The 72,089-nt window shown below is 43.9% G+C and overlaps 1 protein-coding gene across 1 annotated transcript; it reads right to left on the reverse strand.

The window, feature by feature from the left end:
* Nucleotides 1–28,143: 28,143 nt before the first annotated feature.
* On the reverse strand, nt 28,144–41,619 carry trmt10b (tRNA methyltransferase 10B; the record flags this gene model as incomplete). Its single annotated transcript, XM_081390274.1, has 6 exons — nt 28,144–28,265; nt 34,780–34,852; nt 34,955–35,092; nt 35,294–35,421; nt 41,418–41,490; nt 41,593–41,619. 6 exons carry the CDS (start codon nt 41,617–41,619, stop codon nt 28,144–28,146), a joined length of 561 nt encoding a protein of 186 aa, XP_081246400.1.
* Nucleotides 41,620–72,089: the final 30,470 nt, after the last annotated feature.

The raw sequence follows: 72,089 nt of genomic DNA on the forward strand, positions 1-72,089 counted from the left end.
GTCGCGACGCATGCGCATGTCAGTAATATGCTGATTTGCTGCTCAAGAAATGTTTAATATGAAATTTATTTACACATCACTCTTCCTGTCGTCTACCAAAGTAAAAAGTTAAATAGCAGGGCTGCACGCTCAAACACACCAACAATTACAGTCTGATTAGATTTTGTCTTTGATTGCCTGACCCATCTTCCATCTGCAACTCCCTAGAGTATAGTAAACCAATTGAAATTATTTGCCATTTAGCATGCAGGAGGATAATTGCAATAGTCTAACTTTGTCAGAAATTGTGTCAGATATATTGTATGTGCGGCAACCAATACTATAGATATACTGTGCCCTCTGGATTAGAATCTAGTTGTATTTTTTTCATCCACCTCTGCAACTTCACTCTTTGTGAAAGTCCGATTGCATAGCTAACCTCAGCAACCTGCCATTGCCATCTCAACACCTGATCAAAGATTCCCTCACCCGAACACCTAATAAGGCTACAGCTTTTCCAACTTTACATCCAATTAGTTATAAAATAAGCCAGAGATACCCGCTGCTCAGCCTGATTGAAAACGTACACTCTTGACAGCCCCGCGGACTTCCTCAACAAAACTGGACACCTCAGAGTCTTGGGATAAAAACACTCCATCAAAGAACCCTGGCTCTTCACTCCTACAACAAAATGTATTCTGGACAACCACTGTAGTAAGAAGTTTTACATAATGGCTTACACCCAAGTAGATTCGGAGCAGATCTTCAGTCTGATAACATCTTCAAGACGTTAAATACCGTTTGACTAGTAACCAAAAGTCCAAATTACAGTCTCTGCTGCACCAACTTAATTGATATAAATATTAGTGTAGAACATTGCATAGAAACTGTGTCTATTCCTCGTTTAGTGAGATCAAATAATAAATCTACTGCAGTATCTAGAAAAAAATCTTATTGTTTTTAAAACAGAAAATCTCGCTGTTAGTGAACAAAAACAATTTCTAAAGCTAGGTCTTCTAAACATTAGATCACTCACACCTAAGGCAGTTATTGTAAATGAAATAGTCACAGATAATAGCATCGATGTACTTTGCCTTACTGAAACCTGGCTTAAACCAAATGATTATTTCGATCTAAATGAGTCTACTCCATCAGGTTACTGTTATAAGCATGAGCCACGTCTGATTGGTCGTGGCGGTGGTGTTGCAACAATCTATAGAGATATTCTTAATGTTACCCAGAAAACAGGTGACAAGTTTAATTCGTTTGAAGTACTTGTACTAAATGTTACGCTCTCAAATGTAAGAAAAAAATCCCTATTATCTCTAGCTTTGGCTACCGTATATAGACCGCCAGGGCCTTATGCTGATTTCCTAAAAGAGTTTGCAGATTTTCTCTCAGATCTATTGGTCAACGTCGATAAAGCATTAATTGTTGGAGATTTTAACATACACGTAGATTTGTGCGTTTACAGAATTATTAAATTCCTTTGGGGTCAAGCAAAACGTCACTGGTCCCACTCATCGTCTAAATCATACACTCGATTTAATTATATCATATGGAACCAATCCAACCGATATAGATATCATTCCACAAAGTGATGATGTCACTGACCATTACATGGTAACTTGCATATTACATACTGCTGCAATATGTCATGCGGCGCTGAGTTATCGACCAGGCAGAACAATCCTTCCATCCACCATAGATAATTTCTCAAATTGCTTATCTGATCTGTCTCAGCTTCTGCCTGAACCCAAACAAACAGATGAACTAGAAGAACTAACTAGCACTATGAGCACCATTCTCTCTAGAACACTGGATTTTGTTGCACCCATTAAATTAAAAAAAGGTTAGAGAGAAAATTAAAGCACCATGGTACAACAATACTACGCATGTTCTAAAGAGAGAAACCCGTAATTTAGAGCGTAAATGAAAACAAACTAATTTAGAGGTCTTTAGAATCGCGTGAAAAGACAGTATGTCACGTTATAAAAAGGCCCTAAAAGCAGCCAGGGCTGAGCACCTCCGCAAACTAATAGAAAATAACCAAAATAATCCAAGGTTTTTATTTAACACCGTGGCTAGACTAACAAATAAACAGACGTCACCTGAACAAAATATCCCGTTACAGTTTAGTAGTAATGATTTCATGAACTTCTTCACTGAGAAAATAGAAAGCATCAGAACCACAATTGTAAACGTTCAATCTTCAATCGCGCCTTATAATTCAGCCTCAATTATCACCCCGCAAGAACAATTACAGTGCTTTACAACTATAGAACAAAAAGAGTTAAATAAACTTATCACTTCATCTAAAACAACAACATGTTTATTAGATCCTATACCAACTAAACTACTGAAAGAAGTGTTACTTGTAGTGGAAGAGCCTCTCCTCAATATTATCAACTCATCTTTAACTTTAGGTCATGTTCCAAGAACATTTAATCCATTTCTGGATTAAGGCCGCACCATAGCACTGAAACTGCGCTCGTTAAAATCACAAATAATTTACTTTTAGCTTCTGACCAAGGCTGTATCTCAATACTATAGATCACACAATACTCTTAGATCGACTACAAAATTATACTGGTGTTCAAGGACAAGCATTAAGCTGGTTCAGATCATACTTATCTGACCGCTACCATTTTGTCTATTTAAATGGAGAAAAATCGATCATAACTTCAGCAAACTATGGAGTGCCGCAGGGATCTGTGTTAGGCCCTCTATTATTCTCAATATATATGATGCCACTTGGAAATATTATAATGAAACATGGAATTAGTTTCCGTTGTTATGCTGATGACACTAAAATATATATTTCATTACGGCCGGATGAAAACGCTAAATTATCCAAATTGACAGAGTTAGGCCACTGTACGTGAGCTGTATCGTTCAGTTTCGTTCCGACAAACGGGGCACAAATTTTTCTTTTGCTCAATATGTTCAACGTTAATAAAAGGTATCCAAGCAAAAAGTTCTCCACGCATTATCCTGCAGTTAATGAGAAATTGTAATTTATTGGCGCACTATACTGACTGCGTATTGAGACATATAAAACTGTTGAGCTAGATTTTCAACCAATCAGCATCGAAAATGTAAGTAGGTCACAGCCAAAATCAAGCCAATATCACTACGCACATGTAAACATGGAGGAGGACGTAAGCAGCACATCTTTGTCACGACACACACAATGGTGAGACAGCAGATCCAAGTGCAGTTAGATATATTTATTTGGGGTAATCCGTAAAGCGTAATCCAGTCCAGGCAAGGGTCAAATATCATGTAAGCAATCCAACAAGAATAACAAGATACAGAAACAGGCAAGAAACCAACCAGGAAGTGTGAGGACATCTAACAAGGACTCGACAACTAACACAGAAACAGCCAGGGTATATATACACACACAGATCTAACAAGGTGATGGGAAACAGCTGAGTGCAATGAACTGATGAGTGACAGACAGAATGCTGGGAATTGAAGTCAAATGTGAAAGACACCGTGAGAACGAGGACCTCTAGTGACAACCCAGGGAAACACAACCAGACACTGTGACAATCTTCATCTGATAGCGGCGATCAAGCTCTTGATGTTTTAACATACACGTTCTTCATGTCGGAAAAGATGGTGGGAAAGGTCCGCAGCCCTTTAATGAAGTCCGATGGGAAAAAAAAAATCAAGCAATGTGCGTAGGAATGCCTCAAAACGTCGGACACTATGGAGCTAACGTTAACTATTGCTAATAAATATGTTGCCCTCCTGGACAAACCGGTCTATGATGTCCCAACAACTACGGGTTTCACCCGGCCTGCTATCGGTGTTTTATAGACAAAAAACGCTTGACTTGTGTGTATGTGTGTGATGGGTAGGTTTAGGGGTCGAGTTAGTGTGTGTGTGTGTGTGTGTGTGTGTGTGTGTGTGTGTGAGAGAGAGAGAGAAAGAGGTAAATCTAGGTGGGTAGGTAAATAAATAAATCAAAATTAAATCTTGTTTACAATAATCATTCCTGTGAATATGTACATGTAGTGCAGTTACTGCTCGTGTATGCAAATTAACAATTATGTTATTTTTAAAAGTGTTTTTTTTGTATACTTTTGAGTTTAACTTGGAGTGAGATGGGGGGGGGGGGTTGCAAAAAACTTGCATCACAATAAGTGTATTGTGATTGTCAAAACATTTTAGTAACTAAACTGAATTGTATGTGAATTGTTAGTGACAACATGTTACAATGTTTATATGGTACAATTTCTGGTAAGCTAGGTTTTTTTTGTACAAATTTCACGATTTCAATTCAATTCTTGTGATTTGATTTAATATTGACTCATTTGAATAAATATTAGGTACACAAGATAGGCGTTAATTTTTCTCAAGAAAAAAAAAATACATAGGCTACATAGAGACAGCCCTATCAGCTGGTAGTATTATTTAAGGTTAAAAATAACTCAAATTAAATATAATGCGTTTTTTATTATAATAACAACTTAATTTAATGATATAAGTACAAATATAATAAATATGTAATATAGTACACATATTTAGCAAAATACTCTCATATAGCTCTTTTTCTAGCCAACTAACGTGTCTATAATATGGTCATTAAATGGCGTTCCTGAGGTAAATGTTATGTGACATAATTGTTCTCCAGCTGTTTTATTGACCCCTTTGTTTGATTGATTGATCGATATTGTGTATGACGAATATACATTCTTCGGTAAGTTGTACTGTTTCTTTCAACATTTTTCATTCGTGTTTATTTACTATTAGCTAGTAGAGATGATCGGCTCACGTGCCGCTAGGGATCAATTACAAACACCAAAACGGTATTTATTGTTTGAATTTCGTAATAAAATTGACAGAATCTGAGAGCTGGGATTTTTTTCATATCATAACTAACCTGCTCTGTCAAGTCTGTCGGTCTCCGTGTCCTCTTTGCTTCGCGATTTTTCTGTGCGTGAGAAAATGGATGTGTGGCGTGAGAGCGTGTGAAAAGTGTCAATTGCGTGAGTCTCACGGTGAATGCGTGAGAGTTGGCAGCTCTGCTATTATATTTTGGCTTAATTCTATTTGCTATTCAGATTTTACCTCAAATATTACCTTTGAATTGGAACAACACAATGAGAAGTAATTGGGATTTTAATGCTACAGTAGAAGTTTTCTTCATAATCTTATCATGTTTACTGTCCCTAGATAGCAACTTCAGGTATATCACACATTTCAAACTGGTTTATTTTGTACTTCAAATGGTAATTCTGCATTTTTGGGTTTATATGATAAACAGGTTTGAAAGTGCAAAATTCCCTATGTTTTCCCTTTTTTTCAAAATGGGCACCTTTAGCATAATTTTTCTCAAAAACTGCAAGGTTGTGTGTGGAGAACTTTTTCCTAAGGAATCTCTATATATTTCTGATGTTAAAAAAGTAGGTAGTGCCCCACTTGGTGGAACAAACCCCTATTTCTAGGCCTCTTTTAGGCTACCGACAGCGACCTATCTCTCTCTCTCTTTCTCTCTCTCACACACACACACACACACTAACCCGACCCCGACCCCTAAATCTACCCATCACGCACATGCACACACGTCAAGCGTCTATAAAACGCCGATAGCAGGCCGGGTGAAACCCGTAGTTGTTGGGACATCAGAGACCGGTTTGTCCAGGAGGGCAACATGTTTATTAGCAATAGCTAACGTTAGCTCCGTAGTGTCTGACGTTTTGAGGCATTCCTACGCACATTGCTTGATTTTTTTTTTTTTTCCATCGGACTTCAGTAAAGGGCTGCGGACCTTTCCCACCATCTTTTCCGACATGAAGAATACACTTTACGGGTGTTAATCGAGCTTGATCGCCGCTATCAGATGAAGATGCGCTGCTTACGTCCTCCTCCATGTTTACATGTGCGTAGTGATATTGGCTTGATTTCGGCTGTGACCTACTTACATTTTCGATGCTGATTGGTTGAAAATCTAGCTCAACAGTTCCCTTTCGTAAGGGAACTCCCGCTGCATCGATACTCGACGCTTTGGGGAATGCAAAAATAAATAAATAAATAAACTGCCATAACTTCTAAACAAAAACATTACTGCATAACATTTAATATAACAGCATTTTTAATATGAATATATAGAGGCACATTTCTGCCAAAACATTTACTACAGTTTTACTACAGTTAATTCATAAGTTGTGGAGTGAAATGTCTTCTGACTGGTTTGTTCTTGGAACAATGTTCAATCGCCTGTTTTTTGCGTCAATATGTTGAGAATATCAGCGCTGTTTCATCTGTCTTTTTTTAACAATCTTAAATCACAATGTCATCTGTGGGTTTATAAGAGAAATAGAGACTTCTGCGCTGAATTGATCTGCTTCTCAGTGGATCGTGCAGCTCTGTGTAATAATGTTTGTGTGATCGAGATCAGCCCGCACAGCTGCTTTGGCCGCGATCGCTGTTTTTTGGGCCGAGCTGACTCTGCGCTGCTCAGATCAAACAAGTTCTCTTACGAGAGTCCTCTCGTACTGCGTTTTATCAAAACGCTACGGGAAAAGTCTCTTTTCACGAAACACTGAAGCAAAAAATTATCCTTTAATTTTCATATATGTAAAACGCGTTGCGGCAGCAGCAGACAGCTATGGCGAGACGGCTTGCTCGCTCATTGGCTGCTCTGCGGCAACTGCTTAAGCCAATCGAGCGAGGCCTGGGATGACATCAGGCCAATGAGGGCGCTTCGCGCCCTCCTCGCCACTTCCCGCCGAAACGGGCGTGGCTTACCTCTATAAAAGGAGCTCGAGAAGGCTGACTCACTTGATTTTAATCTCTTCAGCGAAGCGCACGCATCGCTGGATCACGGAAGCAGCGTCGTTGAGGCAAGCACATCAGCGGGACGAGCCCTCGAAGCCGCTGGCCAACGCCGCCTTCTACAGCCGTACCTGCTGCGCTTTCCGACGCCTATATCCTTTTCATATTATTGCTTTTCTGTGTGTGTGTGTGTGTGTTCTTCGCAACACTCACCCCTAAGAGAGCTGCGTCTTTTTCAAGATGCCTTCCTGCGGCTCGTGCCGAGCCCCACTCACCGAGGGAGACAAGCACGTCATCTGTGTTTCCTGCCTGGGTGAGGACCATGCAGCGCTCGCGCTCGCTGACGGCGGATGCCCTCACTGCGAGCTTTTGCCGATGGTGACTCTGAGGACTCGCCTGGCATCCTTTTCCAAGCCTGCATTCACCGCCGCGATGCCGCGCCGTAAAAAGCGCCGCTCGCAGCGGGTCCCGGAACCCGCTCCAGCCCGACCAAGCTCGCCGGTTCGCCCGCCAGCTTCACCGGCCTCTCTCGAATCACTTCCTGATGCTCAGCGCCCGCAGTCTGCCGCCGCTTCATCAGAGGAAGTCGGTTCAGAGGCCGCGTCGGGGGAGAAGGATTCCTGCTCTCTGCTAGCTTCAGGCAGCGAGGATTGGGCGAGCTTTGAGGATCTCGCGCCCCCTGCCCGCAAGCCCTCAACGAGAGCCAACATTGAGACGGAGCTCATGCGGGTACTCGCACTGGCCGCGGCGAGCCTCGGCCTCGAGTGGTCTGCACCGGAGCCCCCCTCTCGAACCCGGCTGGATGGTAGTTTCCTCCCTGGTGAGCGCACTTCTCCGGAATCTAAGCCCGCTCCTTTTCTTCCTGAGTTACACGAAGAAGTTGCGAAGGCTTGGAACGCGCCCTACTCTGCGCGGACGCGCTCATCTGTGTCACCCGCGTTTTCCTCTCTGGATAATGCCAGTGACCGAGGCTACCTCTCTCTTCCGCCGGTGGAACAGGCGATAGCGACCCACCTTTGCCCGCCCTCTGCTGGACGGCGGACTAAACTGGTGTTGCCTTCCAAAGCCTGCCGCATGACGTCGACGCTGCTCGCGCGAATCTTCTCCGCCGCTGGGCAGGCCGCGTCATCGCTACACACCATGGCTACGCTGCAGATTTACCAGGGTGATCTCCTCCGTAAGCTGGACGAGATGGGACCTGACGCTATCTGCATCGCGGATCTAAGGAGCGCTTCAGATCTCACGCTCCGAGCTACTAAAGCCGCCGCACAAGCCATGGGACGGTGTATGGCTTCCGCCACTGTCGCTGAGAGGCACTTATGGCTGACGCTCACGGAGATGGCCGATTCCGAGTGCACTGCGTTTCTCGATGCCCCGCTGTCTTCCACCGGCCTTTTTGGTTCTTCTCTCTCCGAGTTCGTGGAGAGATTTACCGAGGCCCAGAAAGCGTCTCAAGCCTTCAAGCACTTCCTACCGAAGCGCTCCGGTTCTGCAGCGGTTCGTGACAAACGGACCCCGCGGAGCTCTCAGCCTCAGCCCCCGCCTTCGGCCGCCTCTTCGCAGCAGCCACAACAGCGCAGCTCGAGGCCCCGCTCTCGGTCCAGCGCCCGGCGCCCCTCTTCGCGCGGGCCGCGATCGAGGGTTGTGGTAAAACCGGAAGTGCCGAAGAAGTCCTAGCAAGCCTGGGAAAGCGCAGGTGTGTGAGTCCCGTTGCGGCCGGCCTCCCACCCAAGCGCCCCGCTGTTTCAGTCCCAAGGTTTGCGACTGTTCCAGTGTTTTCTGCAGAGAGCAAGCCTGCACTGCCGCCCGCTTGCCTGCACGCAAAAGCCGTTCTCACGGCTACCCAGATAAATCTCGAAAAGAGTGTGTTTTCTGGTGTCCCGGCCACGGCCGATGGTGCTATAAATGTAGTCTCGATGCCCACTCCTCAGTGCCCATCACTACACATAAGCACAGCCCTACACGTAGGGCCCGCGCACATAAAATCGACTCAGGTCGGTTGCGCTTCCAGCATAGTGAGAGTGCCCACTTCCCAGTGCCCACGAACACTATGTCTAACACATCACAGGCTCTCTGTAAAAACGAGAACTGTGAGCGCGCGCTCTGCTCAGGCAGACGCCGCGCCCAAAGCAGTAAATGTGCCCGCTCCCAGCCCACATCTACTCGCTCACATGGGTCCTATGAGACTTTCTCAGTCCTCCCTCACTCAGCCAAGCACTGTAGTAAGGTCGAGGACGAGCGTCTCGCCCGCTGTATTAAGCGCGCGCCCCGCCTCAAATGCCACAGGCATAACGCCTATGTTTGTATCCCCCGAAGCACCTCTGTCGCACGGCGATCAGAGCGCGCTCCGTATCCAGCCCCTAGCCAGCCATGCAGAAGCATGGGCAGCGCTCCCAGGGGTTTCGGACTGGGTGCTAGGCATTATAAAGAGAGGCTTCTCGCTACAGTTTTGTCGACGCCCTCCCCGCTTCATAGCGTGCGTCGAAACTACGGTCTCGTTGGAAGTAGCTCACCTACTTCGAGCCGAAATATCAAAACTGATAAGCAAAGGGGCGATAGAGCGCGTTCCCCCAGCTCTAAGCGAAGGAGGGCTATACAGCAGATACTTTCTAGTCCCCAAAAAGGACGGCGGTATCAGACCCATACTGGATCTAAGACGGTTGAACAGAGTATTGGTGAAACGCAGTTTCAAAATGCTCACAACCAGCAAAATTCTCGCGCATGTTCGCCGAGAAGACTGGTTCATGTCAATAGATCTGAAGGACGCGTATTTTCAAATACAAATAGCGTCACACCACAGGCGATACTTGAGATTCGCCTTCGAGGGTCAGACATACCAGTATACAGTCCTGCCATTCGGCTTGTCCCTAGCACCCCGTACATTTACGAAATGCATGGACGCAGCGCTCGCTCCTCTCAGACTCAGAGGCATGCGAGTGCTGAACTATTTGGACGACTGGTTGATCCTAGCTCAATCACGATCACAGCTCGTGGAGCACAGAACCATTTTACTCGATCACCTCGAGAATCTTGGTATCACAGTCAACTGGACAAAGAGTTCATTGAACCCCAGTCAATCGATTTTGTTCCTGGGCGTCGTTCTGGACTCACAGTCTATGACAGCGCGGCTGTCACCACAGCGCGTGTTGATCATTCAGCGCGCGGCGAGGTCTTTCCGCCGCGGCGCTGTCACCCCGCTCAGGAAGTTTCAAAAGATGCTGGGTCTCATGGCTTCAGCATCGTCAGTTCTCCGGCTGGGCTTGCTCCGCATGCGCCCGCTGCAGTTCTGGTTGAAAACGCGGGTACCGCGCGGAGCGTGGGCGACCGGTCGATTACGCCTCAAGGTCGATCAGAGCTGTGTTTCAGCCCTGGCGCCTTGGACGGCGGACGACTGGTATCAATCAGGTGTAAGCCTGGGGACTTCCTCGAGAGTGAGGATGGTGTCGACAGACGCATCCACCTCGGGATGGGGAGCTCTGCTCGAGGGCAGACCGTTCTTCGGCCTGTGGTCGGAACGAGAAAAGCTCCTACACATAAACTGCCTAGAAATGCTGGCAGTGCACAACGCGATGACGCGTTTTTGTCCCCGCATCAAGGACGAACACGTCATAGTCCGTTCGGACAACATGGCTGTGGTGTCCTACATAAATCGCCAGGGCGGTCTGAAATCCATATCCCTGTACAGGCTGGCGAAACGCCTCCTACTATGGGCTCAGCACAACTTACGCTCGCTGAGAGCAGTGCATGTACCTGGGCTTCAGAATGTGGGCCCAGACAGACTGTCCAGGAACAATGTTCCCCCGGGCGAATGGTCTCTACACCCACAAACAGTCCGGCTGTTGTGGGAGAGATTCGGCAGAGCGGAGGTGGACCTTTTCGCGTCCCGCGAAAACGCGCACTGCCCCGCGTTCTTTTCAAAGACCGACAGCGCGCTGTCCCGGAGGTGGCCGCGCTGCCCGTTATACGCTTTTCCCCCCGTCTCCCTCCTGCCACAGGTGCTGGAACGGGTCAGGGAAACGAAATGCCCAGTCCTGCTTGTAGCTCCGTTCTGGGAGAACCAAACATGGTTCCCAGTTCTGATGCAGTTAGCAGATATCGCTCCATGGCCGCTGCCGTTGAGGAGAGATCTCCTCTCGCAGGCCGGGGGCTCGATTTGGCACCCACACCCGGAACTGTGGTCCCTTCATGTGTGGGTGCTCAACGGATACCCGTTGGTCTCACAGAGGGAGTCGTGAATACCATCACTCAGGCTAGAGCACCGTCGACACGGCGGCTTTATGCTTCGAAGTGGTCGGTTTTCTCCGGCTGGTGTGCAGCTCGGAGCATTTCACCCCTCGAATGTGAGGTAACGGAGGTTCTCTCCTTCCTACAAGAGCTGTTGGATAAGGGCAGATCCCCTTCCACGCTCAAAGTGTATGTGGCGGCTATTTCAGCTTTCTTTGGTTCAACGCTGGGTCAGTCGCTGGGAAGGAATGATTTAGTCATCCGCTTCCTCAGGCGAGCTAGGAGACTGAATCCACCCAGACCTCCTTCAGTTCCTTTGTGGGACCTTTCTACGGTCCTAGCGGCCATGAAAGGTGCCCCTTTCGAGCCTATCCAGTCTATTAGCCTGAAACATTTGTCTTTCAAAACAGTGTTTTTGATGGCTCTCGCTTCAGTGAAGCGCATAGGCGACCTGCACGCGCTCTCTGTGAGCCCGGCGTGCTTGGAGTTTGGTCCTAATGACTCTAAAGTCATACTCAAACCTAAGCATGGCTATGTGCCGAAATCCCTCAACACGCCTTTTCGGGCTCAGGTTATATCCCTGGCTGCCCTGCCGGCATCGAGTGAGGAAGGGGACTCGAGTTTTCTTTGCCCTGTTAGGGCTTTAAGAGCTTATATGTCCCGCTCTGCTGTCTTCAGACAGACAGAGAAACTCTTTGTCTCATTCAGCGGACGTTCCAAAGGAATGGCTGTTTCGAAACAAAGTCTATCCAGATGGATAGTTGACGCCATAGCGCTGGCTTATACTGCCAAGGGCATTCCATGCCCTCTGGGAGTCAGAGCACACTCTACGAGAAGCGTTGCTTCTTCGTGGGCTTGGTCCAGCGGGATTTCCCTACAGGATATATGTACGGCGGCAGGTTGGGCCTCGCCGTCTACATTTATCAGGTTTTATAACCTAGAGGTTCCCGCCTTGCAGGCTAAGCTTTTGTCGGTGTAATCTGTTCAGCCGTCTAATCAGACCGCTGAAACTCATGCGCTATGCGCTACCGACTATCTTGGGCAGAACTGTGTAAGACCTACATTTTCCACATTAGTTCAGGTTCCCTACCCTGTCTATGTGATGATTATACTTGCGTCTGTGGACATGTTTTTCTACGACGCTAAAATATAGGGATTTAAGGCTCTCACCCTTATTCCCTGACTCTGTGTGAGTCAATCTGGTGATTATGCACTGTATGCCTGAAAAAGCTTCCGGTGATCAGTGTTTTTATCCCAGCACGCACGGCGTTTTGCAAGGGGTTCCCGTAGCGTTTTGATAAAACGCAGTACGAGAGGACTCTCGTAAGAGAACGTACTCGGTTACTAACGTAACCTCGGTTCTCTCTAGAAGAGGGAACGAGTACTGCATTCTCTGCCGTGCGTACGGTTCACTCTGGTTCGCTTCGGCGATCAAAATCAAGTGAGTCAGCCTTCTCGAGCTCCTTTTATAGAGGTAAGCCACGCCCGTTTCGGCGGGAAGTGGCGAGGAGGGCGCGAAGCGCCCTCATTGGCCTGATGTCATCCCAGGCCTCGCTCGATTGGCTTAAGCAGTTGCCGCAGAGCAGCCAATGAGCGAGCAAGCCGTCTCGCCATAGCTGTCTGCTGCTGCCGCAACGCGTTTTACATATATGAAAATTAAAGGATAATTTTTTGCTTCAGTGTTTCGTGAAAAGAGACTTTTCCCGTAGCGTTTTGATAAAACGCAGTACTCGTTCCCTCTTCTAGAGAGAACCGAGGTTACGTTAGTAACCGAGTACGTTTTGTTCCGCTTTTTGAGAATTTGCCATTTGATGTTTCTCATAGGCTACTCAACGCAAATGACAGCGTATAGGCCTAATTAAAGAGAGTTGGGTAATTTTGTAGAGGCAAAAGTGCAAATGTTTAGTTGCACCGGCACGAAAAAAAGTCGCAAAATGTAGTCGAGATCTGGAGCCCCGATTTACAGTGGATCGCTATTGGCAAGTTGGAGCTAGAATGTGTTTAGTGAGCAACTCACAGGCACCACGTCGGAGACCACTGCTAGGCTATATAGCCTACTATAACTTAACTATTCAAATATAATTTAAGCAAATTGTAAAGTGCAGTATAGGTAGCCTAAGCCTTATAAAACTAACTTTCTGTCAGTGGCTATAGGCAGACTCTTCTTCCTATCTTCTTTTTTTACACGTAGCATGTAGCCTAAGTGATAGTATTAGTGCCCCTGCTGTTGGCTGTTCATATTGCTCTATTAGCCTACACTTTTTTTGTGCCGACGGCCCTCGGTTGGACGGCCGTTCTGGGGTCTCATTTATAAAGCGTGCGTACGCACAAAACTGGTCTGGAAACGTACGTACGCCAGTTCCCACGCAAAGGTTGTGATCTATAAAAAAAAAACTTGACGGGAGAATGTGCGCACCTTTAAGCAAACTTTGAGCCGTGCGTACGCACATTCTGGAGACAAAAGGAATTGGCGACACCGATGGTGAGCTGGAGTTAAGTGTCTTTTTGGTCACTTTTAGACAGAAAATCTAAAGAAAATTTAACACAGAAAGATAATACAAATATAATTTCACTCACCAAGCCTGTCACTTAAAGGAAATATCCATCCCTTCTTAAAAGTCCGCGACAGCGAGCGCGTTGGGCCGTTTAGTGAAACTGACGCAAATAACAGTTTAAATAAATAAAATAATGATTTAAACTATGTTTTACTTCTGATATAAACATTTAGATTAAATATGCCATTCAAATTAATGGAGTTAAGCACTTAAACATGAAATCATTAAGTTACAACATTTTTATATTCAAATTCAGTCAATAGAAATATTTGTTGTGGATGCGATGTTTTTGAACACTTTTCCTCTGGCATGCTGTGTTTTAATGTTTTAACCACAGAGAAAACTGCTTATCATGATAATACCAGATTGTCTGAGAAAATAGTTTCGTGCAAATAATGCCCAAGGCTTATCTGTTTACATTAAAAATATCAATTAAAAATACAATTCAGCCAGTGGAAAGGATTGAGAAAAACTTTCTCTGAAATGTATTTTACACTATTTGATTTATGTATTCAAAAACAAGGCAAGGATAGGCAACTACTTGATTTTTATTTATGTAATGTGTCTTGTACCGTTAAACGTTATCACGTGGATGAATAATCATATGCAAATGATATGCAGATGAGGATCTGCATAGTAAAACTAGGCGTTGTAAGCTCCATATATGGTTATTTCGGGCAGGAGACGCATGTGCGCACAATCTTCCGCTGACTGGGATTTATAAAGTGAATTCTGCGCAGGTTCTGCCGTACGAACGGTTTTATAAGTCTGAATATTTTTTTGCGTACGCCATTTTTTGCTTTCGGGCGCACGTACATTTTAGTAATGTTCCTACGCACAGTTTTATAAATGAGACCCCTGGACTTTTCCAGAACGCACAGATTGTCAGTCCGTAAGGTCTGTATCCTCTCCTTGCAGAATGATAATGGCAGGATTGAGCAACAAAAGAACCTAGCGTGGCAACGATTTAATTAAAGGTTGCGTTAACTGAAATTGAACATTGAAGGATATCTCAAAATGAATGCTTTTTTGTCTTTTTTTTTTTTTGACATTTAAAAAAAATAAAAATAGGCCTAAATAAAATAAGGCTATTTAAAGCCATATTACGACTATCTTTAGTCTAACTGTTTTAACTGCCTTTAAAAAAAATCCCTTTTCAAGATTAAAGATGTCAATTAGGCTAATAGTAAAATGTCATCAAATTGAATTGAATAATCCTTACACATTATTCATATTATGAAATAATTAGTAAAAAACTTGAGCATTATAAAGCATTTTTATATTAAGCAAAAAGGGAATGGACCATTTAGTTTATGGGAGTCGTATTCATAAATTAAAATAAATTAAATGTAGGCTATGTTTAAGATTTATACAAAATATTTTATTAAGCTCTAGTATGCTCTTGATTGTAAATTATTACATTAAATTAATCTAAAACAAATCTTTGTAAACAGTACTGTATCTTCTATACATAAATCTTTTTTCTTTTCTTTTCAGTGCTGGTTTATCAAGTGGAGAAAAGATCTGTCTAAACCCCAGGACACCTTGGGTTAAAAGACTCATTCTCTATATTGAGAAAAAAGACAGAGTGGCCAAGAAAGAAGACATTTATGTTGTGACTAATGTTGCTTCTTTCATTCTCACTACTCACAAGGCACCTTAGCTCACTATGTTTTGGAAAAGAGCACTTAAATGCCAGTTCTTGCCAAATAAGAGTTTTGTATTCTTGCATTCTGAGCCCCTCATTTTTACTGATATTTGTTTGTCCTGTCTAAAGATTTCAAGACACCATGAACCCAATGATGTGCTACACTAAAGACAGTCTGTTACACTGCATATATTAATTGTTTTCATTGTATACTGATGCAATCAGTTTTCAGTGTTGATCGTTGAAAAGTATAAAAGTTGTGGAATATATGGATGATGTTTTTTAATAAATCCTTTCTTTTATCAAATCAATTCTGCTCACTTTTCTTGAACTTGTAGGGTCTCCAACTCCCCTGATAGTCTCAAAGTAATTTGTCCAACTTTGTAATTTGTCTTAGCTGTCAGCCCCAGTACACTTACACAGGTCATATCAGTTATGAATTCCTCTAGATGCTTTCTCAGCACATCTCCCGCTAATTTCTCAAAACAGTAATGATTATTACCAGACATCTTGAATATTGTTAATCATTCCCTACGGCAAGGAGTTTTTCCTAAATTTTTTAAAACTGCAGTTATTCTTCTGTGCTCAGTATCAGACCAATCTCTAATCTTCCATTTCTTGTTAAAAATAGTACCAATTTCCAGCTCAATGACACCAATATATTTTTTTTATTATTTCCTTTATTTAACCAGGAGAATCACATTGAGATATTATCTCTTCTTCCAGTGGGACCAGGGGCCCGTTCTTCGTACGTCGCTAACTCACTTAGCTGGATTTGATTGTTGGCGATTTGGCATGATCTTGGATTGTTTGGTTCTTCGACGCACATCCTGGACTTGCTGTCATAGCAACAGGTGCGCAAGCTTAAACCTGCTCGGGAGCAGGCTTATTTCATGTTAACAGGATTAGACTCCCACATAGCAATTTTTTTCTGGCCCAGCTCCGGGCCACAAAATAACTTTTCCCTCGGTCCAAGTACATCCAAAAAGTGATGCTATTTAGGACTGTCTTCAGGAAGTGAAGTACAGCTCTGCAGCCCCTCTCTTCTCCTCAAGCGCTCTCCTTCCTCCATCCCTCCATCTATCAGGAGCAAGCTGAAGCCATCTTTGTATTGTTGCTTCTATCTCCTGATCAGTGGCATGTGTCAGACGATTTTTTTCCTCACAGCAGCTAAGACAAAATACTAAATTAATAAATACATATACAAATATTCATCCACCTACTGTAAATAAATTTAGGTAACAAATTAAAATAAGGTTGCTTCGGTTACATTTTATACAGGAAATGATTGCTTATAATGTGGCACTATTGAATGACCCGCAGGCCGGTCTATCGCACCCCGGTCGCACTCTGTACTCGCATTCTCAAGTTGTGAATCAGCTACCATATTCATACTTTGCACGTGACGTCACAAGTACTGGCTGGCGTGCAAGAACGTCATTCTCCAGCAACAAAACCCAGAAAACTAATCAAGGATCTTGCCAGGATGTCGCCAGTTTTACTATACAAAAGTTGGTGTTTTGAGGTGTAAAGACCTCATTATACTTCTGCGTCGGACCTACGCCGGAGCCTATACGCCATATAGGCAACGTGTTGGTTTTAATTAATACTTCTGTGTCGTTGTCCGCGTTGACGCGCACCTAGGGAGCATGTGAAACCCCGAGGGAGGGGTTCTGGCAGACCAATCACAGCGCTTGTGTACAGCTAGAATTGGCGCGTTGTTACATTTTTGGAGAGGTGCACGTCAGGGTACGCCGTAGGGTACGCGCGCTACACACAGCCTACGACGTAGCTACGGTGGCAGTTCGACGCAGAAGTATAAATAGGCCTTAAACGACATGCCAGATAGTTGTTGTGCGATTGGATGCACTAACCGCAGATGAGAAAAGCAACCTTCATTGTAAAACTTGCTGCTCACTCTTTTATCTTTCTGGTTCAGAGTATTGAATGGCTACAGGATGTCCGGTTAGAACATAACGTCTCACACCAGGGGGTACTTGAAGATGATTTATTGTGCAAATGTCATGTGTGTGGTTCTGTAAACATAAACAATATACAAAATATAAATAAACCAATTAGTATAAATCAAAGATCTATAAACAGTACTAGAATACTGGTATAAGTATAATCAGCAAGGTTAAAGGGCATTAGAGAAATAAAGAAATATAATAATATACATAAATATATATTCTTTATAGAAATTAGTATTTTACTGCACTGTATGCCTAATGCACATAGTGCTAACAGCGAGTGCATCTAACTCGCCAGATAAACATGCCCGTACATGTTCCCCGAGACTCAGTCTAAGTCCACACAACACGCAGATATATAAAACACTTTACAGATAAACAACGCGGGAGGATCACGTGCTATTCGAGCGACAATACAAAGTGCATACATAACAAACAATGCAAACACTCAGATGGAGTGCCGCGACCGCGATCCTCAAACTCCCTTACGAACGTATTATGCAATAAAATATACAAATGTACTTACAGTTAGTTGCACGCACACACACAATCCTCAAATCTCGAGATGACAACATTTCTGCCGAATTTAACTGTAATTTATAATAAACAAGCACATCTATACATCTTCTCTCGATAGGATCTTGTTTTCAACTCCCCGGAAAGTTTTAGAACAGACCAAATCACGAAAAGAGGCGGGGGAGTTGGGAGAGTCCATTTCCAAAGGGTGGCCTTTTTTACAGCCGCCCCCAAATTCACAACGTGAATTTGAACAATTAAAAGGTCCTTACTAAGTGGTGATGTGGGTCAAGGACAATAGGATGAATGGTATCTTCTTCTAGTTCACTGATCTGTCGGAGACGACCAAGAGATGACACGTACAAGATGTGTGTCGGAATCTAGATCAGGGGCTAGGCACAGCAGTCGACTGCTACTTGGCAGAGGTTTACCAGATTGTAAATGGGACACCTCTTCAGGAAATGAGTCTGCTTGGATCTGACGGAGTACATTGAGTTCAGCTTCTTTATAATCCTCAGCAGTTAAAATAGGGGGAGAGCTCTCATTGGATGGTTGTATAAGGGCCTTTAGGTAGTCTGTGAATGTGTGAAATTGCTGAGGATCTGGCAGTGGAAGAGCAGAGGTTAACAGTCCACAGAAGCTAGACTTTTTTAGCTCACTGTCTTGGTTTGTGTGAGCTAATGGTGGCATCTCTGGCCAGCTTCCTGGTGGTTGTCTGAGGAATGCTGGACCTTGGTTCCATATGCTGTCTCTGTTGAGATCAGAGGGAGACTTTCCTCTCGTTATGGCATCTGCAGGGTTGTCACCTGACTGTACATAACGCCATGTGTCAGATTCAGTTAAGTCCTGTATCTCTGTCACTCTGGTCCCCACAAAAACCTTAAAGCTGCAGGAATCTGATAAAAGCCAGGTCAGTACAGTAGTGGAGTCGGACCACAGAGTGACACTATTGAGTGGTAATGTTAGCTCTGTCTTCAGGACTTTAGCAAGCTGCGCTCCTGTGAGTGCTGCACACAGCTCAAGACGAGGAATGCTCTGTTGTTTCTTGGGAGCAACACGGGATCTAGCTGTTACGAAGGCCACCTCCACTATACCTTGAGGGTTCTCTGTTCTTAAGTAAGCCACAGATCCGTAAGCTTTCTCTGAGGCATCACAAAAGATGTGAAGCTGCCTATTACTAGTGGGGCAGTCTAGTTCCTTGCTGCAATAACATCTAGGCAAAGTGATATGTTGCAGGCCTTCCAGCTCGCTCTCCCAGTGTTTCCAAGAGTCTATTAGGTCCTCTGGTAGCCGTGGGTCATCCCACTCCCTCCTTTTGTCCCACAACCTCTGTACTAACACCTTAGCTCGAGTGGTGAATGGTACAATGTAACCGAGCGGATCATACTGGCGAGCAAGAATCTGGTAGATGCTTCGCATTGTGGGCACTTGACAGTCAGGTTTGCGTCGTTTGTATGAGAGGGTGTCGGACTGACAATTCCAATGCAGGCCAAGTGTTGATTCCTGAGCCTCTTGGTGACCGTCACGGAGCCAGAGGATGCTGCTCTGAGATTGAATATCCTCTGGCAGATGGCTGATAACTGAAGGGTCATTGCTAGCCCACTGTCGTAGCTCAAAGCCACCTGATGCTAGCAGGCTGCAGAGTTTGTCAACCAGATTCTTGGCCATGTCACGGGAAGCAAAGCTCTGAAGACAATTGTCCACATAAAATGACTTCTCCACTGAAACCCTTGTGTCCTCTCCAGGATGGCTGTGATCTATTACATGCTTCTGTAAAGAAAACGAGGCACAACACGGACTGCAAGTAGTCCCGAAAGGCAGTACCTGCCATTCATAGACATCAGGGATTCTGTCTCTTTGCATATCTCTCCAGATGTATCTCAGCAGTGGTTTATCCTTTGGCAAGAGGCGTACCTGATGGAACATGCCACGGATGTCACTACTGATGGCAATAGAGTGCTCCCGGAAACGCAAAAGGACTGCCAGAAGTGACGGACCAAGTGTTGGACCAGGTAGTAGGAGCTCGTTTAGGTTGTGCCCTTGGTATGAGAATGAACAGTTGAAGACCACCCTATTCTTCTCATTATGTTGCACCATGTGGTGCGGGATGTACCAGGCTTCCTTCGTGCTGTTCACCTGTTCCTGATTAAGTTTGACAACATACCCAGCTTGCACTAGCTTGACTAGCTCCTCTTGGTATACTGCAGCCAGATCAGGGTCCCTTTCAAGTCGTTTCTCAATTGCCCTTAACTGGGGTAAAACCGCTTCCTTAGGTGCGCAGAGACGAGGCATGTTCTTGACACGTAGCAGGGGAGTAGCATATCGCTGAACACCAGCAACATCCACTCTCACAGTGTTTTCTTGCAGAAGCTGAATGGATTCTTTGTCTTGGCGTGACCTGGTGATCACCTTTTCACTCTGGTAAGGTAGAACATCCATTTGCCACAGTCTCTCCACGTTTGCATAAAGGTCATTGACGGGCCGCAGCGAGGTAAAGAAGCATTGATCAGGGGATAGAAGACTGCTCAATTCTTGAGTTGGACCCTGCAGTGTCCATCCCAAACGTGTTCTCACTGCTGCCGGACCACCCGGGGGTCCCAGTCTGACTGGCTGTATAGGTGTGATAAGGTGGGGGCAATCAGAGCCAATGAGAAGCACAGGATGTACCTTGTTCAACTGTTGTAGTGGTAACCCGGCAAGATGCGTGAACTTTCTCTGCAGTGCACTGACTGGGTGAGTATGTTCTGCCAGGTTGAGTACGTTGGCTGTGAAGGCCTTACAGATCTTGTAGACTTTACTGGGGTTAGCAGTTGGGGACACAGTAAAAGTCACTGCCGCCCCGTGTATGACCTGGGTATCTTGTCTCACTGTGCGAAGCATAAGATCCTTGGGTTCCCCTACAAGTCCCAATTTCTCTACTGCATCATGCAGAATGATGGTCCGCTCTGATCCATCGTCCAACACAGCATAAGCCTCCATCGCCCTGTTACCATTCCTGATCAGTACCTTTGCCACTTTGAGAAGCACTTTACTGCCGGATGTTGGGCGGTCAACATACAAAACTGCACTAGAAGGAACTGTATTTTGCTGATATGGCTTGACTTTATCATTGACTTCATGCATTACTAGAAGATGCTTCCTGTTACAAGTTGGACAGAGAGTCTTTAGAGTGCAGTTGGCTGCTTGGTGTCCACGACCACAACGCCAGCATCGGTTTTTAGTCTTTATCCAGTCTATCTTCATGTCTTTGCTGAGAAGCTTGAAGTTGTCACAGCCATTCAAATAATGCTTGTTGTTGTCACAGTACGGACAAAAGGCCTTTACCTTCTCTGCTCTGACTGGAGCTGGTTTAAATGTGGCTGATGTTGTCAGCATGGATGGTGACTTTTCAGTACCAAGGAGAACAGTAGTTGGTCTGCGAGGCTGCTTAGGCTCTTTTCTCACCTCTCTGATGTGTGCTGAGGAGTCCTGCTTTGGGTGACAAGTATACTGGCTATTGTCTTCCTGTACTTGAAGCTCATATTCCAGCCAATCCGCAAAGTCCAGCAGTGTGGGAATAGCAACTTGCAGTGGGTGGGTATATCTTTTGAAACTAGATCTGAGGTCATGTGGCAGTTTACTTTGGAGGCGAGACACATGTGATCCACATTCCAGCCCTACATTACCTTTGTGGCCTAGCTGTTGCAACATACTGACAAGAGAGCGCACCTGCAGTCCAAACATCCTGAAGGCTTTTATATCTCCACTGCGTATGTTAGATCCATCCATCAGCTCAGAGATTCGTTGCAGGGCTAATTGGTGAGGTTGACCATACATTTTATTCAGAGCTCTCATAGTGTTTGTGAAGGGAAACCTCGAATTGCTGTAAGAGTCCGCCACTAGGAGGGCTTCCTCCAGTTTCAGATGGTCGGTGAGGATTTGAAACTTAAAGTGTTCTGTGGCATCGTCAGGCAGGATGTTCTCCAAAGCAATTCTCAGCCTTGAAAACGCCCTAGGGTCAGGGGACGTTAGAAATGGGATGGTAGGGGCTGGACCTCTGTAGATTTTCTCATTAGTAGATGAAGGAAAGAGATGCTTTGAACTGTATTCTGCATGGGCTGGCCTCCTCCAGTCCCGTGATGGGACCACATATTCAGGCAGCTGAGGTGGAAGTGAATACGGGGTCGAGTTGGCATACCTGATCTGCGGTGAGTGACTATACTGTTTTGTAAAGGGGATTCTCTCTTGTGAGGAGGAAGAAATGTTCATGTTTCTCAGGTCCTCAATCAGCTCTGAGCTTTCTCCTGGCGCAGATGGGCATGGCTGTCTATTAACGACAGGTGGTGGTAACCTGGAGCGTGGGGCTGCTATTGGGCGGTATGGCTGTGGAGTCTGAATGTCGACTGCTGGAGAGTGAGAGCGTGGTGATGGCATCGGTGAAGTGACTGACTCAGGTGAAGCTCCACGTTCAAATTTCAGGCTTTGAAGCTCATTACAGAGTACAGCATTCTGTTGACGCATCTCTTGTAATGCTGTGATGATCTCAGGGAGCTGGCTAGCTTGTCGTTGCAAGGCTGCGTTCTCCCGCTTAATCTCTTCAAACATAGCTGTAAGCTCTGGCAGCTGTTTCACTTGCCGTTGCAATGTAGCATTCTCTTCTCTCAACTTGTCATAAGTGCTGTCCCATCGGTCGGTCAATCTCCATTCTGGACGATCTGATGCTTGGCTGACTGGAGAAGTGGATCTGGAGTAACCTGTAGGACTTGGCGGTTCGTCATCCTGTACAGCCGGGTAGGTAGGCGACAGTGGTTGTTGTCGACGAAGCCCAGGTCCACTGAGCTCATAGTCTTCAAAGTAAGCTGGAGGGTTAACTTGTCTCCTTGGTCGTACGGCAGGGGCTTCTCTTTCTGGGTGAGACATGGCTGTAGCAGTCCACTCTCCGGCTCGAAGGACCATGTAAAACTTGCTGCTCACTCTTTTATCTTTCTGGTTCAGAGTTTAGAAGGGCTACAGGATGTCCGGTTAGAACATAACGTCTCACACCAGGGGGTACTTGAAGATGATTTATTGTGCAAATGTCATGTGTGTGGTTCTGTAAACATAAACAATATACAAAATATAAATAAACCAATTAGTATAAATCAAAGATCTATAAACAGTACTAGAATACTGGTATAAGTATAATCAGCAAGGTTAAAGGGCATTAGAGAAATAAAGAAATATAATAATATACATAAATATATATTCTTTATAGAAATTAGTATTTTACTGCACTGTATGCCTAATGCACATAGTGCTAACAGCGAGTGCATCTAACTCGCCAGATAAACATGCCCGTACATGTTCCCCGAGACTCAGTCTAAGTCCACACAACACGCAGATATATAAAACACTTTACAGATAAACAACGCGGGAGGATCACGTGCTATTCGAGCGACAATACAAAGTGCATACATAACAAACAATGCAAACACTCAGATGGAGTGCCGCGAGCGCGATCCTCAAACTCCCTTACGAACGTATTATGCAATAAAATATACAAATGTACTTACAGTTAGTTGCACGCACACACGCAATCCTCAAATCTCGAGATGACAACATTTCTGCCGAATTTAACTGTAATTTATAATAAACAAGCACATCTATACATCTTCTCTCGATAGGATCTTGTTTTCAACTCCCCGGAAAGTTTTAGAACAGACCAAATCACGAACAGAGGCGGGGGAGTTGGGAGAGTCCATTTCCAAAGGGTGGCCTTTTTTACATTCATAGTATACACGTCTGTGCAGTGATCATTCCGTCACTCCATCAAAGGTCATTTCAGCAGTTGTTTGAATACAATGGGTGTATGATCATGTAATTAATCGTGTCTTTACGTTACCCTGTAGTTTCGTCAATCAACACCACCAGCTGGTTCGGCGAGTCAGCTGTTTGTGTTATGAGTCTAAGCTAGGCTAACTGTGCGTTCAAACCGCCTTTTGCTAACAACAACAAAAGTGTGCGATAGGTTGTTTTGAGGTTTGTGATTATCTATGGTTTTCAATGAGAACCAGAGATGACCCAACAGTAGAGCTAGATTATTTACGGAGGAATTATTACTGCTTGATTATCTTAAAAAACCTTGTCTGCTTTACACAATTTAGCTACCTTGGAGTTAATCCTAGTCCATAGTTATGCAGCTAGCTCGCTAACAGACTTGATAGCTACTAGAAAGACCTGGAACTACAGGACTCTACGTTGAAAATACCCGTTTGTTGCCTGCCAGGTATCCATGGTAGTCACGTGACTGCAAAGTATGAATAGGCAAAAGTTCACTTCAATAAAGAAAAAGGTGACATCCGAGTTTGAATTCAGGTATTTAAAAAAGCTCCAAAAAAGAGATGTTCTTCTATTTTTTAAACATTGCAATTACATAACCTGCCAAAATAACCTTTGTACCCGCCACGGTCGATTTTTAATCGAGGTTAAGGTTAAAGGGACACTAAGCGGGAATTTCTCCCATCTAGTGGTGAAACTGTATTTTGCATTCAAACGAATAATGCTCTCCAGCGCCTCACTTTTCCAAATGCGCGTTGCATCTACGGTTGCCGTTATGTACCAAAAAGCTATGACAGGATGTCTTATAATAGCACTTCGAGTTTTCCTTCGGGTGAACAGGTTTGTTATTTAAAACAAACTGAAACTTGAATCAACAAAAAAAAGAATGTTGCAGTATGAACAGTGACTGTGACTGTACTGACTGTGAAAAACATTAACTATGGTAGTAATGCCGCCTTTATTCATATATTTTTGAAGTACGTGCATTGTTAGATATCATCATCATCCGTGCCTTCTCTAACGTTCCTTTACTCAATAGCTGCTATTCATCAAGGAGCCTGTTTAACTTACTATGAATAGAATAGATAAATAGATATAACTATAAATGTTCTACTGTCTATATAATAAATCTCACAACAAAGCAATGAAAAATAAGCTTGTAATTAAGACCGTAACATTGACTTACCTGTCAAGAAGAAAGCAGGCAACTTCAGCATCTCTCTTGAAAGCTTTCTCCTGCATTAGCTATCCTGACATTAACCCTTGTTTTTGTATCCTCCGGTCACGTTTCCTTTTACGGTCTATTTTGGACTTTTTCGATGACGAGGACTCCTTATCCTGTGACTCAGCATATGTATGAATGAACGGTGTATAAATAACCGTACAGTGCATCCTTTTAAACTTCGCGACAGGCAGCGACAAGCGCCTCTCTCTGCTCTGCTTCTCCGCTTCTGCTGACTTCAGTCACGTGACGCTGGTTCTGAACGAAACGCGTTGTGGAAACGCGTTGGCCTAGTATTTTTTGTCCCTCTCTGCTATTATAGTTTTTCAAGATGGCGGAACTACATGGAAGCCTCCGTAGACCTACCCGTCCCATGTATATAAAGATAATAAATTCTTCGTTTACGAGGATTAGTCTGAACATTGGCATAGGTATTTGTACACCATTGAGGGCATATTTATGAATAAAAATATTTATTTTAGATAATAAAATACCTAAAAAGCTACATATTGTCCCTTTAAATAAAAATACAAAAAAAAGAGAGAGCTGTAAACACATTGCAGGCTTGATCTGTTTCTACATGAGTGCAAAAGATAACCCATGTGGTTGCATATCTGCTGTGTGTATTACATCTAATGTTAGGTCGTACACAATATATAGACTGTAAAAAAAAAAAAAAAAAAAAAAAATAGGGTCGTGCACAAAATAGCTTCACTTACCTGAACAGCGGTTCGGTTGTCAGACGTCTTCTTCACCCTTCAGCGGGAGAAATTTCAAACGACGCATCACGTGAACCTCATCCACCAACCAGAAAGCTGCTGTTACTCCACATATTCCAAAGCTAACAAGGACAGTCAGTCATTATCAATTTATGTAGAATTAAAATTAAAAGAAAGAAATTACTTATTACAGCATTCACACTGGTTTTATCTGAACTTTTCGATTAATATCAAAATGAGCCAAGCTAAAAATGGCAAAATATTTAGTGGTCTTTTAATGGTCTTAACCATTTTAAATCACTGCTCTGCAAATTAGCAAGAATTGCACAAATACTGTAGATAAAGTCACAGCACGAAATAGCTTTTCCCATCGTGCTGTAGTGTTTTTTACAGGATGAGGAGTCAGTGTTGTTCAACTGAATGTTAATGGCTTCAAACACGAGTTGCTGAAAAATGTCTTCCAGTTCGTTTGAGTTCAATGTAAGACTAAATATTTACTATATCGAGTTCAAATCTGCACTCTGCCCAGGCGAAAACATGAGCCTGATGGACTTAATTAACACCTGATCATCATTCCTCTTTTCATTTGTGGGAATCAAGCCATTCTGCAATATCCTCCTGTCCTCCGCAGCATTAAATGACTTTCCAGTGAATCAGCTCATCATTACCAGCTGCTAAAACACTCTTCTTCCTCCACGCTTCACTGTGATAGAGATGCATTTATTATTATGTTTTGCACGCAGATTTTCAAAGACAGATTCACTTTCATTGTGATTCATCACTCCATATTCTGCCAAAAACATAATTCTGTCTTTGACTTTTGATGAGACACCAATGGCTTTTTAAGAAGTGCATTTGCTTAAATTTAGCTAGTTTCCTCCTGACCAATAATTTGTGGTTCTCTTACGAGAGTCCTCTCGTACTGCGTTTTATCAAAACGCTACGGGAAAAGTCTCTTTTCACGAAACACTGAAGCAAAAATTATCCTTTAATTTTCATATATGTAAAACGCGTTGCGGCAGCAGCAGACAGCTATGGCGAGACGGCTTGTTCGCTCATTGGCTGCTCTGCGGCAACTGCTTAAGCCTATCGAGCGAGGCCTGAGATGACATCAGGCCAATGAGGGCGCTTCGCGCCCTCCTCGCCACTTCCCGCCGAAACGGGCGTGGCTTACCTCTATAAAAGGAGCTCGAGAAGGCTGACTCACTTGATTTTAATCTCTTCAGCGAAGCGCACGCATCGCTGGATCACGGAAGCAGCGTCGTTGAAGCAAGCACATCAGCGGGACGAGCCCTCGAAGCTGCTGGCCAACGCCGCCTTCTACAGCCGTACCTGCTGCGCTTTCCGGCGCCTATATCCTTTCATTGCCTTTGTGTGTGTGTGTGTGTGTTTCCTGCATCACTCACCCCTAAAAGAGCTGCGTCTTTTTTAAGATGCCTTCTTGCGGCTCGTGCCGAGCCCCACTCACCGAGGGAGACAAGCACGTCATCTGTGTTTCCTGCCTGGGTGAGGACCATGCAGCGCTCGCGCTCGCTGACGGCGGATGCCCTCACTGCGAGCTTTTGCCGATGGTGACTCTGAGGACTCGCCTGGCATCCTTTTCCAAGCCTGCATTCACCGCCGCGATGCCGCGCCGTAAAAAGCGCCGCTCGCAGCGGGTCCCGGAACCCGCTCCAGCCCGACCAAGCTCGCCGGTTCGCCCGCCAGCTTCACCGGCCTCTCTCGAATCACTTCCTGATGCTCAGCGCCCGCAGTCTGCCGCCGCTTCATCAGAGGAAGTCGGTTCAGAGGCCGCGTCGGGGGAAAAGGATTCCTGCTCTCTGGTAGCTTCAGGCAGCGAGGATTGGGCGAGCTTTGAGGACCTCGCGCCTCCTGCCCGCAAGCCCTCAACGAGAGCCAACATTGAGAAGGAGCTCATGCGAGTACTCGCGCTGGCCGCGGCGAGCCTCGGCCTCGAGTGGTCTGCACCGGAGCCCCCCTCTCGAACCCGGCTGGATGGTAGCTTCCTCCCTGGTGAGCGCACTTCTCCGGAATCTAAGCCCGCTCCTTTTCTTCCTGAGTTACATGAAGAAGTTGCGAAGGCTTGGAACGCGCCCTTCTCTGCGCGGACGCGCTCATCTGTCTCACCCGCTTTTTCCTCCCTGGATAAGGCCGGAGACCGAGGCTACCTCTCTCTTCCGCCGGTGGAACAGGCGATAGCGACCCACCTTTGCCCGCCCTCTGCTGGACGGCGGGCTAAACCGGTGTTGCCTTCTAAAGCCTGCCGCATGACGTCGACGCTGCTCGCGCGAATCTTCTCCGCCGCTGGGCAGGCCGCGTCATCGCTACACACCATGGCTACGCTGCAGATCTACCAGGGTGATCTCCTCCGTAAACTGGACGAGATGGGACCTGACGCTATCTGCATCGCGGATTTAAGGAGCGCTTCAGATCTCACGCTCCGAGCTACTAAGGCCGCCGCACAAGCCATGGGACGCTGTATGGCTTCCGCCACTGTCGCTGAGAGACACTTATGGCTGACGCTCACGGAGATGGCCGATTCCGAGCGCACTGCGTTTCTCGATGCCCCGCTGTCTTCCACCGGCCTTTTTGGTTCTTCTCTCTCCGAGTTCGTGGAGAGATTTACCGAGGCCCAAAAAGCGTCTCAAGCCTTCAAGCACTTCCTGCCGAAGCGCTCCGGTTCTGCAGCGGGTCGTGACAAACGGACCCCGCGGAGCTCTCAGCCTCAGCCCCCGCCTTCGGCCGCCTCATCGCAGCAGCCACAGCAGCGCAGCTCGAGGCCCCGCTCTCGGTCCAGCGCCCGGCGCCCCTCCTCGCGCGGGCCGCGATCGAAGGTCGTGGTAAAGCCTGAAGTGCCGAAGAAGTCCTAGCAAGCCTAGGAAAGCGCAGGTGTGTGAGTCCCGTTGCGGCCGGCCTCCCACCCAAGCGCCCCACTGTTTCAGTCCCAAGATTTGCGACTGTTCCAGTGTTTTCTGCAGAGAGCAAGCCCGCACTGCTGCCCGCTTGCCTGCACACAAAAGCCGTTTTCACGGCTACCCAGATAAATCTCAGAAAGAGTGTATTTTCTGGTGTCCCGGCCACGGCCGATGGTGCTATAAATGTAGTCTCGATGCCCACTCCTCAGTGCCCATCACTACACATAAGCACAGCCCTACACTTAGGGCCCGCGCACATAAAATCGACTCAGGTCGATTGCGCTTCCAGCATAGTGAGAGTGCCCACTTCCCAGTGCCCACGAACACTATGTCTAACACATCACAGGCTCTCTGTAAAAACGAGAACTGTGAGCGCGCGCTCTGCTCAGGCAGACGCCGCGCCCAAAGCAGTAAATGTGCCCGCTCCCAGCCCACATCTACTCGCTCACATGGGTCCTATGAGACTTTCTCAGTCCTCCCTCACTCAGCTAAGCACTGTAGCGAGGTCGAGGATGAGCGTCTCGCCCGCTGTATTAAGCGCGCGCCCCGCCTCAAATGCCACAGGCATAACGCCTATGTTTGTATCCCCCGAAGCGCCTCTGTCGCACGGCGATCAGAGCGCGCTCCGTATCCAGCCCCTAGCCAGCCATGCAGATGCATGGGCAGCGCTCCCAGGGGTTTCGGACTGGGTGCTAGGCATTATAAAGAGAGGCTTCTCGCTACAGTTTTGCCGACGCCCTCCCCGCTTCACAGCGCGCGTCGAGACTACGGTTTCGTTGGAAGTAGCTCACTTACTTCGAGCCGAAATATCAAAACTGATAAGCAAAGGGGCGATAGAGCGCGTTTCCCCAGCTCTAAGCGAAGGGGGACTATACAGCAGATACTTTCTAGTCCCCAAAAAGGACGGCGGTATCAGACCCATACTGGATCTAAGACGGCTGAACAGAGTATTAGTGAAACGCAGTTTCAAAATGCTCACAACCAGCAAAATTCTCGCGCACGTTCGCCGAGAAGACTGGTTCATGTCGATAGATCTGAAGGACGCGTATTTTCAAATACAGATAGCGTCACACCACAGGCGATACTTGAGATTCGCCTTCGAGGGTCAGACATACCAGTATACAGTCCTGCCATTCGGCTTGTCCCTAGCACCTCGTACATTTACGAAATGCATGGACGCAGCGCTCGCTCCTCTCAGACTCAGAGGCATGCGAGTGCTGAACTATTTGGACGACTGGCTGATCCTAGCTCAATCACGATCACAGCTCGTGGAGCACAGAACCATTTTACTCGATCACCTCGAGAATCTTGGTATCACAGTCAACTGGACGAAAAGTTCATTGAACCCCAGTCAAACGATTTCGTTTCTGGGTGTCGTTCTGGACTCACAGTCTATGACAGCGCGGCTGTCACCACAGCGCGCGCTGGCCATTCAGCGCGCGGCGAGGGCTTTTCGCCGCGGCGCTGTCACCCCGCTCAGGAAGTTTCAAAGGATGCTGGGTCTCATGGCCTCAGCATCGTCAGTTCTCCGGCTGGGCTTGCTCCGCATGCGCCCGCTGCAGTTCTGGTTGAAAGCGCGGGTACCGCGCAGAGCGTGGGCGACCGGTCGATTACGCCTCAAGGTCGATCACAGCTGTGTTTCAGCCCTGACGCCTTGGACGGCGGACGACTGGTACCAATCAGGTGTAAGCCTGGGGACTTCCTCGAGAGTGAGGATGGTGTCTACAGACGCATCCACCTCGGGATGGGGAGCTCTGCTCGAGGGCAGACCGTTCTTCGGCCTGTGGTCGGAACGAGAAAAGCTCCAACACATAAACTGCCTAGAAATGCTGGCAGTGCACAACGCGATGACGCGTTTTTGTCCCCGCATCAAGGACGAACACGTCGTAGTCCGCTCGGACAACATGGCTGTGGTGTCCTACATAAATCGCCAGGGCGGTCTGAAATCCTTATCCCTGTACAGGCTGGCGAAACGCCTCCTATTATGGGCTCAGCACAACTTACGCTCGCTGAGAGCAGTGCATGTACCTGGGCTTCAGAATGTGGGCCCAGACAGACTGTCCAGGAACAATGTTCCCCCGGGCGAATGGTCTCTACACCCACAAACAGTCCGGCTGTTGTGGGAGAGATTCGGCAGAGCGGAGGTGGACCTCTTCGCGTCCCGCGAAAACGCGCACTGCCCCGCATTCTTTTCAAAAACCGACAGCGCGCTGTCCCGAAGGTGGCCGCGCTGTCCGTTATACGCTTTTCCCCCCGTCTCCCTCCTGCCACAGGTGCTGGAACGGGTCAGGGAAACGAAATGCCCAGTCCTGCTTGTAGCTCCGTTCTGGGAGAACCAGATATGGTTCCCAGTGCTTATGCAGTTGACAGATATCGATCCATGGCCACTGCCGCTGAGGAGAGATCTCCTCTCGCAGGCCGGAGGCTCGATTTGGCACCCACACCCGGAACTATGGTCCCTTCATGTGTGGGTGCTCAACGGATACCCGTTGGTCTCACAGAGGGAGTCGTGAATACCATCACTCAGGCTAGAGCGCCGTCGACACGGCGGCTTTATGCTTCGAAGTGGTCGGTTTTCTCCGGCTGGTGTACAGCTCGGAGCATTTCACCCCTCGAGTGTGAGGTAACGGAGGTTCTCTCCTTCCTACAAGAGCTGTTGGATAAGGGCAGATCCCCTTCCACGCTCAAAGTGTATGTGGCGGCTATTTCAGCGTTCTCTGGTTCAACGCTGGGTCAGTCGCTGGGAAGGAATGATTTAGTCATCCGCTTCCTCAGGGGAGCTAGGAGACTGAATCCACCTAGACCTCCTTCAGTTCCTTTGTGGGACCTTTCTACGGTCCTAGCGGCCATGAAAGATGCCCCTTTCGAGCCTATCCAGTCTATTAGCCTCAAACACTTGTCTTTCAAAACAGTGTTTTTGATGGCTCTCGCTTCAGTGAAGCGCATAGGCGACCTGCACGCGCTCTCTGTGAGCCCGGCGTGCTTGGAGTTTGGCCCTAATGACTCTAAAGTCATACTCAAACCTAAGCACGGCTATGTGCCGAAATCCCTCAACACGCCTTTTCGGGCTCAGGTCATTTCCCTGGCTGCCCTGCCGGCATCAAGTGAGGAAGGGGACTCGAGTTTTCTTTGCCCTGTTAGGGCTTTAAGAGCTTATATGTCCCGCTCTGCTGTCTTCAGACAGACAGAGCAGCTCTTTGTCTCGTTCAGTGGACGTTCCAAAGGAATGGCTGTTTCGAAACAAAGTCTATCCAGATGGATAGTTGACGCCATAGCGCTGGCTTATACTGCCAAAGGCATTCCATGCCCGTTGGGAGTCAGAGCGCACTCCACGAGAAGCGTGGCTTCTTCGTGGGCTTGGTCCAGCGGGATTTCCCTACAGGATATATGTACGGCGGCGGGCTGGGCCTCGCCGTCTACATTTATGAGGTTTTATAACCTAGAGGTTCCCGCCTTGCAGGCTAAGCTTTTGTCGGTGTAATCCGTTCAGCCGTCCAGTCAGACCGCTGAAACTCACGCGCTATGCGCTACCGACTATCTTGGGCAGAACTGTGTAAGACCCACATTTCCACATTAGTTCAGGCTCCCTACCCTGTCTATGTGATGTTATACTTGCGTCTGTGGATATGTCTATTCTACGACGCTACAATTTAGGGAATCAAGGCTCCCACCCTTATTCCCTGACTCTGTGTGAGTCAATCTGGTGATTATGCACTGTATGCCTGAAATAGCTTCCGGTGATCAGTGTTTTTATCCCAGCACGCACGGCGTTTTGCAAGGGGTTCCCGTAGCGTTTTGATAAAACGCAGTACGAGAGGACTCTCGTAAGAGAACGTACTCGGTTACTAACGTAACCTCGGTTCTCTCTAGAAGAGGGAACGAGTACTGCGTTCTCTGCCGTGCGTACGGTTCACTCTGGTTCGCTTCGGCGATCAAAATCAAGTGAGTCAGCCTTCTCGAGCTCCTTTTATAGAGGTAAGCCACGCCCGTTTCGGCGGGAAGTGGCGAGGAGGGCGCGAAGCGCCCTCATTGGCCTGATGTCATCTCAGGCCTCGCTCGATAGGCTTAAGCAGTTGCCGCAGAGCAGCCAATGAGCGAACAAGCCGTCTCGCCATAGCTGTCTGCTGCTGCCGCAACGCGTTTTACATATATGAAAATTAAAGGATAATTTTTGCTTCAGTGTTTCGTGAAAAGAGACTTTTCCCGTAGCGTTTTGATAAAACGCAGTACTCGTTCCCTCTTCTAGAGAGAACCGAGGTTACGTTAGTAACCGAGTACGTTATACAATTAAAAAACACTTGTTAGTGATTCGCCATTTTGGGCATGGCCCATTTTTTTCTGCTCAGGAGTGTCAAGTCAAGTCAAGTCAAGTCAAGTCAACTTTATTTATATAGCGCTTTTCACAATACAGATTGTATCAAAGCAGCTTCACAGTATTAAATAAAATAGTACATCAGTGTTTGTTTCTGGTGTAAAACATCCACGTTTGGTAATGCAGATCAATAGCACTGTTGAATCGATTAATCAAATTAAGTATCCCCAACTGAGCAAGCCAAAGGCAACAGTGGCAAGGAACCGAAAAACTCCATTAGGTGACCTAATGGAGAAAAGAAAACCTTGGGAGAACCCAGGCTCAGTCGGGGGCCAGTTCTCCTCTGGCGTTTATGAAGTAGAGACCGGATTTAACTGTAAGATTAAAATATTATATGAATGCCTGGCTGAAGAGATGCGTCTTTAATCTAGTTTTAAACTGGGAGAGCGAATCTGAGCAACGAACAGTATCAGGAAGGCTATTCCAGAGTTTTGGTGCTAAATGTGAAAATGCTCTCCCTCCTTTGGTGGATCTGGATATCCTAGGTATGACCAGAAGCCTCGAATTTAGTGATCCGCAAGAGCGCGATGGATTATAGGGCGATAGAAGATCCGTTAAATAAACTGGAGCTAAGCCGTTTAGGGCTTTATAAGTCAGTAGCAATACCTTGTAATTAATACAGAACTTTATAGGTAACCAATGTAGTGATGATAAAATTGGTGTTATATGGTCAAACTTTCTTGATCTAGTAAGAACTCTAGCGGCGGCATTTTGGACTAACTGTAGCTTGCTTATTGAGGATGCAGGACAACCAGCTAATAAAGCATTACAGTAATCTAGTATCGAGGTCATGAATGCATGAACTAGCTTTTCTGCATCAGAGACAGATAGCATGTTACGTAATTTAGCAATATTTCTAAGGTGAAAAAATGCTGTTTTTGTAACATATGAAATATGATTTTCAAAAGACAAGTTACAATCTAATATAACACCCAGGTCTTTTACTGTAGAGGATAAAGTAACAGGACACCCTACTATGTTAAAGTTGTATTGTGAGAGGTTTTGTGGGCGGTTTTTTGAACCGATAAGTATTACCTCTGTCTTATCTGGATTTAATTAAAGAAAATTGTGCGTCATCCAATCTTTTATATCTTTAACACACTCTGTCAATTTGGATAATTTAGCGTTTTCATCCGGCCGTGATGAAATATATAGTTGAGTGTCATCAGCATAACAATGGAAACTAATTCCATGTTTCCTTATAATATTTCCAAGTGGCAGCATATATATTGAGAATAATAGAGGGCCTAACACAGATCCTTGCGGCACTCCATAGTTTACTGGAGTTATGATCGATTTTTCTCAGTTTAAATAGACAAAATGGTAGCGGTCAGATAGGTATGATCTGAACCAGCTTAATGCTTGTCCTTGAACACCGGTATAGTTTTGTAACCGATCTAAGAGTATTGTGTGATCTATAGTATCGAACGCAGCACTAAGATCAAGTAAAACTAGTATTGAGATACAGCCTTGGTCAGAAGCTAAGAGTAAATCATTTGTGATTTTAACGAGCGCAGTTTCAGTGCTATGATGCGGCCTGAACCCAGACTGAAACTTTTCATAGGTGTCATTTTCTTGCAAGAAAGAGCCCAGTTGGGCAGACACAACTTTTTCTAATATTTTGGACATAAAAGGAAGATTTGAAATGGGTCTATAATTTGCTAGGTTATTTGGGTCTAATTGTGGTTTCTTAATGAGTGGTTTTATAACTGCCAATTTAAATGTTCTTGGAACATGACCTAAAGATAAAGACGAGTTAATAATATTGAGGAGAGGCTCTTCCACTATAGGTAACACTTCTTTCAATAGTTTAGTTGGTATGGGATCTAATAAACATGTTGTTGTTTTAGAGGAAATGATAAATTTATTTAACTCTTTTTGTTCTATAGTTGTAAAGCACTGTAATTGTGTGTAAATATGATTAAATCTTGATAAAATGATTATCAGAGTAGTGTGCACCAATTAATCGCACACAATAAAACCAGGAAAGTGCATTAAAACATAAACAGGGTGCATTTGTTTTCATGATGACTTAACTAACTCAATATAGAATATGTGCAATATGAACCTTCACTTGCGTCTGGGGTTAAATATATCACATCTTCAGAGGGAAACAGATGAAACCAGCTCTCCTCCGTCACATCAATCTGTGGGACACAGAGAACATCATTATTACTGTATTTCATTTCTGTGCTTCTGTTTGTACAATTGAAGGTTAGGCGAGGATCAGTTTAGGAATCCTTTCTAACCAGATAATTCAGGAAGCCGTCATTCATCCGAACACACTCCTTAAAAAGCAGACTGTCCTCTTTGAATTCTGTCAGGAAAATGTGGAATGGCTGTAAGGATTTCTTATTGGATCCGTAGAGGCGCCTGATCTGACCTGACTGATTTCCTACAAGATAAAAATATGATTGAATAAAAATCCCACACTTGTTATGTAGAAATCACGGTCAGGCATTGACCTGTCAAACAGTGTGTGTGTGTGTGTGTGTGTGTGTGTGTGTGTGTGTGTGTGTGTGTGTGTGTGTGTGTGTGTGTGTGTGTGTGTGTGTGTGTGTGTGTGTGTCTGTATTTGTGAATCTGACTTTGTTTGTCAGGCGGTCAGTCATGCTGAGGTCGACACACAGACGCAATCCCGCTGCTCTGGCGTCCTCCAGTCTCTCTTTGGTAATGGCTTTCATGACACGTTTACTCAACTGCAGCTCACTCACATCTGCAACACACACATGCAGTCAATTAGAAAACACTCTTGGTTCCAATCAGATCATAAAGCAACATCCTCTTGAGACCCAGGAATAGGTATTTTTCCTCGGTAGAGGTCATTACATTTTAGCGAATTTCTCTTAATGTCACAGTTTTAGGTCTGGATGTCCTGTAAAGAGCACATTCAGGAGTCTTTATGGAAACTTTATGGGCACTCTTATGGAAATATGATAATATTATGTTATTATCATTTAAAATCTGACTCATTTTTAAATTGTTTGTCAGAAATCAACATCTCAGGAAAATATGAGAGGCTCAGGCTCATTTGCATACTCATAGAACCACCAATACTAAACGAGGCAAGGGTGTCAAGCCATTTTAAGGCATGCATTAAAAAATCCAAGGAAAAAATGTTGAAATATGTAATTTTGGTGATCAAAGATGAGTTTTAAGGAATACAATTATTGACTACAGGGGTATTTTAAATTATATTAATCAGGCATTTTGGGAGACACAACAAGTGAATAGGGAACTAAATTATACATAAATATTCTTATGAGATATTCTTATGAAAACATTCCCAATTATTACACGTCTTTCTTAATTACGTGTTGTCCCAAAAACACATAAATATGCAAATTAGATACAGGTGTATAGATGCATTGCATAGAAGAGGAATGCCATTTATAGCTATGTTTACATGCATACTACATAAAGTAATATGGTATATCAAATCATTCTGTTATATCTTTCATAAGACACTATCATTTCACGGCTGAACGCGTCTTCTCCGCACTCATTTAAGTTACAAACAAACATTTTTCACCTATCGTGCGTCTACTCTACACCCGTACCACTGAAAAGACGGATTATATCCAAGACTTAAGCCATAAATTAGTATTAATATTGATAGCACCACTGGTAGCGTCGTTGCTAACTTAACTTACTGTCCATCTGTTAAAATGGCGAATATATCAAATGTAAGTAGTCTACCTTTTGGTGCAGGTGAGGACACATTTGAGCTGCACGCGGTGCAGTCTGAGCTGGAAGCTGTTGAGAAACAGATCCACGACCTTTTAGTAAGAAAAGCCGAGCTGATAGACCGGCGTTTGGCTCTCGAAACATCGCGCGCCGAGGCACACAAATCAGAGATTAATGTTACTAACCCGCTGACTCCGACCTCGTCTACTCCGTGCGTTCCTCAACATCGGTCCCGAACGTCGAGGTCGCGATCAGCCATGGTCTCGTTCACTCCGGCTCCAACATGCCATCACGAAGCCTGGATTTTTCCGCAGCGGAAGTCGCGAGTCAGGTCTAGACCAAGAAAACTCTCTCCGACCCTCCCGGTTTTCGAGATATCCACACAAAACCGCTTCTCCCCTCTTCGCGAAACAGAACGCGATGCTGTGATCATCGGCGATTCCATCGTTCGACACGTACACGTTACGTTAAATAAAAGTAAGGTGCATAGTCACTGCTTTCCTGGTGCTCGTGTTTCCGAAGTCGCTGCTCACGTTCCCGAGATTCTGAACGAGCGCGTCGGAACCGTTGTCCTGCACGCGGGAGGGGCCGACATCAGACTGCGCCAGACGGAAGTTTTGAAGAAAGACTTCAGGAATCTGATCGATACGGTACGCAGCACATCGCCTGATATAACGATTATTGTGTCAGGACCGCTTCCCACGTACCGACTAGGTCATGAAAAGTTTAGTAGATTATTTGCGCTTAATGAATGGTTAATGTCATGGTGCAATGAGCAGAAACTTCTCTTTGTAAATAATTGGAATCTGTTTTGGGAGCGTCCTAGGCTTTACCGTGCTGATGGCTTACACCCAAACAGATTCGGATCGGATCTTCTGTCAGATAACATCTCCAAAATGTTAAATACCTTTTGACTAGTAAACAAAAGTCCAAATCATAGTCTCTGCTGCACCAATTTAACTGATATAAATAGTGTAGAACATTGCATAGAAACTGTGTCTATTCCTCGTTTAGTGAGATCAAATCATAAATCTACTGCAGGATCTAGAAAAAATCTAATTGTTATTAAACCAGAAAATGTTGCTATTGGTAATCAAAAACAATTTTTAAAGCTAGGTCTTTTAAACATTAGATCACTCACACCTAAGGCAGTTATTGTAAATGAAATAGTCACAGATAATAGCTTCGATGTACTTTGCCTTACTGAAACCTGGCTTAAACCAAATGATTATTTCGGTCTAAATGAGTCTACTCCATCAGGATACTCCTATAAGCACGAGCCCCGTCTGAATGGTCGTGGCGGCGGTGTTGCAACAATCTATAGAGATTTTCTCAATGTTACTCAGAAAACGGGTTATAAGTTTATTTCATTTGAAGTACTTGTACTAAATGTTACGCTCTTAGATGATAGAAAAACATCCCTATTATCTCTAGCCTTGGCTACCGTATATAGACCGCCTGGGCCTTACGCTGATTTCCTAAAAGAGTTTGCAGATTTTCTCTCAGACCTATTAGTTAACTTCGATAAAGCATTAATTGTTGGAGACTTTAATATCCATGTAGATAATCAAAATGATGCGTTAGGGGCTGCGTTTACTGATTTATTAAACTCCTTTGGGGTCAAGCAAAACATTACCGGACCGACTCATCGATTTAATCATACACTTGATTTAATTATATCACATGGAACCGATCCAACCGATATAGATATCATTCCACAAAGTGACGATGTCACTGACCATTACATGGTAACTTGCATATTACGTACTCCTGTAATATATCATGCTGCGCCGCGTTATCGATTAGGCAGAACAATCCTTCCATCCACCATAGATAATTTTTCAAACAGCTTATCGGATCTGTCTCAGCTGCTCAGTGAACCCAAACAAACAGATGAACTTGAGGAATTAACTAGCACTATGAGCACCATTCTCTCTGGATCATTGGATATTGTTGCGCCCATTAGATTAAAAAAGGTCAGAGAGAAAAGTAAAGCACCATGGTACAACAGTACTACGCGTGTTCTAAAGAGAGAAACCCGTAATTTAGAGCGTAAATGGAAACAAACCAACTTAGAGGTCTTTAGAATCGCATGGAAAGACAGTATGTCACGTTATAAAAAGGCCCTAAAAGCGGCCAGGGCTGAGCATCTACGCAAACTAATAGAAAACAACCATAACAATCCTAAGTTCTTATTTAACACCGTGGCGAGACTAACAAATAAACAGATGTCTCCTGAACAAAGTATTCCATTACAGTTTAGTAGTAATGATTTCATGAAGTTCTTCACTGAGAAAATAGAAAACATCAGAACCACAATTGTAAACGTTCAATCCTCAATCGCGCCTTATAATTCAGCCTCAATTATCACGCCGCAAGAACAATTACAGTGCTTTTCAACTATAGAACAAAAAGAGTTAAATAAATTTATCATTTCCTCTAAAACAACAACATGTTTATTAGATCCCATACCAACTAAACTATTGAAAGAAGTGTTACCTGTAGTGGAAGAGCCTCTCCTCAATATTATTAACTCGTCTTTATCTTTAGGTCATGTTCCAAGAACATTTAAATTGGCAGTTATAAAACCTCTCATTAAGAAACCACAATTAGATCCGAATAATCTAGTAAATTATAGACCCATTTCAAATCTACCTTTTATGTCTAAAATACTAGAAAAAGTTGTGTCCGCTCAACTGGGCTCTTTCTTACAAGAAAATGACACCTATGAAAAGTTTCAGTCTGGATTCAGGCCGCATCATAGCACTGAAACTGCGCTCGTTAAAATCACAAATGATTTACTTTTAGCTTCTGACCAAGGCTGTATCTCAATATTAGTTTTACTTGATCTTAGTGCTGCGTTCGATACTATAAATCATACAATACTCTTAGATCGACTACAAAATTATACTGGTGTTCAAGGACAAGCATTAAGCTGGTTTAGATCGTATTTATCTGACCGCTACCATTTTGTTTATTTAAATGGAGAAAAATCTATCATAACTCCAGTAAACTATGGAGTGCCGCAGGGATCTGTGTTAGGCCCTCTATTATTCTCAATATATATGCTGCCACTTGGAAATATTATAAGGAAACATGGAATTAGTTTCCATTGTTATGCTGATGACACTCAAATCTATATTTCATCACGGCCAGATGAAAACGCTAAATTATCCAAATTGACAGAGTGTGTTAAAGATATAAAAGATTGGATGACGCATAATTTTCTTTTATTAAATCCAGACAAGACAGAGGTACTACTTATCGGTTCAAAAAACCACCCACAAAACCTCTCACAATACAACTTTAACATAGTAGGATGTCCTGTTACTTCATCCTCTACAGTAAAAGACCTGGGTGTTATATTAGACTGCAACCTGTCTTTTGAAAATCATATTTCATATGTTACAAGAACAGCCTTTTTCCACCTTAGAAACATTGCTAAGCTACGTAATATGCTATCAGTTTCTGACGCAGAAAAGTTAGTTCATGCATTCATGACCTCGAGACTAGATTACTGTAATGCGTTATTAGCCGGTTGTCCTGCATCCTTAATAAACAAGCTACAGTTAGTCCAAAATGCCGCCGCTAGAGTTCTAACTAGATCAAGAAAATATGATCATATAACACCGATTTTATCATCCCTACATTGGTTACCTATAAAGTCCCGTATTAATTACAAGGTATTGCTACTGACTTATAAAGCCCTAAACGGCTTAGCTCCAGTCTATTTAACCGATCTTCTATCGCCCTATAATCCATCGCGCTCTTTAAGATCACTAAATTCGAGGCTTTTGGTCATACCTAGGATATCCAGATCCACCAAAGGAGGGAGAGCATTTTCACATTTAGCACCAAAACTCTGGAATAGTCTTCCGGATACTGTTCGTTGCTCAGACTCACTCTCCCAGTTTAAAACTAGATTAAAGACGCATCTCTTCAGCCAGGCATTCATATAATACTTTTAATCCTACAGTTAAATCCGACCTCTAGTTCATAAACGCCAGAGGAGAACTGGCCCCCGACTGAGCCCGGGTTCTCCCAAGGTTTTTTTTTCTCCATTAGGTCACCTGATGGAGTTTTTCGGTTCCTTGCCACTGTTGCCTTTGGCTTGCTCAGTTGGGGATATTTGGGGATATTTAATTGAATTAATCAATCAACGATACTATTGATCAGCATTACCGAACGTAGACGTTCCACTAGAAACAAACATTGATGTATTGTTCTAATTTATTACTGTGAAGCTGCTTTGATACAACCTGTGTTGTGAAAAGCGCTATATAAATAAACTTGACTTGACTTGACTTGACCTATATATATTTTTATTTTATTTTATTTTTTTATATATATTTTTACTATGGGCACACCGGCACAGAACACTATAGTTCATTAATGTAAGTTATGATAGCAAGGTGTCTGAATAAATTTTTTTTTTGACCAGGGACGGACTGACAATCTGTGCGTTCTGGAAAAGTCCAGAACGGCTGTCCAACCGAGGGCCGTCGGCACAAAAAAAAAAGTGGAATAGTGCAATATGAACAACCAACAGCAGGGGCACTAATACTATCACTTAGCCTATATGCGTGTAAAAAAAAAAAAACTGAGGAAGAAGTCTGCCTACTGCCTAAATACATTTTCAAAGACAGATTTACTCATGTTTCATTGTGATTCATCACTCCATATTCTGCCAAAAACGTAATTCTGTCTTTGACTTTTGATGAGACACCAATGGCTTTTTAAGAAGTGCATTTGCTTAAATTTTGCTAGTTTCCTCCTGACCAATAATTTGTGGTTATATATTAAAAAACACTTGTTAGTGTTTCGCCATTTTGGGCGTGGCCCATTTTTTTCTGCTCAGGAGTGTAAATATGATTAAATCTTGATAAAATGATTATCAGAGTAGTGTGCACCAATTAATCGCACACAATAAAACCAGGAAAGTGCATTAAAACATAAACAGGGTGCATTTGTTTTCATGATGACTTAACTAACTCAATATAGAATATGTGCAATATGAACCTTCACTTGCGTCTGGGGTTAAATATATCACATCTTCAGAGGGAAACAGATGAAACCAGCTCTCCTCCGTCACATCAATCTGTGGGACACAGAGAACATCATTATTACTGCATTTCATTTCTGTGCTTCTGTTTGTACTATTGAAGGTTAGGCGAGGATCAGTTTAGGAATCCTTTCTAACCAGATAATTCAGGAAGCCGTCATTCATCCGAACGCACTCCTTATAAAGCAGACTGTCCTCTTTGAATTCTGTCAGGAAAATGTGGAATGGCTGTAAGATTTCTTATTGGATCCATAGAGGCACACTTGTAACACCAGATAACACCACACTTGTTATCTAGAAATCACGGTCAGGCATCGGCCTGTCAAACAGTGTGTGTGTGTGTGTGTGTGTTTGTATACATATACATATACAATTACATACAGTCAAAGCAAAAACTGTTCAGACACCCTATATACACTCACCAAAAGGATTATTAGGAACACCTGTTCAATTTCTCATTAATGCAATTATCGAATCAACCAATCACATGGCAGTTGCTTCAATGTATTTAGGGGTGTGGTCCTGGTCAAGACAATCTCCTGAACTCCAGAATGGGAAAGAAAGGTGATTTAAGCAATTTTGAGCGTGGCATGGTTGTTGGTGCCAGACGGGCCGGTCTGAGTATTTCACAATCTGCTCAGTTACTGGGATTTTCACGCACAACCATTTCTAGGGTTTACAAAGAATGGTGTGAAAAGGGAAAAACATCCAGTATGCGGCAGTCCTGTGGGCGAAAATGCCTTGTTGATGCTAGAGGTCAGAGGAGAATGGGCCGACTGATTCAAGCTGATAGAAGAGCAACTTTGACTGAAATAACCACTCGTTATAACCGAGGTATGCAGCAAAGCATTTGTGAAGCCCCACAACACACACAACCTTGAGGCGGATGGGCTACAACAGCAGAAGACCCCACCGGGTACCACTCATCTCCACTACAAATAAGAAAAAGAGGCTACAATTTGCACGAGCTCACCAAAATTGGACAGTTGAAGACTGGGAAAAATGTTGCCTGGTCTGATGAGTCTCGATTTCTGTTGAGACATTCAGATGGTAGAGTCAGAATTTAGCGTAAACAGAATGAGAACATGGATCCATCATGCCTTGTTACCACTGTGCAGGCTGGTGGTGGTGGTGTAATGGTGTGGGGGATGTTTTCTTGGCACACTTTAGGTCCCTTAGTGCCAATTGGGCATTGTTTAAATGCCACGGCCTACCTGAGCATTGTTTCTGACCATGTCCATCCCTTTATGACCACCATGTACTCATCCTCTGATGGCTACTTCCAGCAGGATAATGCACCATGTCACAAAGCTCGAATCATGTCAAATTGGTTTCTTGAACATGACAATGAGTTCACTGTACTAAAATGGCCCCCACAGTCACCAGATCTCAACCCAATAGAGCATCTTTGGGATGTGGTGGAACGGGAGCTTCGTGCTCTGGATGTGCATCCCACAAATCTCCATCAACTGCAAGATGCTATCCTATCAATATGGGCCAACATTTCTAAAGAATGCTTTCAGCACCTTGTTGAATCAATGCCACGTAGAATTAAAGCAGTTCTGAAGGCGAAAGGGGGTCAAACACAGTATTAGAATGGTGTTCCTAATAATCCTTTAGGTGAGTGTATATATATATATATATATATATATATATATATATATATATATATATATATATATATATTTTTTTTTTTTTTTTTTTTACTATGGGCACACCGGCACAGACCATTATAGTTCATTAATGTAAGTTATGATAGCAAGGTGTCTGAATACATTTTGTTTCGTCCAACCGAGGGCCGTCGGCACAAAAAAAAAGTGTAATAGAGCAATATGAACAGCCAACAGCAGGGGCACTAATAGTCAAGTTTATTTTATATAGTACTATCACTTAGCCTATATGCTACGTGTAAAAAAACAAAAAAACTGAGGAAGAAGAGACGGCCTACTAGCCACTGACAGAAAGTTAGTTTTATAAGGCTTAGGCTACCTATACTCAGGGACGGACTGGGGCCAAAAAACAGCCCTGGACTTTCTCCCAAATAGGCCCATCATCCGCCATTCGCCTCTAGCCATGTGAGACGGACACTAGCCAGGATGTCCTGATACTATGCCACAATACTGTAGCCTATCAGACAAGGTATTCACAGCAAGTAACATCTCAAAACAATGATGATAATTGGGGTTGTGTTTATTAATGAAGCCTCAGCCTTCAAATAAAAACATAAAACGTACAATGCCATAAAATACAAATAATGAAATGTCACTGACTACAGAAACCGTCTCGGTTACGTATGTAACCCTCGTTCCCTGAGTAGGGAACGGAGACGTTACGTCGGATGACGACGAATGGGGTTTCGCTTAGAAATCCTATCATCTTTGAGTATTAAAACACGAGCCAATGGCAATGAAATGCCATGGGTCTGCGGAATTTGCATAGCGTAACTCCGCCCCATGCAGGGGGTATATAAGGAAGTGCGCGAGCAACATGCAGACTATGTCTTCGCTGAGGAGCCGAGACTGAACTCAGGCGTTCCAGCGGTACAGCGGAAGTGGCAGGGAGACGTAACGTCTCCGTTCCCTACTCAGGGAACGAGGGTTACATACGTAACCGAGACGTTCCCTTTCGTTGTCACTCTGAGTTACGTCGGATGACGACGAATGGGGTTCCCAGTGTAATCACGCCACCTCTCGACTGTCTTCCAGTGCCCTGCGTAAGTCTGAGCTCCCTGTCGTGAGACTAGCACGGACGAAGGACTCCTACTTAACACAGGAATACCAAGGTACACTGGGAAGCATATCCAGTAGAAATATGCAATCATGCCCAGCCCGAAGGGGGGGACTTAAGAATACACATATGACCCGAAGGAACTGCATAAGGAGAATCACTGGGGTGTCCAGCCGCAGGTGGAATATTTCAACCCCAGGGGTGGCAAGGTGGCTTGCCAAGGGAAAGACACATGCTCAAGGAGGCTTACAGTGGAATACACATGTGGGGGTCGCCCGGAGGGGAACCATGCACATGGAGGCACCTAGCCAACGCGAAAGCTGCCGGTGGCATAACTCTGGCGTTGACGTCGTCAGTGCTGGAGGAGACTCAGGGCTTATTAGGCTCACCTGAGGAAATATCGCACATATCCCGTCCGTGGAGAGGAATGGCGAGCAAGCGAAGACACCTGAGCAGAATCTAGTACCGGCTAGTTGAGGCGAGTACATGAGAAGAAACTGGCTCCACTCGGAGATTGTAGAATCTCGCGAATGTGTTAGGTGTCGCCCAGCCTGCAGCTCTGCAGATGTCTGTTAGCGAGGCGCCATGCGCTAGAGCCCAAGAGGATGCCACACTCCGGGTGGAGTGGGCCGTCACACCAAGGGGGCATGGTCGACCTTGCTGCTGGTAAGCCAAGCAATGGCGTCCACTATCCAGTGAGACAACCTTTGCTTGGAGAGAGCCTTTCCCTTCAGCTTCCCACCATAACAGACAAAGAGCTGGTCTGAGGTCCTGAAACACTGCGTTCTGTCTACGTAAGCACAGAGGGCGCGTACTGGACAGAGCAGTGCCAAGGCTGGGTCTGCCTCCTCCAAAGGCAGCGCTTGCAGGTTCACCACCTGATCTCGAAAAGGTGTGGTGGGAACCTTGGGCACACATCCAGGCCGGGGTCTCAGGATCACGTGAGAGTTAGCCGGCCCGAATTCCAGGCACGCTTCGTCAACCGAAAATGCCTGCAGGTCCCCTACCCTCTTGATGGAGGCCAATGCAACCAGGAGCGCTGTCTTCTTCATTGACAGGAACTTAAGCTCCACTGATTGCAGAGGCTCAAAGGGAGCACTCTGCAGGGCAGTTAAAACCACTGAGAGGTCCCAAGAGGGTACGAGGGGAGGACGAGGAGGATTCAATCTCCTCTCTCCCCTCAGGAACCTGACGACCAGGTCGTGCTTCCTCAAGGACTTACCATCAACTGCGTCGTGATGAGCGGCAATGGCGGCAACATACACTTTCAGGGTGGGGGGAGACAGCCTTCGCTCCACCCTTCTTGCAGGAAGGAAAGCACGACACTGATGGGGCATTTCGTGGGTTCAAGATTTTTAGAAGAACACCAGTTGACGAAGAGGTTCCACTTCAACGCATAGACATGTCTCGCGATGCTCTAGCGGAAGTGATGGTAGCCACCACCGCTGGTGGTAGGGTACTCAAACCTACCTCGTCCCGTCCAGGAGCCACACGTGGAGGTTCCACAGATCGGGACGAGGGTGCCATAAGGTGCCCCGTCCCTGAGAAAGCAGGTCCTTCCTCAGGGGAATAGGCCAGAGAGGTGCTGTCGCGAGGAGTACTAGTTCTGGGAACCAGGTGCGGTTGTGCCAGTATGGGGCAACCAAAATTACCTGCTCCTCGTCCTCCCTGATCTTGCGCAAGGTCTGCGCAAGAAGGCTCACTGGGGGAAACGCATACTTGCGGAGGCCCCGCGGCCAGCCGTGCGCCACTGCATCCGTGCCGAGCGTGCCCTCGGTCAGGGAATAAAACAGGTCGCAGTGGGACGAGTCGTGGGAGGCAAACAGGTCTACCTGTGCGTCCCCGAACTGATCCCAAAACAGCTGAACCGTCTGGGGATGGAGTCGCCATTTTCCAGCGAGAGGCCGAAGCCGAGACAGCTCGTCGGCCGCCTGGTTCAGGTCTCCCGGGATATAAATGGCTCGAAGCGACTTCAGAGGCTTCTGACTCCATATGAGGAGGTGGCGGGCGAGTTGCGACATACAGCGGGAGCGTAGACCACCTTGACGGTTGATGTACGCTACTGTGGCGGTATTGTCTGATCGGACTAGTACGTGTTGACCCCTGAGCAACGCCCGAAAGCGGTGCAGGGCAAGGCGTACAGCCAGCAACTCGAGGCAATTGACATGCCAAAGGCGCTGGGGTCCTGTCCAGGAGCCCGCGGCAGCATCTCCATTGCACATGGCACCCCAACCCGTGGCGGAGGCATCTGTTGATACAACAACATACCTGGAAGCTCGTTCTAAGGGAACTCTGGCCCGTAGAAAATTGAGGTTCGACCACGGGGAGAAGGTCTGATGGCAGGTCGGAGTCACTGGGACTCGGAGCCTGCCGTGTTGCCATGCCCACCTCGGGACTCGATCGCGAAGCCAAAGCTGAAGCGGTCTCATATGAAGCAAACCGAGCGGCGTTACTGCGGCTGTGGATGCCATATGCCCCAGGAGCCTCTGAAAAAGTTTCAGTGGGACCGCACTCTTGCCCTCGAACTGACGAAGACAAGTCAGCAGTGACTGCGCGCGCTCGCTCGTAAGCTGCGCACACATGGCGACCGAGTCGATTTCCATACCGAGAAAAGAGATCCTCTGCACTGGCAGAGTTTGCTCTTCTCCCAGTTGACCCGAAGGCCCAGACGAGCTAGGTGCCGGAGCACAAGGTCCCTGTGTTCGCAAACCTGGTCTCGAGAGTGAGCTAGGATCAGCCAGTCGTCGAGATAGTTCAGGATGCGAACCCCGTGTTCGCGTAGGGGAACAAGGGCTGCCTCGACGACCTTCGTGAAGACGTGAGGAGACAGGGCTAGCCCGAAAGGGAGAACCGCGTACTGTATGCCTGTCCCTCGAAAGCAAACCGTAGAAACGGTCTGTGTCGAGGAAAAATGGAGACATGGGAGTAGGCGTCCTTCAGGTCGATCGCTGCAAACCAATCCTGCGGCCGCACGCATTCGAAAATGTGTTTGGCCGTGAGCAACTTGAACGGCGTCCTCTTTTTTGAAGGGAGCGGTTCAAGACGCGCAGGTCCAGGATTGGTCGTAACCCACCGGATTCTTCGGTACAATAAAGTAGGGGCTGTAAAACCCAGACTTCATTTCGGCTGGAGGGACAGTCTCGATCGCACCCTTCGCCAGTAGGGTAGCGACCTCCGCTCTCATGACAGGGGCATTGCCACCGGCCATAGTGAGTGGATTCCCCTGAGGCGGGGAGGAGACCACGCGAACTGAATCACGTAGCCGAGCCTGATGGTTCTCCGACCCGGCGGGACAGTCCGGAAAGCTCTAGCCAGGCCTCCAGAAACTGCGCCAGCGGGGTTATTCGAACCACAGACGTACCGTCGGGGGTGCAGCGAGGCGGAATGACCGGCCCAGGCGTGGGTGGCATAGCGGCCCGGTGCGGGGGCACGGCCATAAACCGCGTCCTGCCAGAGGAGGCCAGGGGTGGACCAGCGTCCCACGGGGGCGTGCTCTGGCAGGGGTCTGGCGACAGAGGGGGATGAGAGGAGCGTGGCCCGTGGGCGGCGCGTGCTGTCATCCACAGCCTCTTGGGGCTCAGAGAAAGAGCATTAGTTCTTTTGTAGAGATCTTCACCCAGCCCTCAAGCGGGGGAAGGAGTGGTCCTGCTACCAGCTCCTGAAGAACTGAGCCCTAACTCCAAGCTGCCTGTCTCAGGTTTTGTGCTGCTCAGCCAGGTGTTAGCCGGCTAAGGGGCAGAGACAGGCGGTGCCAGCCTCCAGCGACCCCCTTGTGCTCAGGCCAGTGAAGGCTCGAGGGGAGGAGCCGCAAGGAGGCGGCGTCGGCGGGAAGCAGACTAAGCAGACCACACCGACAGATGACCGTCAGTGCAGAAGCCTCAGTCTGCTTGTGGATTGATCGAAGACTGTTGGGCGCAGTCCTCAACCACCCCGCCGACCAGGCAGCCCGCCTCAAGGTGCTGCTTAGGCTGGCGTGGCAGTCTAAGGGGCGGAGACGGGCAGCGCCGCCCTCCTGCGGCTTCCTCCTGCTCAGGTCCGTTTGCAGGCCAGAGGGGAGCAGCCGCATGGATGGGGGCTTGGCGGGAAGCAGACTGAGGAGGCCGCACGGATGGATGACCATCGGTGCCGGACCCGAGTCTGCTTCAGGTGGTCGAAGCCACACCGCCAAAGAGCTCAGCCTGGGACATGGGGGAGCTGAGAAAATGAATTCTCAGACCCTGCCACATCAACCTGGCTAAGCCCATGTCTGGACCACATAGTGGACATCACCTGACCCAGGATCACGCAGGTACCGATGTCGCCCGAGAGCGAGGTCAGTAGTGTGCGTGGCGGAACAACCAGGCCGGGCATGGGAGGCATAGCGTCCCAGCATAGGGGCGTGGTTAGAATTTCCGCGTTCTGCCAGGGTTGGCCAGGGAAGGATTAGCGTTCCACTGCGGCCGGTTCGACAGAACTCCCGGGACAGCACTGCATCGAAGGCGCAGGCGACACACAGCACTGCATGACCGTGCCACTATAGTGACAGGGAACATACAGACCATGATCGCCGTGCGATCGAAAGCAGCGAAGGCGGAGGACACCCGCGGGCCGCGAAAGTCACGTGGAGTTTCGCGCAGCGCAGGTGTCCTGATGCACGTCCGGGAGAAGCTTACAGCGCTCGGGGGGAGGGCGGGGCCACTCCAGCCGATGCTTTCAGCTGCCCGGGAAAGCATGGCTGACAGCTCTGGATCGGTCCCGGCAACGATGGCACTCCCGTGGGAGGCAACGCAGTCGAAACTTCATTTCCAGAGGAATCAAGCCCGCCTTGTGATGCTGTGAGTGCATGGTCTGCGATGTGGAGGGGGGTGTGGCCCGAGGAATTGACTCGTCGGTTGTTGTGCCACACCAAACCCTCAGATCACCCTGGCCACCAGCCAAAGTATCCCTTCTCGAGGAAGAGATAAATTGGGGTGTGGCAGAGGGGACTCTACTCACATGGAGATCATTGAGTCTTGATCTATAAACATCGCGATGGTCATGTTCCCGCAATGAAAACATGACTCCTCAACGAGCGCTGCCAAGCGTGATTAAGCCCAACACGCAAAACAGCGCTCGCGACCGTTAGGCAGATGACTGACGCACACACATCCAGAAAATACACGGGCGAACCGTCTTGAAAAAGACGTGCCGCGTGCAGCTCTTTTAGAGAGTGGAAAAGCTCAGCAGAGTGCTGAAGCACCCAGGGAGAAACACACTCACTGTCGGCAGATTACTGCACAAATCAGCAGCAGGAAATGCGATCTCGCTGGAAGCGCCGTCACACCAACACACTGAAGAGCCGCTCGTCTCGAAGAGATTTGAGATGACACTCAAAAGGCTTGTGGAGTGAAGTACTGAACTTGGCTCCGAAGCGAAAACATAGTCTGCATGTTGCTCGCGCACTTCCTTATATACCCCCTGCATGGGGCGGAGTTACGCTATGCAAATTCCGCAGACCCATGGCATTTCATTGCCATTGGCTCGTGTTTTAATACTCGAAGATGATAGGATTTCTAAGCGAAACCCCATTCGTCGTCATCCGACGTAACTCGGAGTGACAACGAAAGGGAACCCAAAATACACACACTTGTAATTATAAAACATATAGTTACTATATACCAGGGTCCAACCTTTTTGTGTGCGAGGGCTACCTCAAGGGATAAAATAATCTAGAAGGGATTTTTGTTTGTTATACTCAAAAATATTTATTATACACATGGTGGTGCTCTTTTACTTTTCACCATCATATGCAAAATAATAAAATATCTTGATATTCTGGTTAAGACTTACAAGCGTTTAAAAAATAAATAAATCAACAATTCCTGAAAAAATATGAAAGTGTTTATTGATCTTTTTTTGTTGTTGTTGATTTTCTATAAACCTATTGTCTTTAATACATTAAAACATTTAATACATTAATACTATATTAATATAACAGCATTTTTAACATGAATATATACAGGCACATTTCTGCCAAAAAAGTTTGTTTTACTACAGTTTTACTACAGTTAATTCATAAGTTGTGGAGTGAAATGTCTTCTGACTGGTTTGTGCTTGGAACAATGTTTCGCCTGTTTTTTGCGTCAATATGTTGAGAATATCAGCGCTGTTTCATCTGGCTTTTAACAAGCTTAAATCACAATGTCATCTGTGGGTTTATAAGAGAGATAGAGAATTCTGCGCTGAATTGAACTGCTTCTCAGGCAGGGACGTGCAAAGGGGGGTTGCTCAGGTTGCCCGGGCAACTGCCCATATGCCCTTCTCGACTCACGTTATGGAGGGATTATTGGGTCAGATTTAAAACTAAAAGTCTAAAACTAAAAGTCTTAAACGAAAACTAAAAGTCTAAATTTGAAACTAAAAGTCTAAGTCGAAAACTAAAAAGTCTAAGTCGAAAATGAATTTGGTATTTAGGATTGGGCATTTGGTATTTAGGATTGGGCATTTGGTATTTAGGATAGGGCATTTTGTATTTAGGATTGGGCATTTGGTCATTTAGCCATTTAGAATTTAGGATTGGGAATTTGGTATTTAGGATTGAGCATTTAATCATTTAGCCATTTAGGATTTAGGATTGGGAATTTGGGGATTTAGGATTGGGCATTTGAGGATTGAGGATTGAGGAGTGCATGTAAATATGGAGGCATGGCCCAAATACTGGAGGCTGGGTTTGACGACGAGAATAACTATTATTATTATTATTATTAATAGTGAGTGCGCGCGCGCGGCCAGGGCTCTCTCTCTCTCTCTCTCTGCTCGTTCTTATATGCCCTGTCGAGCCCGATCTCACGGGAAAACGTACAAATTTTACGAGGTGGCTTATTCGTACGAATTCATACGACCTGACTCGTACGAATTAGTACGTTTTTTGCAAAATCGTACATATTTTACGAATTGGCCAATTCGTATGAATTCATACGAATGACCTACCCCTGACCCCGCCCCTAAACCTACCCATCACGTGGGTTTAGACAAATCGTACAAATTCGTACGAGTGAGGTCGTACGAATTAGTACGAATTAGCCAACTTTTTATCATTCGTACGAATTGGTCGTGAGATAGCGTTGGCCCTGTCAAGCGCGCCCTTATTAAACTGACATGCAAATGATTAACTTTCACTCTATGATGGTTAAACTGTGCAATTAATCCGATAATAATAATAATTCGTTACATTTATATAGCGCTTTATCTGAGACCTCAAAGCGCTTTACATAGAAGGGGGGAATCTCCTCAACCACCACCGATGTGCATAATATGTGGATAATGATAATTGATTAATTGATTGGTGAGCAGTGGCGTAGCCAGGGAAGGGGCCATGGGGGCACTGGCCCCTCCTGAAAACTGATTGGCCCCCCCAGTGTGCCCCCACCCTTCTACTTGTCTGTCACTCACAAATTCAAATCATAATCTTTCAGTTTAGTAAATAACTCATAATTGCGTCGCGATGCTTCTCAATGAGGACCAAGAAGAGCGAGCTGCTGTTTTCCAACGAAAAAAAGCACACGGTAAGTTGATCTATTTTATATAGCTTATGTTTTTCGATTAGCGAGTTGTTGCAGTGCAAGAAGAGTTTGGTACTAACGTTAACGTCTTTCGGTGTTAGACAGACCAGGTTCGATGACGATGTTATCTCCTAGAGCAGACCAAGATGCTAATCATTATATTTACTATGCTCCTCTGATGCTGAATGTAAAAGGGGTTTACTGCGTTACGATTTACTTATTTTTCGTCCGAACGCGCCGATATAGGCAACAACGCAATTTAAAGCAATGGTTTAAAAAAAGTATAATTGCAATTCTAATAAAGTCATTATTGAATCATGCAGTCGATTAGCGACTTTTTTCACTTAAGTGAGGTGACGAAACAAATCGTATGATGTTTATCTAACTTTACAGTCTGGGTGAGACACAGGCAAAAACATCGTTTTTTTTTTTACTGGTCAATTTTGAGATTTGGGGCTGTTTGTCTTCAATAACATGTCTTCTTTCAGACTTGTGGTGAAAAAAAGTCCAAAATACACATATAGGTCTTTATTTTACTACACCTTTAGTCTATTTAGTCTATCATAAATTCAGTTGGCGTTCTAAATCACCATGGTCATTTCCTTTTCATCAGCAACCAATTGTGAAAGTACAATGGGGCATTTAACACTTAAAGTGAATCTCATTGGCTGATGCCAATTTCCGACAACGTGATTCGTTCAGACGCATCACGTGACGTGCTCTGACATTTCCACAGTGTTTTTGACTGTTTTTCTGTTTAGTTGAAGGCCATAAATGCTGAGTTATAGGTTTTGATGTGTTTTAGTTGGTTTTTATTGTTGATTGCTTAGGATTTGACAAGATATTGTGTCTGTAAATAGTTGTTTCCACTAAAAAAAATAATTAGCTTTTACAACAAATCTTTAAATGCCGTTTTCTCAAAATGAGTTTTTTGTCATTCTTCAGTACAAACATCTTAGCCTATGTAGCAGCTATGTGCACCAAACTCTCCAGTTATACACTTATATTCTGTATTCTGAAGATATCTCCAGAGGGATTTGTTAATAAATCATTACTGGCCTGATTAAGAGACATTTTAATAAAAATAAAAAATATGCCAAAAATTGAATTTTTAAGGCTATGGACAGTATATTTTGATTTCCTAGGTAATGAAAGCATATATCCTGAAATCCCTCTGAACATCTTTTTTCATCTTGTGTGTAATCAAAATGAAAAAAAAAAAAATTTAGCACCTGGCTTTATCATATGTTCATCATATGTCCGCAAATATATGCAAAATTGTGCATATTTAATGAGATAATGCCTAATTTGCATAATTAGACATACAAATTAAAAAAAAACTTGTAAATCCTTTTTTATGAACTTGTGTAAGTAATCAACTGAGGAAGTTTCATGGTGATATCTATTATTTTTTAATTTTACCCTATTCACCTGTAGTGTCTCGCCTTAAAAAGCTAACGATACGTTAACTATCAGAGGTGGAGGTCTTGAGTTACGTGACTACACTCTAATAAATGAAGAAAATTACTTGACTCTGACTTGAGAACAAATACTCTAAACAAGTCTTTAACTGCATGATTCGATAATGACTTTATTAGAATTGCAATTATACTTTTTTAAAACCATTGCTTCTGTCATTAACTAACTACAAACTGCAAGCCAAGAAACCAGCGGTGCTGGTGCCTCTCTGAGTCTGATCAGAGTCTACGTGTACGCGGCTGCATGAGTCTTGAGAGCCCGATCTCACGGGAAAACGTACAAATTCTACGAGGTGGCTTATTCGTACGAATTCATACGACCTGACTCGTATACGAATTAGTACGTTTTTTGCAAAATCGTACATATTTTACGAATTGGCCAATTCGTATGAATTCATACGAATGACCTACCCCTGACCCCGCCCCTAAACCTACCCATCACGCGGGTTTAGACAAATCGTACAAATTCGTACGAGTGAGGTCGTACGAATTAGTACGAATTAGCCAACTTTTTATCATTCGTACGAATTCCTACGAATTGGTTCGTGAGATAGCGTTGGTCATGCACAGTTAGACCCTCCCCCCACCAAAAAGACAGTAGACATATTCAACATCTGCTGCTGCATTTATTGAACAAAACTTGTTTTGGAGGTATGAAAGTAGGCCTACATTTTTTCATGAGATATATTTTTGTCATACTGTCCAGACATTTTGTATGAATTAATCAAAACTTAGTTTGAACTAGATGTACCGCATCGCGGTACAAAATATGACCGCCGCTCAGGCCTGCACTGGCTTTCCACAAAAATAAATGACGTGGAGTAATTTGGCTGTATTGTGTGTTTATGTATATACCTAAAAAAGTAATAGTATGTGCATGTCTGTCTGTGTGTGTGTGTGTGTGTGTGTGTGTGTGTGTGTGTATGTGTGTGTGTTTGTGTATGTGTGTGTCTGTGTGTGTGTGTGTGTGTGTGTGTGTGTGTGTGTGTGTGTGTGTGTCTGTGCGTGTATGTATGTGTGCGTACATGTGTGCGCGTGTGTGTTTGTGTGTGTGTGTGTCTGTGCATGTGGATTTGTATGTGTGTGTATGGGTGTGTGTCTGTGCGTGTGGATGTCAGTGTGTGTGCATGCTTGCGTTTGTTTGTATTCCTGCATGTGTGTGTGTGACAGTATCATCCTAAACCAGCAACCCTTCGCTCAACAGCACCATCTACAGGCCGATGAGTGTACAGTCACTAAATGTGCACATAAATGAATTTATTTTATACCCCCCCATGGATGAAATTCTACAAAACTTAGCAGAGGATACCCCCAGAGGATGTCAAGTTAATCATACACATGAAATATGGTGCAGTTCTGAACATCTCCACTGAAGATAGGGGCGATAAAAGCAGAATAATATTGCATTTTCATTTTTTATGTGAGGGGCGCAAATCACAAATGAGTGATTATGGGCTAAGTTGATGTGGGCCCTTAAGAGCAACATACCATAAAAATTTCTTCATCCTCGGTGCCACGGTTCAGGTAGTTATTTAGGAAAAACTGCATTTTTTGGGGTTTGGGGGGGGGGTGGCCCCCGGGGACCAAACGAAATTTTTCCGTAGAAGTCTAGTGGGGCTACATGCCCACCAAATTTCATGTTCCCCGGTGTTTCGGTGTCCCTGGTATCGTTGACGAAAAATTTACGGGGGCCCCAGCGCGGGGGGGGGGGGGTTGGAGTGGCCCCCGGGGACCAAGCGAAATTTTTCCGTAAAAGTCTAGTAGACCAACATACCATAAAAATTTCTTCATCCTCGGTGCCACGGTTCAGGTAGTTATTTAGGAAACCTGCATTTTTTTGGGTTTGGGGGGGCCCAGCGCGGGGGGGGGGGGTGGCCCCCGGGGACCAAATTAAATTTTTCCGTAGAAGTCAAGTGGGGCTACATGCCCACCAAATTTCATGTTCCCCGGTGCTTCGGTGTCCCTGGTATCGTTGACGAAAAATTTACGGGGGCCCCAGCGCGGGGGGGGGGAAGTGGCCCCCGGGGACCAAACGAAATTTTTCCGTAAAAGTCTAGTAGACCAACATACCAGAAAAATATGTTCATCCTCGGTGCCACGGTTCAGGTAGTTATTTAGGAAAAACTGCATTTTTTTGGGTTTGGGGGGGCCCAGCGCGGGGGGGGAGTGGCCCCCGGGTACCAAACGAAATTTTTCCTTAGAAGTCTAGTGGGGCTACATGCCCACCAAATTTCATGTTCCCCGGTGCTTCGGTGTCCCTGGTATCGTTGACGAAAAATTTACGGGGGCCCCAGCGCGGGGGGGAAGTGGCCCCCGGCGACCAAACGAAATTTTTCCGTAAAAGTCTAGTAGACCAACATACCATAAAAATGTCTTCATCCTCGGTGCCACGGTTCAGGTAGTTATTTAGGAAAAACTGCATTTTTTTGGGTTTGGGGGGGCCCAGCGCAGGGGGGGAGTGGCCCCCGCGGACCAAACGAAATTTTTCCTTAGAAGTCTAGTGGGGCTACATGCCCACTAAATTTCATGTTCCCCGGTGCTTCGGTGTCCCTGGTATCGTTGACGAAAAATTTACGGGGGCCCCAGCGCGGGGGGGGGAAGTGGCCCCCGGGGACCAAACGAAATTTTTCCGTAAAAGTCTAGTAGACCAACATACCATAAAAATTTCTTCATCCTCTGTGCCACGGTTCAGGTAGTTATTTAGGAAAAACTGCATTTTTTTGGGTTTGGGGGGGCCCAGCGCGGGGGGGGAGTGGCCCCCGGGGACCAAACGAAATTTTTCCTTAGAAGTCTAGTGGGGCTACATGCCCACCAAATTTCATGTTCCCCGGTGCTTCGGTGTCCCTGGTATCGTTGACGAAAAATTTACGGGGGCCCCAGCGCGAGGGGGGAAGTGGCCCCCGGGGACCAAACGAAATTTTTCCGTAAAAGTCTAGTAGACCAACATACCATAAAAATTTCTTCATCCTCGGTGCCACGGTTCAGGTAGTTATTTAGGAAAAACTGCATTTTTTGGGGTTTGGGGGGGCCCAGCGCGGAGGGGGAGTGGCCCCCGGGGACCAAACGAAATTTTTCCTTAGAAGTCTAGTGGGGCTACATGCCCACCAAATTTCATGTTCCCCGGTGCTTCGGTGTCCCTGGTATCGTTGACGAAAAATTCAGTAAGGTGACGAAAAAAAAAAAAAAAAAAAACTTTGACAATCCCTATATGACCGCTTTCGCTAGCTACGCTAGCGGCGGTCATAATTATTGTTTTGTTGACTTCTAAGTGACATGGTTAGCATGTGTTAAAGTCAGTGTGTCTAGCAGGCGTATGATGTTCTGTCATGGCTGATAGGGTTTGGGACGGTTGCAACAAGTTATAAATTGCATGTTTAATAAAGGTTTGTTGCATTGCAAATTGTTCAATTCTTCATGTCTGACACTGAAATATGGAGAGATTGAATAGCATCTGTAACTCCTGCACTCTGAATCTATGTAGGACTATGTTCTACACATGAACAAACAAAACTTAATAACTGTTATTTGATAAATATGACTAAATAAATAAATAATAGGCTACAGTAATATTATTGAAATACATAATACTATAATATTATAGTAGGCCCTAAAACAGTTAATATTTTCAGAATTATATGCTCATTGAGACAAAAAGCTAAAGTTAATTATTGAAATTTAGGTATTTTTAACATGTTGCAACCGTCCCTGGGTTGTGTTGCAACCGTCCCCTGGGTCGGGGTCAGTTGCAACATCTGACTTCTTCCATTCAAATAAATACTGTGAACGATATGTCATATATAATCATCTTTAAATGGTATGGGTAATTAGCAGACAGATGCAAGTTTAATATATACAAATTTGGTTGGTCTAGCTCAAATAGTCTCTGAGTAAATGAGAGAAATGCAAAAAGTGAACACCCTCGGCCAGGCGATGTCCACCTTGGTGGTCCAGAAGCGCCCCCTGGCTAAACCTTCCAGACGTGTGAGATGTTGTCAAAGTGCGCTTTCTCGATGCTCCCATCTCACAAGGTGACATCTTATCGAGGACTGTGCCCAGCAGTTCTCCGCAGTCCAGAAGCAAGCTGAGGCAATCAAGAGTTTGCCCTAACAGATACCCTAACAGTCGGTCCCCTGCGCCAAAAAAAAATGCTCCGGCACCGCCAGCTCTACTGTGACATCGAGCCTCCCGCAGGAAGAAGATGCCACCTGTCTCAGCCGCTATTAATTCCTCCAAGCGGTTGGTGAAATACCCAACCACTTGAAGTTCCCCAAGAACTCCACAGATGCCTCCACCACTGGCTGGGGTGCCACAACGGGCATGCAGTTTTGGGTATGTGGACGGGTCCCCAACTGCCTTGAGTTGTTAGCAGTACGTCTTGCGCTAGGCCTCTTCAAATCTTCGCAAATATTGTGAGCCTACTCACATAGACGCTGTGCAAAGTCAGGGAGGTCCTGAAGCAGGTCTTGTCCAACCAACCGGAGAAGTTCAAATATTTCAATGCATCTGAAGCTCTAATCTGATCTGAAATTTCCGCATACGCATATGATCGAACTCTACGCAGCTCCCGTACTACTTTCCATTGGAAGTGAATGACTTCCGGTCCGTCGTTTGTCAGAGATAATGGAAAGGCGGCTTTAGTCAAGGATCAGCTCTAAGACTAAGTGCCATATTACTAGAAAGAAAAGTGGCACCACCCCAGGAGGGATGAATACCATCTCTTTTCAACAGGTCAGGTCTGCCCCAAAAACCTTTCAAATTGTCTATGAACCCTATATTATTCTGCTGACAACACTTGGACATCCAGCCCTTGAGTTAGGGCAGTCTGCTAAGTATCTCTAGAAAAAAGTTAACTTGTTATTAAGAGGAGAACACTGAAGTTTGTTTATCTTTTCAGCCTGTTTTTATAATCTAATTCAATACCGTAATAATATTGTTATACCATGATAACTTCATCAATTATCATGATATGAAAATTTTATGCCATCACATGCCTAGACATGACAAATAAAACGGATGGCAATAACAGATGATGGGCACAAAACATTTATAAAACTCATTTACAATTGCACATCTATCACAATTGTAGTTGTCATGTGTTTGGTTTATTTGTTCACGTTTAGAGCGTTTTTCTGTTCAGTTCATGTCTAAATGTAATTTTTTATCTCCCATTTTGTTGACTGGTTGTTCTCTGTCCTCTGTCCCATGTCAGTTTGGTTTCAGATTTGATTTGAGTCCTTAGTTCAGGTGTGTCTTGTTAATTAGTCTCATTAGTTCCTCTTGTTTGCCTGTGTTTTTTAGCCTGAGTTTAACCCTGTCTAGTTGTCTGAAGAAGTCGCTGTAAGCTTGGTTGTTCTGTCCCGTCCTGTGTTACAGAATTCTGAGTATCTTGAGATAAGGATGGTCAAATGAAGCCTCATGAAGCACTGAGGCTTTCCCTTGATTGTTCCGGGAAAAGATTTGAAGAATCATGAGTGTCAAAAACAGCGCCATCTTGTGGCAGGTCAAATTTATAGCAGCCATAAACCCGAGTGCGCAGCGCCGTTGTTTTATCTATTAAAGGGTAACTAAACCCCTGATCAGAGTCTGACTCCACCCACTGGCAATATTTGAAAAATGCTGGAAAAGTGGGCAGACCCCAGCGGAGATAGAGGGGACGAACCGAGGGCGGGGCTGAGCGGGGGTATAATGTCACAGTCCTGTATCTTTTTAATAACCACTCTTGACTAAAAACACATTTATTAAACCTAGCGGCTGACATTTGTAACTGCACAATGAATCTTCTTCCCGGAACCATCATTAAGGTCTGTTGTAGATAGTACTTATTTAACTTAAACGCCCGAAATTTCATATTTATTCAAACGCCCCATTAATGCGGGTTAATAATAGGTTATTCTTAAGGTTTTATTTCTTGTTTAAACACATACACTTAGTTTATCCAAATGTGTCTAAATATATGTTGATAAATGGATTAATGTAAACAATAAAAAAGATGTAATGCTGTTATAGACATCATCACTGTGTAGCCTAATCTTGTAATATGTAAGTTAAATTTGACATCTGTTTTAGAATAGAAATGTTAAACGACTGACAAAAATAATCACTAATAAAAGTTTGTCTAATTTTGTTTTTTTAAATTGAAAATAGGCCTATATAATTTACCTGATTTGTGTATATGAAATGTTTTAAATAAAAAAAAGTATTTTGTAATAATTTTGTCTAATTGATTTGAATGTCAGTAGTACTTATGTAGGATAAAAATAAAATTAATTCTATATCAAAATTACGAAATCTAATTTATATTTAGTACAAATAAAAATAATTACAGTACTGTACTGATTAGCTTGTTTTTTTTTTACAGTAATGCACTGTATACTGAAATATGGTTAGGTACTGTTAATCTTAATTACAGTAACTTACTGGCAACAGTTACTGTAAAAAAAAACTTGAAAAGTCTAACAGTGTATATTTAACATACATTTTTAAAAGGTATATTTTTAATGTAACCTTCTCCCTCTACACACTTTGGTCAATTCAAGAATAGTTCATGCAATTGTATATTGTTTATTTGAAAGCATTAAAAGTGCAGTTTCTTGTCTCTCCTTGTATTGTTCAAGTGGTTGAGGTTGATATGGGATTTATTAATAAGTAGACCAATACTTTCTAAAGATAGTCATTATTACATTAATAATTACACTGTTGAAGATGTCATTTGTAGTTAGTAATTAATAACTATTTTAGAGTAACTTACCCAACTGTTATTATATCTGAGGTGAAACTGGATGAACAGTATGTTATTCACCTAATTTTAATTTTCATGTAGTTGCAATCCTGCAGGCATTAAAAGAACATGGCAGCAGCTGAAAATTAAATATAAAAACATAATTCAATCAGGTAAGGCTTGAGCACATCATGGGTGTAGGCAGGGTTGGGGAGTAACGGAATACATGTAACGGCGTTATGTAATCAGGATACAAAAATCCAGTAACTGTAATCCGTTACAGTTACGTCAAAAAACGTAGTAATCAGATTATAGTTACATTTTGAAAAAAGGGGGAATACTTTCAGGATTACAATAGTTTCATTTAAAACTAAACAAATAAGTATTTTGGCATAATAACACTATATTAAGCGCTGCTTGATTATACAGTAGTTCCTGGTTCTGTTGCCAGTAATGACTCACGTGTGCCACCCTCTGGTACATGCGCAAATAACAGCTGTCTACAATCTCCTCAGACGCAGATTGAATCACTGCTGCTAGTAGAAACGATGCTGTCTGCGGGTAAAATCGCTTTTTTAGTACCCAAAATGTCCTTTCTTAATCTTTTCTCACGTAACGGGATGTTCGCTGTCTAGGTAGCGTAGGGGAACTCCCACTGCCAACGCCCCAAGTTCAGTCAGGCAAATTAAGAAAGATCACGGCGTTAGTCAACATGTAGGCCTATTTTAAAATAAACTAATATGTAGATTGTAAACATTTTAAATGTTGTGTTTTTATTTTTTAGTAAAAAATTAGTTAAAAATAAAACAAAATAATCTGTAATACCATAAATTAGCCACTAGATGTCTGTATAGCCCTTTACATAAATATATATTCAGGCCGGTGTGTATATTTTGCAAATATAGTTTTTTTTTTATAATATTTCTTCTTGCTTGACTTTATTTATATACGTGACCTTGAAGTAATCCAAAAGTAATCAGTTACATTACTTTCATATTATAGTACTTGGATTACGTTACTGAATACTTTTTTTATGAAGTAACTTGTAACTGTAACGGAATACATTTTTAAAGTAACCCTCCCAAGCCTGGGTGTAGGCTACCTGACTTTACAAACATTTGACATATTAAAGGTGCTGTATGTAGGATCCAGCGGCCTCTAGCGGTGATGTTTCAGATTGCAACAACAGTGCTCGTGCGCGTGCTCAAACTCAAGAGCGCGAACTCACCGGCGGCCACACTGAGACTTTCAACACAACGGAGAAAGCATCACACAACATGCTGGAAACTCATGTAAACTCCCACTGCAACATTACCATAATAGGCTACTTTTATCAGCTTGACGTAGAACTAATACTCCATGCTCGTACCATGATAACGTTACATTGACTGTATTTTGCCGACTTGTGGTGTTATCTAGCATTATTTTACTAACTATTTGTGTATCTTTCACAATCAGCAATGTCAACATAGGTCAATGAATGAAAACGAAAACGGTTAGTCAACTAGACTGGACAATTTCAGTGTAACAATAAGACAGTAGGAAGTAATATTACTGTACTGAACATGTCTGGAAATGTGTATTATAAACAATATGATAGTAGTGGGATGAGTGACGTTAGACAGTAGATCTAGTACATAAAATAAAAGTTACATCCTAAAGCACCTGCTTTTTGTTATCATGGAACAGTCTTTTGTATTCATTTCATGTCTTATGCATGTTATATTTTACCTTGCTATTTCAAAACGGAGGTCTCTCCATAATTTAAACGCTCTGCCGATGTTGATCCGTGTTTTCGTCCTGAGTCGATCCGATTGACGTTTGGCCTGACGAGCTTCAGCAGATATATATATATATATATTTTTATATATATATATATTTTTATATATATATATATATATATATATATATATATATATATATATATATATATATTTTTTTTTTTTTTTTTTATATATATATATATATATTGGAGTTTGTGTTGGAGTCTGTGTTGTGCTGGAGGCAGGTCGTTTTTTGGTGTTATCAGACTCCATGTCGTTAGCTGCAGTGCAGTTGCAATTGACTGTAGGCTCGGGAGCGCGCATGCACGTCACATCCGGTGGATTTCGCAGAAAATCCGACCCGGAGACTTCACATAAAAATAGGAATACTGGCCTTCAGAGGTAATAGCAAAACACGAAAAGTGGATCAATGTAATGTGTGATTACAACCCCTTCACAGACGGGCAATAAAAAAAGGATTCATTTTATAAAAAAAGTTACATACAGCACCTTTAAATAACTAAATAGCATCCAGTGTCTATCAGTGCAGCAGCATTTTTGGCTGAGGGAATTCCTGGAGGGACTTCAGAGCCAGTCACTTCCAAAGATCCAAGGGCCTTCATAAAATGTAAGAGATTTACATATGTGTTATTTTTTTATATAGGCTATTTTTGATATTTCCATTTATTTTACTTTGGGTTGGGTTTTTTGTTGGTCTTTTGGAGCCTCCTGTTCCAACAGAATCCCAGGCAGTTTTAAGTAGCCACTCAATACACCATAAACTTTGACAAATAGTGTTATAAAGTGCACTCAACCAAATACTCATCTTCACAGGACGATGGGGATAAAGCGTTAAAGCGTAATGTTAATATTATGTGTCTACACATCAAACAATCTACACATTCAGATTTTTTCACATTTTTATGTGGAGTAGCCTATAGAATCTAAGTTTAAATCTAAGTATAAACGGGTATTCTTATCTCTCCCCCAGAGTGTGGAAGAACAGCAGGAGGACGGTCCATCAACTTCTGGGGCACAGATGAACAGTTCAGTGATTTTCAGTAAATGTCACAGTTTAATTCTGTAGAATTTGTTTAGAACTACATTATGTTACTGTAATCTACTACTGTATTTTCAATTTCCAGTTAAGGAGTTATATAGACTTCATCTTATTAAAAAAAAAAAAAAAAAAAAAACAGCAATGAATAAATGGACCGAAAGAATGAATGAGGAGTTTAAACACCGCGTCCTCTCGAAAGAAACTCTGGGTTTACCAAAGAAAACCTGCTCCCGACCAGGTTAGGTTCACAGAGTTAGTTACCATGGTAACTGACTCTGAGTATCAGTTACCTCTCTGTCAGAAACGGGCTTGACTTACTCTGCTTTCTCGGGTTTGACATGCCTCCCATTCTGAAACAGAAAACCCAGAGTTTCCCTCATTTCAGGGTTAACATACTCAGAGTTTTCACTTAACCTCCTTTCTGAAACAGGCCCCTGGTGGGGTCATCCGCAAACCCATCCAGCACCTGTGAGATAACAGCAGCAGGGGCTTATGGTGCTGCAGGACAGGCCGGCTCTGCCCTGCATGCGATGGCGACCCTGCAAGTCTACAAAGCCAAATCACTCATAATGCACGAGGGTAGTTCTGATCCGGGGTTGATGCAGGAACTCCTCATGGTGACTGATCGTGATGAAAGTCAGGTTGAGGCAGTCAGTGCATGCATACTTACATGTCATGTTTCGGGTGTTTCTTGTTATTGTCTTTTGTCTGTCATGTGATCCCCTGGTTTTAGTCTTGTGATCCTGCCATGTGTTCCCTTGTCTGTTCCGCAATACCGAGTAGAAAACGTGCTCTTTTAACAGAAAACCACTGACTGGTGTTTAAATTATTGAAATCTGGCAACCGTAAGCATGAACGCTCGTAAAAACGAGCTCGTCTGTAATGTGTTGTCTCCTCCTTTATTCGACAAAAATAAGTGGTTTTGGTCAAGTTTTTATTTTATTTTAAACACATTTAAGTAGGTGTTTTTTTTTTCAGTTAAATTTGAGACCCCCTTCAAATTTTTCTTTTGAGCCTTTCAGGGGGTCTCATGGGTTAATCCCCCCCGTATTTCGCACACAGTGAATGTATCTATAATCTATCTATGTATCTAGATATGTACATAATGGTACATACATAGATAGGTACATAATGTACCTATTTATAATCTATCTATGTGTAACCGGCAGAGAAGTTGCTGTCTGGTTGAAGTTTGTCCCTCTGCAGCTACGGTAGCTCCCTGACGTCACCCAGCTAGCCATGAGTGGGTAAACAACTGCGTCTAGGCCATAGACAGTATATAAACTGGACACAGCGACCCCATTGGATTCAACGGAGACAAATGAAGTCAATTAGAAGCACTAACTTCCTGATGGTCGAGCGTACTGCGCAGACTCAAACTGAGCTTGACGACGTAGATGTGACGTGAGCAACCCATCTGTCTTCTAGTAGCTGTGCCAAGCGAAATCTCAATCATTCCCTTCCGAATCTTGCAGAGACGGAGAGTGTGAGTAGAAGCTGTCCATGAGCTAGGAGCAGGAGTAACTTTTGCTAAGTATTTTGATTAATTACTTTGTCACTTTGCCTCCACGTCACCCCGATTGCGCGCGAGCTTCTCCTCCTGTCCATACGGAAATTCTTTACTGTGCGACAGAGAGTCGCGTGGTTATGACGCAATCGTTAGCCTATTTTTACAAAAACTGCATCTACGGGGCCATAACGTAAGATACAAGGTAATGGAGTCTTTTATACATTTTCGTATTTCTTTAGAAATAAATAATGGATGAATGGAGTCTTTAAACGCCTCAGATGTAAAGTTATTCGCTTTCAAAGTGACGCCAAAATGAATGGGAGTCAATGGGATGCTAACAGCAGGTGATTGTCTGCTAGCCAATGGCGGCGCCCGGGGAAGCTTCAATGTTTTCCGAAACATTAGGGGCTTGGTCTAGGCCAGTTCTATAAAACAGTCTGCACTGTTGGGCTTAGAGAGATTCCCTGGTGTCCAGATACATTTTTAGTCTTGTTACTGCTTGGGTATGTGGTTCTCCTGTGCAACGAAGGTATGGTAAATGTTTATATGAGGTGGCAAGCTAAGCATTTATATTGTATCTAATACTGGGCTATTGTAAAATAGGTGTTTGTCTGATTGCCAGATGCTTCCGGGTAATCGTGCTGTGTATTACTGAAGGTATTATTTGTGCATTTTACTGTTAATCATAATGTGGGGTGTCATTGTTGGGACATATGCATTTTTAATGAGCACATTTGCGCACAGGTCTTGGGCAAAGCACCCGCCGGGTAGCTGTACCGCAATTAAGCAGCAACATCAAGAAGGTAAATGTTTATTGTTTATTGTGTTACGAGTAGATCCAGTGTGTTAGGACTAAAAGCTTTGAACGCATGTGAAATGAGTCTGATTGTGTTGCCCTGACGTAATGCATGGCTGTGTTTTGTCAACTCTTAATATAAATGTATTTAATGAATATGCTGTGTGAAATAACTGTTATGTAGGATTGTGAAGACTGGCGCAAAGGGGGCTGTTTTTCCACTGTCAGTTCGTATGTCAACATTGAGGTAAAAGAAAATAATGTTTTTATGAAATGTTTGCGATGCTACATGACTATTTGTGCATGTGTATATCAAGCACTAATTTTAATGATTGTGTGTCTGCAGGCAGATTGCTCCTGCTGCTTTGCCTTGCCTAAAATAAGTTATATATATATATCTTTTCTTTTATTTATTGTGGTTATTTTGCTGTAGCCTCCGTCTAATGCTCTGTCTGACTGAGCTCTGTCTGACTGATGTGGTATTGGCTGTTCTAGTAGTGTATAGTTTTACATTCTCTATCCACTCTGCTAGTGATAACTTTCTTGTCCTTTTCTTCCTTTTTCCAGAGTACTAGAGTAGCTGCTCACAAGAGAGGTTCCTGGTTCCGTCCTCCTCGCACACTGCACCACGTATTGTAGTGGTAAATTGCACTTCACAATATTGATTGAATCATTGGCTTGTAGATGTGTGTGTGTGTGTGTGTGTGTGTGTGTGTGTGTGTGTGTGTGTGTGTGTGTGTGTGTGTGTGTGTGTGTGTGTGTGTGTGTGTGTGTGTGACCGTGGGCACCAGATTCCAGAGCACAGGCGGTGAACGTCACGCGTATCCCGGACAGGTAACCTGCCTTGACAGTGAATCAGTATTTTCCAGTTAAACTGTTAATTGTATTGTCTGTTGTAACAGCCAATACCAAGTCTGGTCTCTCGCTTTAGTACTGTGCCTCTAGTATGACGGTGTGGCTCTTTTAATTCTACCATTGTATAATAAAGTTTTGTTATTGTTTTTTTTTTCTACTGAAAGCACATCTCTGTCTATTTAATCTTTGGTGTACTTCTACGAACCTGCTTGCCTTAGATTAGGTATTTAGCAGTTAAGGTGCAAAGTATATCCTGGTGTGAGAGGCACCAGGTGGCGTAGTCAAGAACCTTAGGTCTGGTCAAAGTTCCATAAGGTCACATATGTATTTATATATGTATCTATAATCTAGATATATGTATCTATCTATTAATCTAGCTGTCTATATATGTTTATATCTATGTATCTATTAATGTGTCACTATAAGTATACTCTGTCTGTCTCTAGCCTATTAGTCAATGTGTTGTGTAAATTTAAATGTAAGCCTAAATAGCCTAACTAATCAAATCGCACTATGTCACTATATCATCAAAAATCCGCTATCTCAAAATCAAACTCTTCTCACAAAAACCCACTAGGTCAATATGCGTTGATTTCACTTTTATACAGATGTGCGATTGTGTGGTCTGTTCCCGATCGTGTCAATCAAACGCTGATTCGGCGGACCACACCTGATGAAACACTTAGTGAAAAGGTGTGTTCGACATCGGCTGCGGCTGGATGTAACCGATCGGAGAGAGTATCCGCGTGCAGGCGGGGAGGAGCTGCAAACGGAGACGTGAAGTTGGACACTTTCTGGTTCCCAAAGTGGTGTTTGCATACTTTACCACACCTGAAGTGAAATAAATGAAATATTTGCCAAATAATACACAGATGTTTCAGAGACATTTTCATTCAATACTTTATGTACTGCTTCATACAGCGTTTTTGAACAAGAATAAAGTTCAACATAAGCTACTATCAATGAAGTGGAGTCTACGTTTTTTAATCAGTTTTAATTTGATAAACATGACACAATATACCATCGCAACTACATGAGTGTTTACTGTTATACAAAACTGATTTGTGAGCTTTAGAGGAACTAAAGGTGTTTGAATAAACACGAAACACACATGATCGTTGTCATGCGGTGAATCCGGCCAATCGTGGAACAGCTGTGTTGTCATCAGCCCTCGCGAAGCCCAGTGCAGCCGCTCTTGAGAAGCTGCGCTGGCTGAGTTCTCCGGCTACTCTCCAATCGCTCTCGCGGTACTTTGATGGCATACGTCACAGTCACGTGGCGTCGGCACTGTATCAAGTCGGACAAAATTTCTAACCGGCATGCACTGCTTCAAGTCAGCCGCCGATCGGTCTGCGCAGAGCTGCATGAAGTCGAACAAGCCTAAACACTTCGAGGCTTCGTTTGGCCATAGTCACGTGACATGGGTGTTTTGAATCACGCTTCGGATCAGTGTTTCGAAACATCTGCGCTTCGGGATCTCGCAAAGCTTTGGAACGACTGTTTCGCGTCAGCCATCCCAACATTGAAGCAGTGTATCGGAGCTTAATTCGTTTTGCCATAACCACGTGATCGGTGACGTCCGAAGCTTCGTTTCCACACACAGTCACGTGACTGCTTCGTATTCAGATTCAAAAATAGCGCGAACCCCTTGAGCAGGTTTCGAGTGTCATGCTCTTCGGTAGTGGTAAATACAAAAAGAAATAGACTTAGCCCTCACACTGTTGAACAAGTCCTGTTCCATATTAAAACAATAAAATAAAATAAACTTTCATGTATTACATTACCAACAAAATAAAATGTCAGCTTCCCAGTTCACAAGCACTTTCACTACCCAGTTCACAAGCACTTCACCATTCCACAATAATTTTATTTTAATTTGAATTATATATGCCTACATGAGCCTTGCCTATGAACTCGATTAGGACTGGGGCTAAAGTTGATGTGAATAAGGCTGCATTTGTAGATCAAAGCAGATTCATAAAAACTGTTTCTGTACAAGTGAATTAGTCCCATTTATTTATTTATTTATTTCATAAATTAATTCATACAGTTGTTTGTTCATACATTGTATAAGAACTACATCAACACTAACACATGAATTATGAGGATTAATTGTATTGCTTTGTGGTTTACAGAACAGAAAGTGATTTATTGAACAAAAAACAAAACAAAAAAAAAGGTCTTCTGGGACAGAAAGGTAGCTTTTCCACCTTTTGACCACAAGATGTCGTTAGTGTGCAACGTGTTGAAAAGCTTCTAATAATGAACCATTTTACAATACAGTCGAGGGGGAAAGACCCAGTGCAATATTTATATGCAATATCCAATATTTTTAGAGTAGTTTTGGGTCTATTCATGTATACGCCAGGAGAGAATTATCAGATATCTTGAAGAGACACACCCCAAAAATGAGAACAGAATTTTCAATCTTTCTCATAATTAATACCAATGACTGCAATGAAATTAAGACAATTTTACCAATCGCACTGAGACATTTAAAATGATACCAAACATAAAAAGGAAAAAACAATAGGTTCACGAGATGCATAATATGTGATATATAGACATTCTCGTGAACTTTAAGTGACTTGAATCAGGGGAAAGGAAAGGAAGAGGGAGAGAGGGATGCACAGATAAGGAAGGAGAAAAGTTTGGACATGGTGATATTAAAAGTATCCCAGAACAGACTTTCCGAAATGCTAAATGAAAGAATTTGCCTTTAGATTAACTTTATATTTTCTTACCTCGCTGATACTTCTAGCTCTGACATGCACCTTGCCACCTTCTTCGCACGCCGTCTTCATCCAATAGCCTACGTTGGAAATCGTCACATCCGTTTTTGTTTGAATCGCGAAATTAAACCCTTTACATTAGTTAAATGTAATTTGTAATTAAATTGATAAGTATATTGGAAAATTATTCAGGTTAAGTTAATTAAACGCAACACAATAGTGTTTTGGTGGTAAAATAAATATATGTGTATTACTTTAACAAAAAAATATTTGGGTAAAAAGAACAGTGCCACAAAACCTTTTTTTTTTTTTTTTTTTTTTTTTTGTGTGTGTGTGTGTGTACTGTGCTCTTGAGGTCTTCTCTCCAGAGTGCGTTTTATTGCTTTATTGCAGAGTGCGTTTTATCTCATCTACTGTTTTGTCTTGGCAGGAAAATCAGAGTCTTACGATCCATAAAAATGTTACATGCAGTTACAATAAACAGACTGAATCTTTTCAAAAGCATCATAAATATGTCAGAATTGTGGACCATGTAACTCATGCATATACATCTGAAGCCATTCAAGTTATTGAATCTCATGACATCTGCTCTCATTTACATATAATGCACTCTTAAAAATAAAGGTTTCAATGGGTTTTCACAACGATTCAAGAACAGCTTTTGGCTCCCCAAAGAACCTTTCAGTGAATAGTTCTTAAAAAAAAAAAAAAAATCTAAAGAACCTTTTTCGACTATAAAGAACCTTTTGTGGAATGGAAAGGTAGCCTAGTGATGTGATCATGTGACGTTCGGCGCCGAGGCTTAAAGCTTGTATCAAAAAAACAAAACATCACACATTGAAGCAGTGTATCGGGGCTTGATTCGTTTTGACGTCCGAAGCTTCGTTTCCACACACAGTCACGTGACTGCTTCGTATTCAGATTCAAAAATAGCGCGAACCCCTTAGTAAATAAAAAAAGAAATAGACTTAGCCCTTTAATTTATTAAATTACCAACAAAATAAAATGTCAGCTCCCCAGTTCACAAGCACTTTCACTACCAGTTCACAAGCACTTCACCATTCCACAATAATTTTATTTTATTTTGATTATATATCAAAACTTGTAGGATTAGGAGGACTGAGGCTTAAGTTTATGTGTATAAGGCTGCATTTGTAGATCAAAGCAGATTCATAAGAACTGTTTCTGTACAAGTGAATTAGTCCCATTTATTATTATTATCAGAAAGTGATTTATTATTTATTAATTCTTCTGGGACAGAAAGGCAGCTTTTCCACCTTTTGACCACAAGATGTCATTAGTGTGCAACGTGTTGAAAAGCTTCGAGTAATGAACCATTTTACAATACAGTCGAGGGGGAAAGGCCCCCAGTGTTTCACAAAGCTTCATTTCACCATCACTAAAGGTTCCATGTTCTTAATGGAACCGTATTGTCATGCTGTGGTTCTCAAAAAGGACAATGAAGGCAATGGATACAAAAAATAACAAGATGATTTATTCTGAACAACAATTAGTTAACACAGTGAAACAGTGTGATCCAACACAAACAATTACCGACAATGAACATGGACACGAGAGGAACTTAAAAACACTGATGAACAATGATGACACAGCTTAAGACAATGAATGGTAACAATGATGACTAGATGACTGGCAGGTGCGGGTAATGGAGAAGGATGTGCAGGTGTGTGTCAAGGAGGATCATGGGAACTGTAGTGCAGACAAATGATGATGACAGTGACAGTGACAGTGAAGAAGACGATGACAGTGACAATGAACGTGATGGTGACATGTATATGCCAATAAAGAACCTTTATTTAAAACAGTGTGAGAGAAGTAGTGATTTAGCCTGTAAAAGTATAATTCATTTCAGGATCACACTCCTGATCCCAGTTTTGATTTTTTACATGCCGTATAGTGGCATTAATTTTTTTTTAATTTTGTGATCAGAATTTCTGTCCATCCAAAACGAGCCCGATCTCATGAAAGTGCGTATCTATAGCACGAATGCTATTTCTCGCATCATTTATACGCCAAAATGAGTTTTTGCGTACATGTGATACGCAGTTTATGGCGTGTAATATGCACGCCCTCCTCATCCCTAATCCTACCCAAGGGGTTTACAGTGCGTATCATTTGAACGCAAAAACTCGTTTTTGGTGTATGATACAAGAAATATTATTCGTGCTATAGATACGCACTTTCATTAAATATTTAGCATAATTATTTTTCACTGATACTCTACAGTTCATCTCATGAATATCCAGTTTAGGCGACTTGCTATTAAGCATCTTAAATGAAAAGTGACTCGATCTTGCCAACCTCCAAAGTTCACTTTTTAAAATGTGTTAATGACACTGATCTATAAACCTGCATGTGTCCTGGAAGCGGTGTAGGTTTCAGCCAGTCACTTTGAAGGGTTGAGAGTTTCTGGACAGCTTGTGGCTCTGGTTTGTACCGTTTGCATCAGATAGTCTGGTTGGTTTGGCCTGCTTGGGAGTTGAGGCTGAACTTTGCTGTGTGTGTTTGTAGTAATTACAGTGGTGGTCAGAATTAATGGCACCCCTGGTAAATATGATCAAAATGGCTGTAAAAAAAAAAAATCTGCATTGTTTATCCTTTTGATCTTTCATTCAAAACATTCACAAAAATCTAACCTTTCATTGAAGTAAAAGAATTGAACGTGGGGGGTAAATCACATTTTAAAATAAATGATTTTCTCCAAAACACGCTGCCCATAATTACTGCCTCCCTTGTTATTAAATACTTTTTGCAACCTCCTTTTGCCAAGATAACAGATCTGAGGTTTTTTTTTTTTTTTCTATAATTCCTGATGAGTTTGGAGAATAACTGGCAAGAGATCAGAGACCATTCCTCCATACAGAATCTCTCCAGATCCTTCAGATTCAGAAGTTCATGTTGGTGCTTCTTCTGTTCAGTTCACCCCACTCATTTTCTATAGGGTTCAGTTTAGGGGACTGGGACAGTCATGGCAGAAGCTTCATTTTGTGCTCAGTTAGCCATTTTGTGTTGATTTTGATGTTTGTTTTGGACCGTTGTCCTGATGGAAGATCCAACCACGGCCCCATTATACGATTTCTAGCAGAGACAGGTTTTGATTTTTTATCTCTTGGTATTTGCTAGAATCCATAATACCATGTATCTGAACAAGATGTCCAGGACTTCCAGCAATAAAATAGGCCCACAACATATAAGATCCAGCAGTATATTTAACCGTAGACATGGGGTACTTTTTATCCCTGTTTGCACCAAACACATCTGGTGGGTTTGCTGCCAAAAAGCCCTTTTTTTGTTTCATCTGACCATAGAATCCAGTCACTTTTGAAGTTCCAGTCATGTCTGAAAACTGAATATGCTGGAGTTTATTTTTTGGAGGAAAGAAGAGGATTTTTCTTGAAACCCTCCCAAACAACTTGTTAGGATTTCTGACCCCCAAGACTCAAGTAATCTCTGCA

Source organism: Scardinius erythrophthalmus (genome assembly GCF_964197995.2).
Source record: "Scardinius erythrophthalmus genome assembly, chromosome: 2".
NCBI classification, from domain to species: Eukaryota; Metazoa; Chordata; class Actinopteri; order Cypriniformes; family Leuciscidae; genus Scardinius; species Scardinius erythrophthalmus.